The 72,089-nt window shown below is 41.4% G+C and overlaps 2 protein-coding genes across 3 annotated transcripts; one reads left to right on the top strand and one right to left on the bottom strand.

The window, feature by feature from the left end:
* Positions 1-48,756: 48,756 nt before the first annotated feature.
* On the bottom strand, positions 48,757-51,088 carry NPY1R (neuropeptide Y receptor Y1). 2 transcript variants are annotated; one of them, XM_072862069.1, is made up of 3 exons: positions 51,045-51,088; positions 49,620-50,457; positions 48,757-49,501 (listed from the first exon to the last, which is right to left on the bottom strand). In XM_072862069.1, exons 2-3 carry the CDS (start codon positions 50,316-50,318, stop codon positions 49,043-49,045), a joined length of 1,158 nt encoding a protein of 385 aa, XP_072718170.1. In that variant the 5' UTR covers positions 50,319-50,457; positions 51,045-51,088; the 3' UTR covers positions 48,757-49,042. The 2 variants fall into 2 exon arrangements, with proteins under 2 accessions (XP_072718170.1, XP_072718171.1); XM_072862070.1 differs by lacking the exon at positions 51,045-51,088 and having other exon boundaries at positions 49,620-50,565.
* A 16,487-nt stretch (positions 51,089-67,575) lies between these two features.
* Positions 67,576-68,907, top strand: NPY5R (neuropeptide Y receptor Y5). The gene has a single exon (XM_072863353.1). It carries the CDS (start codon positions 67,576-67,578, stop codon positions 68,905-68,907), a length of 1,332 nt encoding a protein of 443 aa, XP_072719454.1.
* The last annotated feature ends 3,182 nt before the right edge of the window (positions 68,908-72,089 follow it).

Below are 72,089 nucleotides of genomic sequence, written 5' to 3'. Positions count from 1 at the left end.
AAATTATGTATAGGTCAAGCAGAATAGGCACATTATGGGCATTTGGTATTTTTTGCACTCTCTTAAGTGAGGAGCCTGTATAGGCTCTATGCATGAACGGCAGAAGTAAACTCTCTCACTGCGCAGTTCCTCGGAACACCTAGGTGAGGAATCATCTTCTCTCCAATGACAGCACTGGGATCCTGAGGTGAGGGTATGTGGGGCACATGGTCCAAATATTACTGCCCTGTACTGCAAGGTCTTTAACAAAAGGGATCTTTAGAAATTAATGCAATTAAATGTCCACAAAAATTAGATGTCAATTGCACGGAGAGTAAATCTTCAACAATCATAAAAATGGTTTATATTGAATCTCACTGGCAAATGTGTTTTCATCCCTAATGACGTGACAGAAATGAGATATATATCCAATTAAAGAGTAAGTAGAGGCAGAATCCTACTAAAACCCAATCCTGCAAAACCAGGTTTCATTTTAAAACTAAGCAAGGAGAGTTTATCATTAATTTGAGGGGGTTTTAATTTATTTGTTTGTTTTTCAGAACTGGGACTTGAGATGTACCTGAAATGGACTATCGTACAAGATCTGTGAGTTTGTGTGAGACAGTTGATCACTGTGACTGAAAGGGAATAATTTCCCCAAAGCAGACAAAGCCCTTATGTCGGCCAAATCCTTCCCGAACCAAAGGTAAAATAATTGATGTCATAATGTAGGACTGAATTAGCTGAATGATAAGGAAATGAAAATTCATTTTATTCGCTAAATATAAACCTCTTATAAATGTGAAAGCATATTGAAGTCTTGCACTTATGTAAGTAAAATTCTTCAACTGTCTCATGAATCATGTCTTTCGAGCTTTTTAAAGGATTTTAGTAAGTGTTTGGTAGCTGTACTCTGGCACCTAGATTGTGTTTTGACAGTTTCCTCTGTGTTTGTGCAGAACTGGCAGCATCTTTCAAACAAGAAGATACTTTATTTCATCTGAACACTGCAGCTTAGCCTTTAACATGTAAGACAGCATTTCTCTTAGAATGAGGCCAGTGAAAGGCATGATGCATAGTCAACATCATCATCCATTCAGCCAGGGCATTTTTAAGTAATCTGCAAAGTAGCAGCACAAGCATGAAGATGTTCTAGGAAAAGAGTCATTTTGTAGCTGAACACTTGAATCACAGTAGTTCTAACGCTTGTTTTCAAGGTCTGAGCAGTTCAGAAATGTCACTGCTGGGACTGGAATCCAACGTCATCCATCAAGGCAGGGCTAAAAGTGATCGTAGGCCTGTTTTCTGCCTGCCATTTCTTTGGTGAAGCTCTCTGGAGGTGTTGTTTTCTACATTTATTTTTTCTATTCCTGCTGCTAAGACAGGTGTGTGTAATTGTTCCCATCATACTTTTAAAGCTAAAATGGCACCATTCATACTATTATTACAAAGTTTTTTGGAATTTCTTTGGATGCAGTAGAGGAATCTGTTGAAAAACATAGTTTCATCCTGATATCTCTCCTGACCTTGAAGGCGGAAAATTGCTTGGAGATTTCCTTATGCTGCTTCTTATGTCTTTAGAGGAAAAGGCATGAAAAGAAAGGAAGTCATGCCTCCTAATCTGTCGGAAATAACAAAAACAAATACTATTGTGGCATTTATCATTTATACATTTTATGCTTTCATATGTGACTATACACAGTGATATCAGAAATTATAGGTAGTATAAGAACACTGCACTTTAATTAATAGAAGGAACACGGTAAATTTGAAAAATACACTTCTGAAAACATTTTTTCTTAAATTTCAGGTTGGTTTATTTAGGTGATTTGACAGTATTTTGTGTGTAACCAATTTCAGTGTTTCATCAGTGTAATCAGCTACTTAGATCTTCCTTGAGATTCTTGTGTCAGTTAAGAATTAGTTTTAATACAAAAAATAAGCAAGAAAAAGAACACCCTGGAAATATTGTTTTAAAGGTGTATAAAAATAGAACCTGAAAGTGAGTTGTTACAGTGTCCTGATGGTTTCAATTGCTGTATCCTCTTCCCTTGCTTATTACCGTGCAATTTAGCTTTCACCCAACTCTAGCATTACTTGCTGAAGCTGCACACAGTTCATAGTGACAAATTGCTCCTCACCGCTCTAAATGTGGTCTCCAGGTACCATGAGGTGATAAAACTTCTGGGAAATCTGTTTACACATTCAGGGGTATAGTATTGAATGGATTAATAAAAATGCTTTTTTTTTCTTCTTATCTTAATATCCTGCGGTTGGGTCAGAGAAAGCCTTCGGAAGATCATTTCTTCTCCTGATGACACTCTTCCCTGTTTGGGCCAAGAGGTGATGGGAGTTCCATTAGTGTTGATTTAGCCTTTTCATTAGCACTGGTTAGAACAGTGTTTACTACCCCTTCATATGATGTGAGTACAGTTACGCAGCTGGTCAACTCTTCAGCTCAGGTCTGCACCAGTCCTTCTGTAAATAGAGAGAGAGAAGAAAGAGAGAGAGAATGTATGGATTTTATGAGTACTGGAATAATGGAACTGGAAAAAGCATTTTAAACACATAAAACTGCAATTACAGTAGGGCTTTTTGCCAGCATAGTGATAGAAAGAAATCACATCCCTACGTGCCTTTGCTGTGCTTCAAGTTTCTGGTGTAGACTTGCTCCAAGTGACCCAGAGCAAAAGGATGGCACTTCACATCACTCTTCACAATACTTCACTTTTTAAATTGATAAAGGAAAGAAAATTTCTGTTATAGTCCCCGAAATTGCTTTCATTTTGACCTACAAAAATAGATAAGTACATGAGCTGAATGTGTCTTCTGAAATGACCAGCAGTGTTAGAATGCTGACATCTGAATTGTCACTCTAACATCTGAGAATAATTACTCCAGGGAATTGAACAAATCACTTTAAAACTTTCTTTGAATGGTTGGTTCCATTTGCAGACTCAAAAAAATCCCTTCAGAAAACCAATTTTTTGCTGTTATGTGAAGTAGCCCTAAGCTGCGTGTCGATGCCACCCATTGAATAGAAATAGAATAGAAAGAGGCTGACTTACTACCTCCTTACTAAACAAGGTCAGGAAAAATGACAGTTATCAGCACTTCTCTTGTATTAGACAATCCTTGTTGAGACATCCATATTAGTATGCCTGTATGCCAATTTGCAGTGAAGTCTTTGTCCAAGGATGCTTGGATGCTCATACGGTAGGTGGGATATTCATTGTGTCTGGCAGTGATGACTGTGGTTCCCCCATACCATTATACATTCATTTTGTTCCTTATATGTAGTCCAGTTTTAAGGGGAAACTATGGGCTTAAATTTGCAACAGTTTTGGAACTACTGCTCCTATCTCAGAGCCTTTTTCTTCTCTCATCAACTGAACTATTGGAGGTTAAGTTATTCATGGTCAGGAGGAGGGGGAGGGAGAGGAAATCAGATCAACAGAATTTTCTGTATCACTATTGCTAGTCATATTTCATTCCACCCAGATGAATCAATATTGTAGCTTGCACAGCTGAGATATCTAGTTCTGAAACAAGATTAAAATAGCTACAGTACAGAATGTTTTACTCATTTCAAAGCTTCAAATTATTGTACAGAGTTAAATTACACTAATTCCTTAGGTCTTTCTTTGTATAAAGGGTTGGGCAGTTTACAAGTAGATGAAAAGAAACAATATGACTTCTAAAGACAAAAGGCTTTTTCCCCAAAATATATTTTTAAATATGGAAAAATACACAACTTTATCTTATAGTCCCATATTCTTCTTTTACTTTATTCTTCCAAACATAGCCAGTAATTTTCTGATGATTGAGCTGCCCACAGCCAATTTCGTCAATAGCAATCCAAATCCCTTTGCTGATGGACAGACTGGTTCACCTCCAGTTATTCTAAGAATTTGTACAATTAATTTATCAACTCTTTTATTAGAGTCTATTACATTCTTTTTCTAGTTATGATTGCAGTCCAGTAGTTGAAATTATACCAATATAAGCATGATCTGGTTAGTTGCCAAACCAACTGCCTCCAAGTTGCATCTATAAATGTGATTTATTCTGGTATGTATAAATAGCTCAGAAATTTCAAATGCCTGCATAGCTGAAATCAGCGTACTGGAGTTTGTAGGGGGTCACATTTGGAGAGAGTAATATGCTCTGTAAAATTGAGTGTGGCTTTCCTATAATGACCTCAATATAAGAAAAAGAACAAGTTTTAGTAAACTGGTTGTTTACCTGATTATCATAAATTCTTGTGGTTCAGGCATGTCTCCCACAACCTTGTGTGAAGTTTTTGTGGCTATCAGAGCACTTTACCGACACTCTGCGGAACCTGGAAGACCTTTCTTTCTGTCCTAACATATGCTCTCAACCAATCCATCTCATTTTGGCTGCACAGCCTAGCATTCTTTCTGTGCTTGCAATAATGTTTTGGGTAGACAGGCACTCATTAAAGTGTCAATATACGACAGGCATTAGGCATGAAATCTGTGAAGACATTGAAGAATGTAATTTTTAATCCACTTATGTAATAATTGAATTGAAAAGTTCTTTCTCCCTGTATTCAGATGTTTTGCTGTAGATTTCTGCACACTTGACATCTCTGGTTGTGTTTCTTACATCATAGTTTCATAACTTCAATGCAGCATAAGCTGGCACTGCCAACAAAATAGTCGTTTTGCCCTTCCCCCGGTTCTCATTTTCTGTCCTGTTCCTTGTGCCAGCACTAGCGTTCAAGCAGACGTGAGTGAGTCAGTGTAGGGAAATCCAGTGAACGTTAAACCACCATCACCCTCCCCCAGGTTAGTGTTTTGGCCAGATCAGTCCCAGATCCCGCATTTCACTGTGTAGCCCTACAAATGCTAGCATCCGCATAGATGGGCTGTAGGATATGAAATGGCAAGACCCAAGAGCTATATTGCTAAGAGTATTTCAGAGTTAAGGGACAATATACAAGCTCCTGGCACTGAAAGTTTTACCTCCTCCCAGTCATGAGGAAGAACTAGTTGGTTTTTTTTTATTTTTTTCCAAAAGACCAATGTTAAGAAACAGAATAACAAAAGGACTATGAAAAATTCTAAAAAGTCCTTTTCAAACAAAAACTGCTTTGTATGGAAAACCATAAAAAGGCACTTCTTTGAAGTATCCGAAGAAAGCAGTGTAACCTAAGATAACAAGAAGGTTCAGGAGACCAGCAGGTGAGAAAGTTGCATATTTAGACTCATTGAATAGCTCTTGGGAAATCATTATGTCCTCAAGAATTTTATGCATACTCATTTGGCCTGGACATTTCTTTTGGTACTCAGGGAGTTCCTTCCACAAAATACACTGATTTTTTTCATCTGTTTGGCTGGAACATGATGATCTTTCCATTGCATTCAGACTTAACCACAGGGAACCAATGTACATTTGACCTTTGTCTCAATTATAATTCTCTGTACTTAAAAAAAACCCAAACAAACAAACAAAAAAACCAACACCAAAACCTTACAAAAAAATAAAATATCTCAGAAAACAGAAGTTTTTCTGCCTAGCAAAAATGGCTACTGAAAGCACATTGCCTTAGTGCTCAAATTTGTTACTGATTCCTCACTAATAGGTAAGATGTGCATCACTCAGTCCCTCATGAGACCTACAAGCGAATTGCAAACCTCGCAAGTAAAACTTATGTCTGTAGAAAGTAGTCTTTTTGGAAACCCACTTGATGAAATATGGGATTCATTCTTGAGAGAAATTATGGTGCCTATGAGCTCAACGTCTTCAAACAAAATTGAAAATCTTGTAGATGGAGTCTTCTTCTTACAACGTCACCAGTAACGTCATACATGGAAACAAACACAGTTGAGAGCACTTACTCAATTATTATTCTGAAATAATAGTAATCAGAAAGACAACAAGCAAGTACATTTCACATTACATGCACAAGTTGTACCAAATAATGATCTAAAGAAAGTGGAAAGATAAACTAGAACAAATATATTACACAGGATGTCCTAAAATTCCTTGCCTCTGCTTTCCCTCCCTTTTCCCATCCAGGGAATTTGTGTTTCACACTGCCCCTCTGTCTGTCCTAGGAGTTGTATATGCCCTCCATTCTCTTATCATGCCATGTTCCTTTCCTTTTCTTTCTTGTTTGTTTGACTTAATACTATCTCTTTTTTTAGTAGTAATTTGTTGTTGTAGATACAAGGCTCCTTGAAAACCAAGGAACAGAGACATGGAAGAGACGTGGCTCATCAAATCCAGCCTCCTGCAATCTCAGACAATCATGTGATTCATGTTTGGTCCAGAAGGACTAGAAAAACATCCACTCTCCGCATCACAAAATGGGAAAGACTTTTTGTTTGGTGAACTGTACAATAAGATGAAAAGAAATGCTACTACAGTGCCTCAGAAAGAAAGTAAAACAGACCTTATGAAATGATCAAAACATTTCTCCCTATAACTAAGTGGCCATTTGTTACATAAATTACCTCCACTAAGTGGCCATTTGTTACATAAATTACCTCAGTTTTGACCAGGCAAAGGGAGAGGTACAGTGCAAATGGGATCAACAGTGCCAATATCCAGTCTCCCCTTATTTAAGCCAGTAAAAAGTAATCCATATTACTCTTATTTTAGTTCTGAACCATCTGTCCTGAAACTCTGTGAGAGCTTCTGAATTCTGATCTCGGGTCTATTTGCTAATTCATTTTTAAAAGTGAATTTTGAATACGTGGAAGAGGTGAACTGCTTAAGCTGCCTGTGACACTTCTCAGCCTGAAGCATTAGATGGACAATATATGAAAACTTTGGGTTACCTATTGTCGCAAGTGATCTGGAAAACAATGAGGTGGCAAAAGTTGCTGGGTGTTACACTAATGAGGGTAGTAAATATATGGGCAACTGTGAAGAATTGCAGAACATTGAGAGACTGAGGGGCTGGGTGATAAAAAGGCAGGAAAATTTCAGAATCAAAATTTGTAAAATCATACATATGAGAAAAACAGCCATAACTTTACAGATACTATAACAGATTCTGGTCTGTTGACTACAAATCTTGAAAGACACCTTAGGATTATAACAAATAAGTCTATAAACACATTAGCTGAGCACTTGGGAAGAATCCAAAAAAGGAAAAAGAAAAGAGAAAGACAAAGACAGAAGGAGAAAGAGGAAAAAATAAACAGAGAACAAAACAGAAAAAATACTATGCTGCAGAATAAATCAACTGTGCTTCTGCATCTTGAATACCGTATGCAATCCCTCATGTCAGAGAGGATTCAATAGAACTGGAACAAGTGTAGGGAAGATTCTGTACTAAATAGACAGCCTTCTTCAGTCTGCAAAAAGACAACCCAGATACTGTCAGAGAGATTTATGAGGGATATGAATAAGAAACAATTGACAATGACAAGAGGCATTAAAACAATGACGTTAAAACATTAAAACCTTCATGAGGCAGGTCAAAATGAAAAAAAGAGCAAGACAGTCCTTCGCACAACACATATAATTGAGCTATGGAACTCCTTTCTACAGAACGTTTTGGATACCAGACGTTTTTATTAATTGTAAAGATAACGTCACTGCCTCAGAAAGTTCCTGAGCCACAGATTGCTGCAGGCTAGGAGCACCTACGCTAGCTTTGTTAATTACGTTTTTTCTTTAGACAAGTACCATAATCTATTGCTGCAGATAGGATATTTAGCTAGATGAGTCTTTGGCCTAAACCAATACAGATGTGTGTGTGTTTTCTCAGAGCAGTAGTTCCCGAGTGCCTGATTCCCCTGAGACATCCTAACATCCAGAACTCCTGAAGCAGTGGCTACTGCAGAGGAACTCTCTGCCTGATCTGCTTATGTACACTGTCACGTACAGAAGGGATGCTCTGAGTTATTGTACACACTCAGAGACTTATCAGTCAACTTATTAATATATACACAATTGGTTTGACATTGCCTAAGAGACAGACATAATACATGTGCTGCATGGTGTATTTACTCTTATTTCTGTGCAGAATTTTCCTGACAGACATAGAGGCATCTTAGCCAACAATAAAAATAAATTAATCTATTTCAGAAATGGTTTACTATTCCTACTCAGAAGGTTAATTTCAGTCACAATATGGCACTCTAAAGCACAAAGCATTTTTACTGAAAAAAGGAATGTAGCGTCTGCATTCCATGTTGTATTTTAATGATGATAATTAGTGGGTGCCTCTCACCAAAAAAAATGAGTGTGCTACGAGACACATCATCCAGTATATTCAGATTGGATTTCAGTTTATTTCAGGAAATGTCGTATATCCCTTAATAATTTTATTTCTCTTATTGCTTACATTAATTAAAATATCTCAAAATCCCATTTGTCAGTCAGTGTCTGAGGTTTGCTCTCTGAATTTTGGAGATACGCAATAGACATTGTTTTTACTGTTCAAGATGGATTCAGAGAAAACTGGAGAAGTATTGGTTGCTTTATTGATTAAGCTAAGAAAAAAGGTCATATGCTAGCTTGAACAGATTTATCCTCATTCACCATCTGTATGCAATAAGTCCAAAGCTGGGAGGTTTCATACTTTTGGGCCATCTCTTTTTTTCTTTAGATTCTGTTTTCTATCAAGCGGTTACTGTGAATGTAGATATTCTAGGACTTTGTTTTCCTTATGCATGCAAGTACTACCTTCTATCATTACCTTATTTTATGGATGAAACCCTCCATATAAGCTAGCATACTTCCATCAGAAACATAATTCTGAGACAGTATGGAAGAGGAAGCAAAACTTCACTAGAAGTTCAGTCCCTTCCACTCAGAAGCAATGTGTTCATCGCAAACCAATGTGTACTGCCCCTATCCAAGATCATACTTTCCTGGATATTAGAAACTAGACCACTTTACTTTGTCCTGTTTTCTTTGGGGACAAGAAGAGAAAGAAGTGAGGAAGAAGGTGCTCCAAAAGCAGATACCAAAAATTTGGAGTAGAGAAACAAAATATTAGCAAAACATTAGAGAGACATGACATCTGATTTCACACCCTGCGATTAACTCCTTGAGAAATAATTAGAGCTTAATTCCACCAGTGAGAAAGGCATCCTTCATCTTGTGGCCAGAAAGTGACACTCTAGAACTTCAAACAATCATGGCCCTCTCTGGTAAAAGCAAGAGAGGGCCTATAATTTCTTTAACTGGATTTGCTTACTCAGGTAACTCAATGTATTCAAAGGAAATACAATCCAGAGATGCTCATTTGTTTTCTATTCATCTGGGAATGCCTGTTTATTGTAAATGATTCAGCTCCTTATTCCCACAAAGCTGAAATCATGTATATGCAAAATGGCTACATGGACACACACAAAGGTAAGGCAGCTGTGTGTCCCTGCTTTTTAGCCTTCTTAGGAAACCATGATGTTTGTTCCGTGTCTGAGTAGAGGAAGGAGTTTCAGTTGCAGATGAAAAAGAAGAGAAACTTCAGATGGCAATTTATAAGTGGAGCCATTTCCTCAGACTCACTTCCTTGTATCTGCAACCTACATCTTATTCATTCAGGCAACTGGTGCTTCTGATTTGATTTCTCATCTTTCCGTTCTCTAGAACTCAAACGAGAGTACCTTAACTTAATAGTAGCACTGATGTTTATATTTTTTCTCTCTGGCAGTGCAGTAGGAATCTCATTGTACTTTGAAGAGCTCGATACAAGAGTGGGAAAGTACAAATGGTAAGTACAAATGATACCTGATCAGAGGTCACACTGTCATCAGGGAATCGGTTACTGTAGTGCCAGACAGAACTAATTAGATTGACTGGGAATTTACTGACAAGGCACAAGTCAGCCTTTGTGACGAGCAGGCTGGTGAAAACACTGATTTAAGAACACTGAGAGAAATGAAGCAGTGAAAGGGCAATTATTTTCATAGAGAAAAACACTGGACTTGTGATGCTAGAATATCAAACACAAGACAATGCCCACAGTAGCAAGGGGAAATCTGGCTACTGGTAAAAATTGAAAGAGCAGCAGTAACTGTGAACGAGAAGGTAATCTAGGAGTGTTAGTTGTTAGACTGTGACGTTCTGATGTATGTGACACTGACATATGAAGCCCTCATTTGTGGACAAACTAACTGTAAGCTACCTAATAAACTATTTGGGAAAAGATAATATACAAGAGCAGAGGCGAGCAATATTAGAGTATTTAGGGGGGTCATGATCAAGCAGTAGAATATTTTTTAGTGGTTCACATAGCCATAGTAATGTCAAATTTAAAAAAATCAAAGCTAGCCAGAAGACTAAGTAAATTTGAAGTACGAAGGTAAAGCAGAAATTTTGCAACTACATTATTTGAGTGCTTATCTCCTATTTTATCTTTTTAAAATCTATTTCTATTGCACTTAGTAACTTGTACACAAAATAAGAACATCAAATACAAAGATGCTTGAAGGACAATTACTAAAACAAATAAAAAGCATGTTCTTTCTTTAATTTATTACTTTATTGCCACATGCATGTAATCTTCACTCAATTCCTTCTTTGTCATCTGTTGTTATGTGATATAATAAAACTACTCTGTGATTTGTATTTAATTTCTATGTTTGTGTTATGTATTTAATAAACAATGTTTTTGGGGCTGGTGTCCTTCATGAAGCTGACCAGGATGAGGAATAATATTAACAAAACACTTACCATGTTGCAAAAGAGTTTGTTTAGGTAATGCAGTGATCACGCAGCTAGATATTCCTAGAGGCTTCTTAATTATAAAATAAGAATACCAAAAATAGAAATAGCTAGGTGGTTTTGTTAGGCAATTTTTTTCTTTTTGTTCTGCAAAAAGTACATTGTGATGTTAGTCATGAATTCAAAATAAAGAATATATCAAATAGATTCCAGTAATATCAGTGAATTCAAAACTGGAAATTTGGCATTTCATCGAATTGCTGATAATTCCAGATGGTACAGTCCTATCTGAAGCATGTTCAGAAGACAATTTCACCAATTACAGTTACTTGTTCTGAATTAAAATGTTTTCACAGATAACATGTTTCATTTTCTGATCTCCATCTACTTAACATATAATCTAGATAAATTTGTACCAGCTTATCTCCTTTTGAAAAAAGGCAGTATTTATATATTGATATATTTTCCAGATTTTTCAAATACTGTGCTTCCTGGACATTTCTGTTTGAGACATACAAAAACTGGCTGAGAAGTCTTTAGAACCATAGTGCTTCTCAGTGTCTGATGAATCAAAATATATACTTCAGTCACATACTCACTGACATTCAGCTGAAAATAAAAGGCCAAGTTACGAGGAAGTTAGGCAAGGAAGCTTGGCAGTGACCAGTTGCAATTCCTAGTCTGCTTGCAGCCCAGGATGGAGTAGTCTTTGGAATCAGTTGTGGACTTGGAGATCCAGTTATCGCCTATCCAGTTACGGGCAGCAGATCCAAACCCTCCTAAGTGTTTTACACTGGAATGGGAAGATTCAGTGGTCCTAATGGCTGATTTATTTTTCAACAGAAAGCTCATACTTAGGCTCAGCATAAGTACTAGAAATTTCCACACAAACAGGTGAGTAAAATGTTAGGCTCACTGATATCTGTAGGAGTTTTTTTATGTGTTACAGTGAGTGAACTCTCCTATTTTGTTTCCATCTGTGTAAGTTCAATATTCCTCTGAAATTTCTAACCCACAGAAAATGAGTTAGACCGAGAACATTAACATCTACTTCTAATCTTTTACGTCCTGAACCCTCAAAGAATGTAATTGGCTTCTTGATCTCTGTAAATAGGCTTCTTGATCTCTTTGCCATCAGAAGGGTTGATATTATGCATCAAAGGCACCTACTCAACCCCACCTATTTTTTTTTATCTTTCAGGAGATTTGCTGTTTCATAATAGAAGGGGTTTTTTTATCTACAAGCTTATTTTCTTGCAGACTAATTTATGGACAAAATTTCTCTGATGGAACATTTTCTTCCAGTGCTTCTCAGAATTTGTGACAATTCTCTGGGTATGATCTAATTCAGATCAGCCATGACTGTTCAGTAGGTGAGCCGGAAATTTGGAACAACAATCCTGATAGGGCTGCTTTTAGAGAGGATCCAGACAAGTTTTAGAGTTAGTTTGTCTTACTGGCCATGATGGGCATCTCGACTGTATTTTATATAGATAATATTCCAACATGCCTCTGACGTACAGCAGGTACCTCAGCAGGTGTACATTTTGCAGTGCCACAGACAGAATTTAATTAATATTCTAGTGATCAAAATTCAGTAAGTCTGCAATACCCCTTTATCTGAGGTTTCTCAGGGGGGATGGATGAGATATTTGGGCAGAAAGTGCTGGGTTGTCAGATAGAAGCACCGAGTTACCTCAGGAGAGGAGAGCGCTCCGCTACCTCAGGAGCGCTGAGGTACTTCGAGGGGGCGGGGCCGGGGCTTTGGCGGGAAGGAGTGGTGTACCTCCGAGCGACCAGCAGGGGGCTTCCTCTGGCTGGGAAAGGCTGAGGTACCTCAGCGGTGGCAGAAGAGCCGACGCCTATCTCTGGGGAGAGCAGAGGTTGTTTTGTGGGAGGCGCTGAGGTACTTCGGAGGGCTTGGGCAAGAAATGCTGAGGCACGCCAGCGGAGGCGATGGAGAATTTGGGTGGGAAGCGCGGCGGTAGCAGCGGGCCCAGAGGGACGGAGAGGTGCCGCAGGAGGCGGTACGGAGCGGTGGGCGGGAAGGGCTGGTTCACCTCAGGGCGGCGGGGGCGCGCTCAGGGCTCTGCGCCAGGCAGAGGAGACCTGTGAGCGGGAAACGCTGAGGTACCTCGGCAGCGACGGTGGAGGTCTCGGGCGAGGTTTGTCACAGGTTTTCTTCAGAGGGGACAGTGGGGGGACGCGGAACACGACCCAAAGCAGTACGTCTGAGCTGGGCAGTAGATATTTTTGGCAGGAAATGCTGAGGTGCATCAGGGTGACAGACCATTTAAGGGGAGAAAAGCTGAGCTATCTCAGAGGGAACACTGGAGGTTCTTGGGGGTGGAGGGAGCTCAGCTATTTTAAGGGGGCATGGCTAGGAAGTGCTGAGGTGCCTCAAGGTGATAGTGAAATTTGGCAGTGGGGGAACCACCCCCAAATCTCTGAAGAGAGCAGTGCACATGTGTGAGTGGGAAACACTGAAGTACCTCTGAGGGAAGAGTGTAGGATTTGGTTAGAAGGGCTAATATGTCTCAGAAAGTAGAGTGAACAGTTTTGGGTAGTAAAACTTGAGTTAATTCAGGGGGGAGGTGGTCAAGTCTCAGATGGCAAGTGCCAAGGTGTGTCTGAGGGGAGAGCAGAAAGTTTTGGTCGGAAATGCTGAGGTATCACAGATGTGGCATTTCAAGTGTTTCAGAAGAGAAAAGAGGTATACCCTCATATGGGCAGTGAAGAGTTTTGGCTAGATGGATAGAAGTACTTTAGAAGCGATAACGGTGGGGTTTAGGTGGAAAAGGACAGGGTTCCTGGAGTGGACAGCAGAGGATTTTGGGAGGGAAATGCTGAGGTAAACCAGCTCAGGGCTTTGTGGAAAAATGTTGAGCTACCTGAGATTACATATATGGTAACAGCAACCAGGAAAGAAGACTGATTTGGGAAGCAGTGAGTTAGCTCTTGAAAAGGACAGAAAGGAAAAAGCTAACATGCAGCAATGAGATGCAGGTGAGGTACCAGAATGGCTACTGTGGCAAGAATAGTGAGAATTTAGTGGGAAAATCTGAAGTGGTCTTACAAAGCCTAAAAGGGCCTTTAGAAAGGCTCATTTCACCCCCAGGGGGTCTACAGGAAAGGCAAACTGACTCACTACAAGTGGACCAGGGAAAGGCACAACTGAGAATGAGTTAGTGATTAGGTGGGAAAAGCTGAGATAAGAAAGGGCTAGAAAGTGGCGAGAGTCCATATCATAGTAAGTAAGCAAATAATCTTGTGCCACAATGTGCCAAAGTAGAAGCAAAGAATAACTATTTTAGCTGAAAATACTAAAAAAAAACCTTTTTGTTTTAGGAATGACTTTGGCTCTACATGAAAAGCTGCCATAGAGGACAACGGAGAGTCATGAATGCAGGTTTGGAATGGGTTATAAAAAGAAAATGCAATGTCAGGCACACAGAATCACTGAGACAGTAATTCACATAAACAAGCCCTTGGGCCATGGATTTTTAAATTTTAAACAATTCTTTAAACAGGAAAGATTATTGGAATAAAACTTATACAATGCATATGGTAACTACATTTTCTATATCTTAATAGAACCACAAGGGAAAAAAACCCCCAACAAAACAACACAGTCCTTAGGGGGAAAAAAATTACATAGTGAAGGAAAATAAAGCCACCCTAGGACCAAAGATCTGCACAGAGATACTTCTTCCTCCTGTCCCTGCTCACAGTGCTGCCACCTGCAAACCCTAGAAAATATGCCTACGGTCCCAGCCAAGCTAGAGCGCTTGTGAAGCAGAGGAGGGTGGTTAATTAGTGTGAAAGAGTGGGTAGAAGGTTTTGCTTGGCTCCTCTGAATCCTAAACCTGTGCTGTATCCCCCAGCAGCAGGAGCAAGTCCCGAGGAAGGGAGCACAGGAGGCAGGAGAGGAAAGGCACTCTGGGCATGGGGACCTGCCCATAAGGAGGGCTCAGGTCATGCATGAACCTCACTGGCACTCTCAAGCGCCTTTTTTGTCGTCTTGAGTGGGGTGCCCTCACTGTAGGCAGGGCTGGGCTGTCTGCTCTTCTGGCCTCTGGCCAGGCTAGCTAGCTGGGGTAGTGGGCTGGCTAGCAAGAGTGATGGGCCTGTCCCCAAAGGCGAGCGTCACACTGGGGTGTCTTCTGCTGAGGCCCCTGGGACTTGGGCCTTGTGCCCTGCCAAGAATCTGGGTCCGGGTCTGTGCCCATGGGGCTTCATGCTCCGTTGGCAGTCTAGGCCAGAAAGTGTGAGAGCCCTGTGAGGAGGGAGCCTCATGCTTTTGGGAGAGTCGGGGAGCACTTTTGTGCTGACAGCCCCTCGACCTGCCTGTAAGGAGGGTTCAGGTCTGTGCGTCAGTGGCACCCCAAAGTCAGCCTGTTTTTTTGTGGGTCAGCCCCGTAGTCGGGGTCAGCGTGGCAAGGCTGGCCTCAGTGGGAGAGGGGGAGCCTTTACTTAGTTGGAGCCCTGCACTGCCCCTGTGTCTGGAGTTTGGGTGTCCGCCTTGGTGGCTTTGTGCCCCCCTGGCAGGCTAGAAGGCCTGGCAGCCCTATCGCCAGGGTGTGCGTGGTGCTGCCCTGCACCTTCCCGGAGAGGGCTGGGGAGCCCTTTGCTGGACAGAGCCATGAGGACAGCCCTTTAGTTCAGGGTGATGTGTCCTCTGCCTTGGTTTTGGCTGGTTTAGGGAGTGGGACAAAGGAAGGCAGCCCTGCATGTGGGGCATCAGCTTCTTCTTCCTCTCCTCGCTGAGGGTGTGGCCAACTCCCACCCCTAGAAAACGTTCCCAGAGTACCAGCACTCCTGCCTCCGCCCCGTCATGCCTGGCTGGAGGATGACCCAGTGGCTGCTGGTAAGCGGAGAGAGAGGGGCTGTTGTTTCTGATGTGGGAGGGAGGTGAGGTGGGCATCTGGGGGTGGCTTTTCTGGAGGGGAAGGCCTGAGAGGGGCAGGGAGCAAAGCCCCACTTTGTGCTGGTAGACAGCTGAAGGCGGGAGAGCACAATCCCTGCCTGATACCGCCTCGCAGACAGCAGCTGCTTCCCAATGGGGTGGTGGGCAAGGGTTTGGGTGTGCTGCCCAGGTGGACCTGTGAAGGGGCAAGAAGCTGCAGAGGAGAGATCTCTGCCTTGTGTGGGCAGCAGGTGGCTGGGCCAGGGCAGAGCAGAGCAAGGCCCAGGGAGGACAGCAAGGCTTGCCTGAGTTGTCCTTGCTCTGGCATGCTGGGAGGCACCCGTGATGTTGCTCCAGGATTCCGTCCGTTAGTCTGTGTGGCAGGAAGGGGCACTGGAAGTCCGTGCTTCTCCACCCCTGACTGGTGCCTTGTATCTTCAAGCAGGCTGTGCGGAAGAAAGAAGGAAGAATGATTGGGAAGGCTGAGGGAAGACAGCGAGGAAGAAGAGTGGCCAATGAAGAGCAGAGAAGGACAGAAGAGGAGAGGCGCTCTGGGCAGAGGGCTCCAGTCCCATATGAGCATCCCCACAGAGGGGGCCTCTTGGTCCCCCTTCTTCCTCGGAGCTGGGCGACCTCCCTGTAAACAGGGCTGAGGTCTGGGGATTGGGGGCCGTTTGCCACATTGCTCCTTCGGCTGCATGGGGAGAGTGATGACCCTGTAAGGAGGGCGAGAGTCCCTCTCCCCTCACTTGTGGGGGAACCTGAGCTCACCCCAAGCCCTTGCTGCCCCTGTAAGCAGGGGAGGGCCCCCTTCCCCTGGTGGCTTTCTGCCAGCTTGTCCCGTGGCCAGCATGACAAGCCTGCAATCAGGACTTGTCCCAGCAGTGGCCTCTTGCAACAACTGATGGCCCTTTGCATGTTGAGAGCTGTGGCCTCCATCAGCCTGTCTGGGAGGCTTGGACCTATGTCACTGGCTGCCTGGGCTGGTGGTCTTCTGGGAATTCCCTTTTTTGTCTGTGTGCTTGTGTGTGGTGTGCCTGTGGTGTCTGTGGGTACGTGTGTTGCTTGGGGGGGGTGGTGTTTATAATAAAATCACTGCAGTATATATTAGTCAGACTTCCCAGGCCTGCAAGATGAACCTTGTGCATGCCTGCAGGTAGATCCTGCCTCCTATCCAGCGCCAGGGAGCGTTCAGACTTGCTCCTTCTCACTTTAGGACAGCACTAGCCCACTCAGTAGAAGGTTGGCAGTGCAGCCGCCCTGTAGGCAGGGCTTGGGCTCCTGCCTGCCTGGCTGGCTGTCCTTGAAGGAGCCCATTCAGTGTGACAAGCCTGTAGTCGGGGTGCATGTCATGAGCTGTGGAGCCCTTTGTCACCTGGAGCAGCTGGACCTCCCTGTAAGCAGGGCTCAGGTGTCTGTGCTCCTGCAGGCTGCTGCTTTAGGCAGCGAACAGGAATGACCTCCCCTTACCCCTTGTCCCCAGGGCAGATTGAGGAACTGCTCTGCTTGAAGGAGCAGTTGAGTGTTTGCTATGGCTTTCTCCTGGCAAGCCCGCGTGACCATTGGGGTTGAGGTCTCTGGGTGGGGTCCTGAAGAGCAGGTGTTCTCCAGGCAGCATGACCAGCCTGTAAGTGGGGTGTTGGTCAGCATCCCCTGCTTTGGGGGTGATGCTCATGCTGAGCAGCAAGGGGGACCGGCCTGTCAGTAGAGCTCCATTTGTCCCCCATGCTTGGAGATGCCCCCTGTAAGCAGGCAGGTACCTCATGCCCCCACCTTTCAGAGGTGTGGGGCCAAGGAGTGTGGAGCAGGCAGCGCCCTCCCTGGGGTGCAGGCTCTAGTGGCCTTCTGCCATTGTGCTCCACTGTCTGGCTGCTGAGAGTCATTCCTGCTGCTGTGGGGGCTGCAGGCTGAGCTCAGGGCCCCCCTGGGTGTCACCCTGCCCAGCATCAGGGCGCACGTCTCGGAGGCGCGAGGCCTGCCTGGCAGCCTGCTTGGACAAGCAGCCCATAGGTGGGGTGTAGCTTAGGGTGAGCGCCCCTGACTGGGAGCGAAGCAGCCTTATTTGCTGCTGGGTGCCAGGGCTGCCCTGTCAGTGGGGACCTGGCTGAGCCCTGGTCCCTGGCATCGTGCTGTGAGGGCGGTGGATTGAGGCCCCTGTAAGCAGAGGAGAAGCCTCTGGTGCTGCTGCTTGCCAAGCCCAGCTCTACTTGCCCAGAGCGTCAGCCTCAGCTCCTGCGGGCCCTGTGCAGCATAAGCTTCAACCAGGATGCCAGGACGCCTCCCGCACCAGGGGCAGGCAACTCAGCAGCAGGGGATTGGTGAGTTTTGCCGGACATGCCTCAGAATTGGGAGGTAGGTGGCATGGGCATCCTTCGGTCACTGCTTCTGTAGTGGAAGGCCTGGGTGTGGGTGGATTTTTGTGTGTGTGTGTGTCTTGAGAGGCATCCCTTTCTTCATGATCTGCAGCAGAGCTCTGCCTGCATTTTTTGTCTGCTAAATTTGGGAATTTCCTATTCCTCTGTGAAATCGTGTGCAAATTCCTGGGTTTCAGCTCTTCAGCATCAAGAACTTTTCTTTATGTTATTTTTTGCACTTGCTTGTGTTTAAGGGCCACATTTCTGAACTCTGCCTCAAGAAGTTTCTCCTGTGCAGTTATGTTGCTGCACTGGCTTTGAGGAGCTGGGCATCTCATTCTAAGGGAGAGTTTGGCAAATTTCTGGATCAGACTTCTAGGCCCTGTGCTGGCTTGAGTTAACCATGTCCTGAAATTCCTGGTTCTTATTTCAGCTTAAATTTCTCTCTTTCAGCATTGGAAGTTAAAAGGGTGCTCATGACCCAATAGATGTTTCCCACCGATACATATACCAGAGATTACCGTTAACATTAAAATACTGGAAAATGGCCTGTGTATCTACCCTTTTTCCAAGGAGAACACTCATTCCTCAGGGAATGGCAAGGCAATTTGTAACTTAGTAACTTTCAAACCTAACTCTCCTTTAACTCATGCCATCAGAACCGAACGTCACATTTGATTTTAACTTTGCCCCAACTATTGGCTTTTTTGACTGCTGTAGGGTTAGGGTGTCTTTGTTTCCAGGTAGTGCTGTTTGTCTTCTCAGGAGTATTTTGGAAGTTGTCAGTTAGGAGTTCATTTCTAGTGAACCATTACTTTGGAATTTTGGGGGCAGGAGTTTGCTGGTGGTGGAGTTTTGCTGTAGGAGTGGTGGTTTTTGTTGGATTTTTTAATAGCTTATCTTTGAGATGCAGTATGGAAAGTAGGATGGTCTTATAGCGCGAATGGATGAAAATCAGACAATTTTGTAGGGACTGTAGGTGCCACATAGGGGGCAAAGTTGAGATTGAATGTATGGTGCAACTGGGCTGATGTGGAAAGTTAACAGGGGTGAGTTTTTGAAAGTTACTGAGACACTTAACACCCTGCTGGCTACGTCAGCCCCTTTTCCTCTGCCTAAGTGGGCTGAGAAGGGCCATGCATAGACAAAGTGTTCCCAGGCACTGCAGTGGACCTCACCAAGCTTGAATTCCCTCAAATTCATAAAGGTGCAACAATTGTAGAAAAATCTAGTTGTGAGCTATAACATCTGTTAAAGACATTGCAAATTCTTTGACCAGGGCTCACTGGGATAAGCATGCTACTTGTTTATTTCACAAACTGTCACAAGGTTTAATTTCAGTAGAAGGTATTGTGAATTACCAAATAAAATTATTTCATTCTTGTTACGTTATTTTAAGTTAATCCAAATTCAGGGAGAAGATGGAGCTTGTCTTAAGTTTTACAGATGTGTTACATTTTTTTCTTGTAAAATTATAGTGAAAGTGGGATAAAAACCTCCTTTTCATGACTTCTGCACCTATCTTATTGTAATCCCTTACCTTCTAACATACTTTATGTAACAGAGGCTTCAAGTTCAGAAAGTTTCTTTCCTGTCTTTGCGTAAGTCATAATAAATCAAATGTGTGGAGTTTTCTTTATTTTGATATTAAACTTTAAGTAGTAGGGAGAGAGGAGGGGGCTTGAAAGTTGGAGAAGGGAAGAGGTGCACAAGGGTGCTGTCCTGCTTGGACTGGGTACAGTGAGCGGCAGAGGGCAGAGTGAGGCAGGGGCTTTCTCTGGGAGCGGGGCCCCAGCTGCCAAGGGCAGTGGTATCCTTGGGGGAGGCTGTCAGAGGGAGGTTGCCTCCCACCCAGAACTGTGGCACCGTGGGTGGCAGGGCAGGTGTTATTCCTTGATTTTTTTGTTGCAACCAGAAATAGACGCATACTTCGTTAACTTGCATGTAATGTCTAATCTGAAACATTTGTAGGTGCTCTTGCCCTAAGATTTCCATTTTGCAGTGGTTTAGCTGTGCGTTTCCAAAGAGAGATCTATACAATGGTCTAAAGCAATATGGAAAGTGGAAGGTTAGAGACGTTTGAGACAGATGCAGCTCTGTTCCTCTTTTGTGAGTATGAAAAGAGGGTAACGTCTCGGTTCCTACAAAGAAACTTAGAATTTTATTTTGTGTATCAGCTGATATTCGGAAGTTAAGCCTCACCGCTTATGTGTTTTCATACCCAAATTTTACATAGTGCAAGAGAAAGTAGGGCCCCACGAGTTCCAAGATAATAATCCACTGCTCTTGGTATAATTTTGACATATCATCTCCTACCCTTCCTCTCATTCCTTGGAACAGCACCACCTGCTAGTTTGTGTGCAGTTGCCACAATATATGACTTTAGGCCTTGCACTTTGCTTCTCATTGTGAAATTTTCAACACTCAAGGCTGTAAACAGGCCTTGCTGATGGAGCTGTGTCCTGGGAGAATCACATTGCTCAAGATGAAAAATCTTCTGTTAACATTTTTACCACTGTACTGTGCACAGACAGTCTTGAGTCATTTACTTGTGGTCAAATCAGAGAAAAGAAGAAATGAGTGATATTTTAGATACCAGAGAAATTATTCATAAGTAGAAGGACTCATGGAAAGCCCTTGAGAAAAGAACTGATCTTTGGCCCCGTGAAAGAGAATATCAGCTTTCAGTAAGCAAACAAAGCCTTGAAAATGTGAATTTATGTAAGTGGAATTCTAAGAATTGATGACACTGGTATTTCATGTCAGCAACAGACACTGGACATAATGGATTGCTAAATTACACATACATAGATATGGAGTCATACTTCACACTCTTAGGTGAAGCCTGACATTTATGGAAAGCATTCTATCCAATAATATGATATGATGCAGTCTGATTGTAATATCAGTTTATAGTATAGTGTATTACAGCCAAATCTGATCCTAATGATAACATAATGGAAAATGCTGGTTCAGAAGCCACTCCCAGAACTCTTCAGTTAGCTTGACTTTTCAGATTTTCAGGTTTCTTTCAAAATGGGGTTGAACAGGTGATAGTGTAGGTAGCCACTGCAGTGGACATGCCTTTCTTTTATGACATGAACATGTGCTGAGTTACCAAAATGTGAAATTCTGCTGGCTGCTCCAGCAGTGTGCTGGAGAAGAGCACAGAGGACTTCTGTCTGCTCTGATACTCTGACTGCCTTGTCTCCATTGCGGAGCTCAAACAATCAGGAGTAAAGAGGGGCTTGATGTTTCCCAGTGCTCCCCTCAAAATCATGGTATAATACTTACTACCTCACCTCACCACCTTATACCAGCAAGAAGAGAAACGTGGTAGTTTAGTGAAAGTACCTGCAAAAAGACCAAGACCCAGTCCTCTCCAACTACATGCTCCTGGAGGGAGGCTGTTGCCTCCGCTGCTGTGACAGGATTCATGCCATTCAGCTGGTCCTATTTCTGGTTTAATAAACAAAAGTCACATAAGGTAGTAGGAGGCTACCTGCAATCTGGGAAAAGGCAAAGAACTGTGGAGTGCCATGGATTTCAGGGTTTGGCATTTTGGGATGAGGCTCTTATTTTACATAAGAAACATTGCATAGACTTCAGCTAAGGTAAAACCCTTTTTAGAGAAATGTTTTGTTATACTTGAGCAACAATTTAGTATATGCAATCATCCCTTGTCCTTTTTCTTTTCTGTAGCCTTGGAAATACTTGAAGGCAGCACATGGTTTTTCCCTTACATAATTTTTAAAAAATACTGGTTTTAATTGCTTGTAATAAATGTAGGTGAGTGCAAGACTTCGAAGCTCCATGAGGTTGTGTCCAATGGTAATAATGGCATGAACTACCACAGAAAGCTATGTTCTGTTATGGCCTAAATTGAGAGAATACTGTTCCAAATTTCTGTTTCTTCTAAGGGGTTATAAAATTAATACCAGATTTGTATTAAGCAAATTGTTTTTACAGATAATTAAATACTGAGCTAAAGCTGCTGCATTTTTTTCATGTTGACAGCTTTGAACTTGTGAAGAAAACATTGTTTCTTGTTATGCAATAATCAGAGAAGCTAACCCTTAAAATATATGTTTCTTACTTTTGAGGTTTCTATAAGAAAATACTTGTATTTTTTCTTATCCCATTTCTCACTGTATCAGTGAACCTTCCTGTTAGTGCTGCAGGAATCTTTATGACAAAAATTCTGCACACAGGGACTGGACAAAAAAAACTCCAAAAAGTTTGTTCCACTTAGTCTTTGAATAGAAGTGATCATCATTGTTACACAAATGCACCTTGTTACACAAATTTAAATGCTCTACACACAATTTAAATGTTCTTTCTCATAAACATCAACTGAAAGTTTGCAGTCTGCTGTAAAAAGTGAACACGAACTGTCTATGTGATTATAACACTCCAGACTGAGGTATGTTTCTATTATGTGATTATAACACTCAAGACTGAGGTGTGTTTCTATTAATTAAAGCATTAAATCCCCATTGTTTGGTTTCCAGATTCAAACCATGGCTTTTGTTCCTGCTAATGTCCTTTTAAGTGAAAGAGATAAGTACAAAACAAGGAAATTCTTTACACATTTCAAATAGGTGCATGCTGAAATATCGGTGTGTTATTTGCCCAGCTACATTTCTCATTCCTTTTTCAGAGAAAGTAATGGTAAGGGAAAAGCTATTCTTCCTCAAAAGTCAGACTTTTAGATTCTTATGTGGATCTATTTTCATCATTTTCTCCCACACTGTCCACATAAGGCTATTGGAAGAGTGAGCACAGGCCAGTCAGCAGTACATTAGAAATAGCAGTGAACTGTGTACCTTGTTATCCGTGGATGATCAGCAGCATCCCATAGAGATCTTTATGCAAGATCATCAAAACTTGGGAAGCATTTTGAAGGATTAATGCAGAGAAATGTTCCCCTTCCCAGACAGACTTAAGCTGTGTAACTTTACAGAATATTTTCTATTATTCAGATGACATATCTCATTTAAAGTGATATCTATTCATCAGGATTTGGAAACTGTTGATTATCTTTGAATAAAAAGTAATAAGGCTTCTTCATTTCTAGGTTTGGGGAACCCAGAAGACAGATGCAAAGGTATTTTTTAATTGTTAAAGATGACTACTGCATTGCAGATGCTGTAAGGCCCAGTGCGACATATTGTCCAGGATTTGAAACATTAGAATTGGCATCCTGTTTGACAGGATGCAATATTGCTCAGACATAAGATCTTAAAACCTGGAAGAGTTTCCCCAGAGAGAGGTTTGGAGAAACTACTCTATATGCAACACTTCTGCTTTGTTTAGAAAAAAAGCATTGCATTGCTTGGCACTTGTGATTTATATGACCACAATCCCATGGATATGCTATCAGTTCTTCTAGAGGCATCATCACTGCAAAATAAGGAGCATAGCAAAAAAAACCCCAAGGTCTATCAATCATTTTAAGCAATACAGGGAGATTAATGCTTCCAAATGTTGCACTGATACCCAACTTGGGAAAAATCCACATCTTAGATAAAGGCAGGAAGGGGAAATAGGAACTTTTCTGAACAGTAAATTATGTTGCTTCGTACAACGAGCTGTGTCTACAGGGTTCTTCGGAGCCCTCAGAAACATTATTTTGGCACATTTTCTATTGATAATGCTATGATTTGTCATTCTGTTGTATGTGCTGTGTTTTTGTTACTGTGCTTTATACCATGAGCATAAGAACCAGAAGAGGGGACTTTCTAGGGAAACATGATGACAGAGATACCAGTTTAAATAGGTGACAATTACTTCCAGTTCTGGAACTCGGGCTTTGGCAGAAATACAGCTGAGGTAACCTTAATCTCTACTCTAGCACTAAGGAACAGCACAAAACCAGCTTTTTTTTTTTTAAGCACAGTTCAGAAAGCTCTTCTCTGTATGGAGGTTACTATTACTATGCCAAAATCTGGTCCTTTGACCATATGCACTTGCCTAGTCTGTTGTGGCATGAAATTAGACAAATTTTCTTAGACCAACTCTAAAAGGTGGATTCCCTTTGAATACGTTACTGCGGGGTAAGGCATAAGGTTCCATGGTCTGAAAAAATTCTTATCTGCTGTAGCCACACATCAGAACACCAACAACATTTAGGGACATCAGATACTTACAAACTCCCAATTAAAATAAAATAATATGAGTCATTAGTACATCAGTCAAATTATTGGTTTTATACAGATGTATATTGCACATAATATTAAAAGCTCTTCTACCTTCTACCCGTTAAAAGTGCAGTGCACGCCACCTTGCATTAAAGGCATTTTGCAAAACTGGCTAACTAGGTACACTGTGCCATGTTAAGCATGAACCCCAGACTTCCAGAAACTCTGTGAGGCTAAACTCCGTGTTAAAACCAACAGCTCGCTCACAGGGGCGAAAAAAGCTGGATGCTTTTATAGTCTTCTGTCTATGTGCTGGTTGCATCAGACAAGCACAGAGTTTAGCAACCATGGAAGAATGAGGAATACTCCCAAATTTATTTCTAATTTATATCAATTTTGCATAATTAAAATAACATACAATAAATTAAATTAATTTTCTGCTTCAATTCCTATCTGGGAGCTCTCTATTGTCAAGCAAGGTACACAGAGACATATTTTTGACATGAAATAAGATTTCTTTGTGCAACCTTGGCCCCTGAAAATCGATTTACTTCACTTTCAGCATTTTTTTTAAATTAAAATAAGCAGTACAATTGAGACGCTATCAAAATCTTGATTATAGACCCTTTTAAGAAACAGAGAGCCCACTTTTAGGAAAGTCTTAGCACAAAATACAGTCTGAAATAAGAGGAGATTTGCAAATGGTATGTATTTAATAAAGAATTACAGTCCCCAAGCTTTCTTTGGAAAAGGAGTGGAGAGTGAAGGAGAAGGCAGAAGTTTGTAGAATAAGAAAATTCAAGTAAAATTTTGGAACAATTAAAAATTATTTTTTAAAATAATTTTTTCAAAGTAAAGCTGCATTATTCTAATCTATTAGAATTATTTAAGAAGGTGAAAGTATATAAAAATAGAGATATGTTCAATGCAGTAAGTACTCAACAAAGTAAGAAACTTTATTAGTGCTAGTTTTACCGATACGTAAGTAATTTCTTCTGGCAAAGAAGGCTCTCCAAAGATATTCCCTGACCTTTCCCAGTCTCAGCGAACAAATTGTGATACTACTTATTTTACATGGAAAAATGTTTTTACAATAGTGAGTTATCATCATTTAGGACTTGAAATATTGCTGCTTCTGTATGTAAATTCCACCAACTACAGCAGTCAAACACAGAGGTTAAAAAATAATAGTAGCTTGGTGGTGGTGAAACCACCTGGATTCAGGGAATTTATTGAAGTTACAGTCAGTAACTTCTCTTAAATGTCACATTAAATAATCACATTAAAAAATAACGTGAATAAATGACAATGAATGATAAATGAAAATATTCTGAATAAAATACTTTTTAATTAAATCTAAAGCTCTAAATAAGTATTATTTAAAACACCATAGCCAGAGTCTCGCATATCCAAAACACAGCACTATATCAGCTATTAGAAAGAAAATTAACTCTATCCCACCTGAAACTAGGACAAAGCATGTCAAGAGGAAGCCTTAAATAGTTAAAGTTCAACAGAGAACTTCAGGTCTGGCAATTTCATTTAATTTTAGCATACTTTTTCCTGAAAACTGCTGAAATCTGTTTGCCCAATGTAACCTACCTCATTTCAGTTAATGGTATTGAAGCATCCTAAAGCTAAATGAATGAGGCACGACTGAGATCTAAAGTAGTTCTTATATAGGAAACTGCTAATTGTTGTATTACAGACTTCTCTCATTTATTTGCATTTATAAAAATTGGGAAGAAATCACTGAAAGTCCCTATTTATTACATGTTGCATAGAATTAGATGTTGTCTAGAATTATGTCAGATAGCATTTTTCTGACTTGTTTTATCACCTGGCATACAGCACAGCTTCTTGAGTCAAAGAGATGCAGGTGATGACGGGGCCTTATCCACGCTGAGCTTCACAACTGCAAGCACAACAGGTAACAGAGCACCACGCGACCTTCCTACCTGAAAAATGGCGTGTCCACTAGCACATGCACCGTGAGTCTTAACCTGGCAGGGATGCCACGGCTCACACGCAGCCTGAGCGGCCCACGCACAAGAGGTACAGGCTTGAGCAACATGGCCAGTTATCCCAGACTGCGAAGTTTTCAGCAACCTAGTCTGAACTATGGGTGTAGGTCAAATTTGCTTGAACCAAGTTGCTGAAGATCTGGACATCCCCCAAAAACAAGTGCCCTAAGTGGGACCAATGTAGGTTTGTCCTTGCTAGTGTGTTTGCAGTTGGTTAAAACCTCATTAAAGATAGACTGGGGGCAGGGGGAATTAAATCAAGGAAAGTTTATAACAGTACGTACAACTGCTCCCCTTTATATCCATTGTGTGTTAAGCCATTCTGATGCCAAAACTAGTTATTTTGAGAAAAAAAAATATTGAATGGGGAAACTAGTGTAGCTTTTATTCACAAAATCATCAGAATTGTGCAGTTTTTCATTTTACCAAAAGCCTGCAAAACCAGACATGTGGGCAATGTTACACTGTAATCTGTGAAAATACCGTAACCTTGAGAATTTATTAGAACTGGCATGTCTTGGTGCTGGGTATTGTATAGGTATCTGGAAGGGCTTATTTCAACACACTAACTGTGCTAGCTCTTGGATATATCTAATTATACACCTATAAGTAAAATGAGGATCATTGTTAATGCATAGTTACCAACACAATCACTGATGAAATGGAGGCAAACTCATGCTGTGGATGGTTTGGCTTGAAGCCCTGGATATCTTGGGAAGATTTAGATGTCATTAAGAAAAATCCATTGTTTTCAGAATTATTATTTCCCTGCTGAGAAAACATCCTCCAGTCTGCAAAACCAGCATATTAACTTAGCATGAAAAAACAATCTTATGACATTTATTTCCACTAGGATGCTAGAAACTCTAATGAGAAATCGAATGTGCAAAGATGTGTATTGATGGGAAGGGACCAGGCTTAGAGAACAAAAATTTTTTTTTTTTTTTAAAGCAAGTTATCAGGAGTTTCATATAATTCCACAAACCCATACTTTTTAATGAGATATTTAGGTCACACTGGAGTAAAAGATAACCTGGGGTGTTCCTGGTAATTATCACTGAGAATTATTTTTCTTGGTATGACACAAGATTGAGGTGTGAACTACAGACTCTGCAAGAGAATACAAGAACCTTATGCATCTGTGTCAAGGCTGCCTACTCTTTTCCAGAGATACACTGGCTTACCCAGGCTAATGCATATTGCTCTGGACCCATTCTCCTTTGGGCCCTTTTGACCCCTCTGTATGTGGAAACAAGAAAACAAATTGCCTCAGAGGCGTAAATATCCTCTGCTTAACTCCACTTTGGGGCTGAGGTATGTCGCACCTCAGCCCTCTCTGATGTTAGCCTACAGACATGACAGAAAAGGCTGCATGCGCTGCACCTTTTAGTTTTGCTGTATACTGCTATAACCAATTATTCCAGACAGCAAAGGAAGCGGGCAGTACCGAGATTTATTGTAGCATTTACTTTGGATGGAAAGTGGTTGGTTTTCAATAATAGGAGGAATAGTGAAAGTAGTTAAATGAACTAAATGCTTGAAAAATATTTTAGTCCTGGACCTGAACTCTTCTTTTCTTTCATAGGACAGGAATACGCAAAGGGTAATACTTCCCACGTAGTCTCTATTCAAACTGCCTTGGGTTGTTGTCTGCTGGGCTCTTCAGCTGCGTTGGTTACAGTCCCAGCTGGGGTGATCAGGCAAAACACAGTCTCTGAGCACATAAAATCCTTACCCTTTTTTCTGATACATCTAGTATTTAGTCTCAAACCTAATATAGAAGGCTTTTTCCTACAGGATTAACACGAGATTTTTAGGTGCTCAGGGATTTCATTTCTATAGTCTTTGGATCTCGTACCATTTACATACCTTGTAAATGGTATGTAAATGGTAAATGGTATGTACATGTTGCATGCTGAAAAATAATCTTGCCAAGATGTTTCCTTATGTATGAATCAGCCTGGGTTTAGAAATCACATGTTTTTCAAGCAATATCTTCCAGTATAAAAGGCAATTAGGCACCTCAGTGAGATGCATGGCTGTCAGACTGACTTGAAAAATCTATACTTCAAACAGGAAATAATTTAGGATAATAATCATTTCAAATATGAAATGTAATCAAGGAGAGGGCAGCTAAGATGAATGCAATCTATTTATGATGGAGGCAGGTGAGACAGTTATATTATCTCCATAAATTCAGATTTGCTCTTTTCTATGAGTTATAGAAGCTTTCAGAAAAGTCGTAACTTGAAGTAGGAAGGAATCCCTGTGAAAGTGCTAGGGTTTGGGGTTTTTTTTTTATATTAAATTATTGGGAGCATGCTTTCCTACCCTTTCCCACCTGAACGTTAATACATTCATGAAATTAAAAATTTAAGATTTTGAATTTACAATTTGAGTAGTCTAACCAATTGGAATTTATGTTAAATTTAAATTAATTAGGGAAAACAGAAAGAGTATGTATTGTTCGATCAAAATCGTAACTTCTCTTTAAACCCTGATCAACTATCAATTTGCTATTTCCCATGTATTATTCATGAGCTATTGCCCCAAAAACAGCATCACGAAAGGATTCCATGTTACTCAGTCTGCAATGAACCTCTTGTTGCTTTCAATTCAAAGGGTTTTGTGGAGATGTGTGTATGTTTAAGTAGTAAAAGATTTGTGAGGAAATTATCTAGATGATTATGGTACACTGTAATAAACGAGAATTGCAACCTTGAAAGAAAAGTGATGGCTATTTTATTTAGACTCTACAGTGTGTCATTCTGTCAAAACCAATGCAAAATATTGATTTTGGGCGGTTAACTTCAGGAAAGTTCCTGGTGTTCATAATCAGATCAATCATTTATTTTAAGTTAAAAAAATTGAGAGTGTCTCAATATTGGCCATCTGAATTCTACACTGATAAACAGAGAAAACATAATTATTCCCCTAAATGGGCCTGATGGACTCATAAGCAACTATTTTCACCACACTCAGCAATCAGTTCCCTTGTTGCCTAATGGCATCTGTCAGTATAATGAAAACTGTAGTTTGATGGAAAAAAGGAAAAGATCACCTGTGGGTCCACAAATAAGGGAGATAAGAGGAAGAAAAACAGTAGGTTGGACATACAGATGTTAACTGTCCTTACTGACGCACTGCACACACAGTAGCCAGGGAAACAAAGGAGGCAAAGGACCAGTTAAATTTATTTATTTTAGTAACTGACAGTTCTGATTATATAAATAATAATTTAAGTCTAAGCAGAAAGTAATACTATAAATATATGTACTTTCCTGAATTAAATTAGGTTACGCCTTTATAACTGTTGTTCTCGAGTGCCGATTATAGCATTATTATGGCATCTGAATGTCTTCCAGCAGCTCACCAGCAACGTGGTTAGTACTTGTTATGTTATATTTTATTAAAGAGCTTGATCTTACAAAATGTTGTACAAGCTGCATTTGGAACAAAGATAACTGACCATTTACCAGCATCAAAATTTCAGGAATGGACTGAAAATTTCATATTTTGTCCAATCTGTTACATTTCATTCCCTTACACATCCAGCATAGCCTGGGTCTCTCTCTCTTCCTTTAAAAAACTGAGGGACAACTTCCAGTATGGTAAAACTGAGGACTTGTGTCGGTTGTTGGCATGAACTATAATGCTTATAGTGCTTAATCTAATTGTTCTTTTCAGCTAACAGACAGAAATTAAATTATTGGTAATACAAAATCAATTTGGTCTCTTCTAGCTCCTTTTGATTACTTCTAGCACTTTTGGCTAAACTGTTCAATTTATAGCAGCCGCAGAAATTTGTTCCTACATCAACAGGAAAGGCTCACATGTAGACCAAAGAACAACTCTGGTATGGCAGAGGACTTGAATCAATATCCCAGGTGATCTCTTCTAGTATTGTATCCCCCCAAAAGAGCCCAGAGGAAAGCACCACAGCTTGGGAAGCTGCATTTTTAGGAACCTTGTACTGCAATTTTTTCACTGTTATTAAACAAACCTAAACAATAGCAACAGGTATGGTCAAAATTAAATGAGATGCAGTAAACTGGCCCTGGGTCTGCAGTACGTTCAGTTTCCAAAAAGAGTAATGATACTAATAAAATAATCATTACAGTTCAAAAATTGTTCTTCAGAAGTTTTTATGATGGCAATGTAATCAATCAGTGGGTATTTAAAAGTATTATCTCTGTACACAGCATTGCGTTACAGGGTTATGCAGCCATGCTTATTAGACTAAAAAAAACAATAAAAACTCTTCTATAACATTGTGCGTGTATATATATATACACACACTTGTACATATGTATGTATGAGGATGTATAAAATCATATAGTCACCTTTATTTTACTGACTAATGATTGAAATAGTTGTTCCACTAACAATTCATTATTAGTATGGCTCAGCTTTAAAGACAGAACATGCATTTTTTTCTACATCCTGTCAGTTGCTTGCATACAACAAAATACTTTATTAAATAGTTGAAAGTTTACCAATAGTCCCGTGATGAGTCCCCGTGGGAATGGTAGCTTTCAGTGAATGAATTATAACATTCAATCGCATGCGTGAAACTAAGCAATGAGTAGAAAACTGCATTTCATTTCTGCACACCAAACTTCAAAGTAAAATTAGCTGTTAAGTATCTGCTGAACAGAATTAACTTAAAGCTTATACAGCTGAAGCTAACAAAACTATTGTCAAGAAAGACTGATAAAGTATTATGCAGGTATTCTCTCATTTCTTCCTCTCTTCTTTTTTTGCTTTTGCCCCTTCTGTCTCATTTTTTCTTCATTTTCCAGCACCATGGGATCTGTGCATTAACCTTGATGTGGGTTGCAGAATTGGGCTGTAAATCAACCTCACTTGTTCCTTCATTGTTTGTATGTTACTTTAAAAAAAAAGGAAGGAAAAAAAATTGAATTTTTAAAACCTTACAATGGCACATGGCAAGTTTAAGTTCATTGCCATAGTGACTAGAAGTTATTTCTCAAGCTTAGTCTTTCTACAATAACAAAGCTATCGCCCCCACATCTCTCAGCTTATTCTTCCTCATATAAACATTCTAATACATAGTACCACAGAATAAGTACAGTAGATACTGTACTTTGTTTTTTTGTGAAAAATCACAGAAAAGAGTGTGAATTGCATGTGTGGTGAGAATTACTGTGGAAAAATGTACCAAGATAGGAGTTAGCTTACTGAAAAGAGAACTCTCAGTTGCAGGGGATTCATGACTTGCGCTAGTTTTCATCTTATTTTTTAAAAAAGATTTCTAGAAACATTTGGAAAATGAAGATATATCACAATTTTTTTCTGATTTTCTGAAGTCATATTGATCTTAGGCAGTTTGCAAACTTATTTTTTAAAGCAACAAACATTATTACAGATTCTAAGATGAACATGGTCTAAAAGTCATGCTCCCAAGCTTCTCTACTATTTCTCCTTCGCGGTGCCTCTGGTTATACTGTTTTTTTTCTTGAGTTGCCACGTCCTTTAGGAAGAGGAGGTGAAAAGTTACAGTAGAGACATTCTGTATCCTTTTCAAATTCTCCTGGCCCATTCTGCACAGAATTGTCATAAGGGGACTTTGTAGTCCCATGCCATTATTCAGGTGATATTGGATGCTAATAGGATACCCAGCTTTTTAAAATTTTATATTTCACAAACAATTTGTATAATAATACAATAATATTTTAGCACCCACAAACATGCATTGCAGGATAATTCATGAAGAAAAATTATGAAAGAATACAAATGGTTTTCATTTACACTAAAAGGGTTGTAATTTATTGTGAAGTCACATGTAACATCTAGGATGTTATGAGAGTGGGTAAGAATTGGATTAGTGCTATCAGTGTATCTTTATAAAGTAACAAAACTACCAAAAATGTCATTTATTTGGAACAATGTTATTCACAAAATTTGACTTCATTCAACCAATATGTTTTTTCTGGGGGGAGGAGAGGATTTTAAATGCCTCTTAGCGCTTGATTTCATGGTCTTATAAAAATATAATGTTTTGTTTGAAAACAACCTGAAACAACTCATTTTGAACATTTAAAAACAGAATGTAATTTTCTTGTTTCACAACAGCATTTTTCATTAAAATTTTATCACGATTAAGAGAAAAACAAGTTTTAAGAGGTTAAATAACCCCGAACAGTATAAAAATATTTTAATTTTGTTTTTTTGTTGAATAAAATCCCAAACTGGAATTCTCACCCAGTCCAAACCATGTATTTCCCTGATTTTTTTTGGTTTGATCCTGAAAAAAAGATCTGTTATTATTTCAACCCCGGTTTCAATGTCCAAGGCAGCTATTACACATTTTCCTCATCCGTTCACCACACTGGATCTTTACCAAAGGATTTGCAAGCTCTGTTGCCTCTATTAGCAATCTGGTGCCTGCAGGGAGATAGCTGCAAATGTTGTTTCTCTCTCTAACTCATAGTCAAAAAGGACATTGGCACTAAATCAGAAAGTTTTCTTTTTCTTCTTATCCTCATTGTTCTATCAGTTTCTTATTGATAGCCACCTGCGTTGACTTTTGATTTTTTTGCCTTATTTTGCATAGAATTGTCATAATGGGACGTTATGGGTTCAGTGCTTACCCTGGCAGATTGACCTTACTCATCTTATTTGGATATAAGAGTATTTCTTACAGCTCACCTCATCAGCTCCAGGTTCATGAAGAAAGCTTTCCTAAAAAAGCTATTACTTCAAAGGCAGGCTGTCTGTATGGATACCCTGTCCCTTGGAGAACTATTCTGTCCATCAGATCAAGATAGCATAAATCACCTGTGTATGGAGAGAGCTCCCATCTTGACACTTCCAGTTGTCGTCTGTTACCTCCACCATATTTTGAAGGCTCGTTTCTCAAATTGTACCACCTGTACCACTTCAAGAACTAGCAGACAGGCTGGCAAGATTTCAGAGCTGTAATTACATTTACTTACTAGGCTGTAAGAAAACCACTTGTATTACCCAGTACTCACTACAATGAGTCTTTGGTCTTCACAATATTAAGAATATTAGCTTATGCCTTATGTTACAGGTTGCTTGGAATTATTCATGCTAACTTTAAGATACCTAATGTGGGTGGTGTTAGTGCTGCAACATAGAAATATATGTATAAATATCACAGTGCCTTATCTCAGGCAAATTTGAACTGTTTCTAACCAAGCTGAGATTATTAATTCAAGAACAGCACCCTGCCAACATGCCTACTAGCAGTGCTACAGGAATACATACACTTACATGATGACCAGGGCCAGCACAAAAAAACCAAACCAAACCAAACCAAAAAAACAAAAATCCCCCCCCCCCCCCCCGCAAGATAGTAATGAGAAACAATGAGAAACTATGAGAAACAATAAAAAGCTAGTCTCTTAAGCAGTTTTTACAGCAGAAGGAACTATCTCCTATCTTTCCCAGAGGATTCATCCTTTCCAGTTTTGTCTAGAGGAGGACAGCCCAAGATTTCTTCCAAAACCCTGAATCCAGGAATCTGCAGGGCCATGCCCTAATTGGCATTGAAAGGGAGTCGAAAAATTCTGAGCAGGTTTCCTGAAATGATCAGGACACAAAGAAATGTGGGATGCGTCATGGAGCACAGCTCATAGGCAGCAACAACAGTAATGCTCAACAAGGTAAAGAATGCACGTCTCATATTGCAGTGAAGTCTGTTTTCCTATTGGATTTTTATCGGCTCCACAGCAGGGCCTTGATATTTAATACTGAGTCAATCAAATGTAACCTAGTATTACATTTTAAACTCCCAGTATCACAAATTATAAATTCAAAGCAATTCTAAAAAGTTGCCAGAGGGGATCAGCAGGGAAAAACCTAAGACGTTGATATGAATGGCTAGTGATGACAATTGTGTTGATCCTACATCAAGTTAGCATATCTGAAATGTAAAGGAGGTTTTATTTCTATTTGAAGAGTTCGGGGGGAGAGGATGTGGGGAACAGACAGCATGGGTAGAGAAATGGGTCAGCTGTTTTGTGTATTGACAGTTTGTAGGCTGGTTATCTTAATCCCCCAGGTTACAAAAGACAAATGTAGCAGCTGTTAACCTAAATTATCTGAAACATATTTGCAGCACAAATGGGACTGTCCCAAAGACAGGCAAGGTACAGAGCTGGAGGTAAACACTGCCACACCTCTTACTAGACAAGCTATACCATTTTGAGTTGTCAAAACGTTTTATGCTTCTACAGACATACATGGCACCTAAACAAGGGTTTTAGTGATTAACATCTGCTCAAGAAATTGAAGGTGTGATTGCAGTTCATGCTGGCTTATTTAATGATAGTTCTCCATGCTCATGGCAGTGTGGGTTATGCCACATGTTAATACTAATGCGACAAACACAGGGAAGATCTTGGGGAAAGGCAGCTGGATAATTCTCCCATGTATGGCATTTTGGTCATTGGCCTCTGTTAAGCTGTCATGAGTACAGTAGTCAGAACAGTTCAAGGCTAGAGACCAGCAGGGATAAGCATGGATTCCAAGATCTTTTCTAATCACATTGGACAGGTTACTTTCTGCTTCTTTATCTTCATCACTATTATGTTTATGTTGCAAAAAGAATTTCAAATGCATGAGATACTGCCTTTTAATGAGAGTTAGGTGTCTAAGTCTTTGTTGTGTCTCTGAAAATTAAGCCTTTAGTGTTTCTGGGTTAGCTTTCCCAGTATACATGCTGACCACAGTATAAAACTTAAATGGACCCTGTAGATACTGTAAGTACTGTTAAATAAAGAAAGAACAAAATAAGAACGAAGAACCCCGAAGTCCTGATACTGCAAAAAGCTAAATTCCTTCTGGAAAATACTGATCAATTTCTTATCTTAAAAAGTTACTGTAATACTGTGCTGGGTTTATTTCATACATTGTTACCTTCCATGACCATCATTAAATCTATCTTAAATTTTAAAAAACTGGCCATCAAGTTTTTTGTATGTTGTGAGAGAGCTAGTACGATCATTTGAAGGGCTGGGCAGAAAAAGGAAATTATTTTTAAAAGAGGAACAGAACAGAAGGAAAACGATGGAACAAACTCCATGGAAGAAAAGAACACCTGGGAGTACGCCAGTGTCAGCACAATACCAATAGGCAAGGGACATAAAGCAAAATCAGCAACTCCTACTACTCTTTCCTCTGGTAAAACCTGTACTGAACCCAGAGAGGAACTCCATTTTGATCTCTTAGATTTTATCAATCTTATGAACAAGAACGAGTTGACACTGCTCAAAATACCAGGCTATCGTGGGTTCTTCTTAGAAATGGGTTTTCAAGTATGTGACAGAATACTCTGCGTCAAAGTCAAGTTCTATTTTACTGTGAAACTTCAAACAGTCAAGAAGTAACAGTATTCTAAAAACCTCTAGATTTTTACTCAGTCACTCTCCTTCTATTCAAAGCAATCTTTCCAATCCATCTAACGACGGATTTCTATGCATTTATTACACATTTACATGCAAAAGTTGTAATGTCTAATCCAGATATATGCCCCTGCAATTATTTGGTAATGCAGTCAGTTAAAAGATCTCAGCACTGGGTATTAATATAATGTGCACATCTATATCTTAAGAACCAGACTGAAACTCAGTTAAAATAATTTCACATTTCAGATTTTAGATACTATTTCTCACTTTCAAGAAAATGCTGCTGTTCAAACTTAAATATGTGATACAAACCAGCCTCAGTGAGCACAGTAAATAAATTCACACTTAGAAATAGGCTCTCTGTTTATTAGTATCACATATCATAGTCTCTGAGCACTTTACAAGGGAGACAGGCTGAGTCATATATGATTTCATAGGTCAAGCTTAGCTAAATCAAGGCAATTCCCTCTAAGTTAGAACTTTGAAAGCGAGCTGAAAATTGGAGTTCACAGTGGTTCAACACAGTAATTGCTGGTAAAAGTATCCCACACTGATTTAAGCAAGACCGTTTGAACCTACTTGAATATCAGAATATATCTGGAGAAAGCTCAAATATCAGGGCTAGTCACATTGCTTAGTCTATTCCTCAGATAGAATCTTGACCACTGCATTTTCCTGAATGCAGTTCTGCAGACTCAAGGGCATAACTCTTTCTTTACTCGTTGGATGTAGCCCTGCAGCAATCTGTTTCTTCCACATAGTTTCCAGGTGAAGAAAAAACAAATCACAGAAATACCAGCATTTGCAATCCAGAGACCCACACCATGGATCGCTGCACATGGCTGTAGTAGAGTTTACTAGAAAATGTGTAGTTCCCTGACTATTATGTTTTTTGGAACAGAGCTAACAGCTTCTACAGCATAGTGTGCATGAGAGGTAGTTCTATATGGAAAGGCAATAATGGTTGTCAGCACGCAAGGCTTAAATCAAAAGACAGGTGCAGGCTCATTTAAAGCAGTAAGCACTGCTCTAAGGCTCTAGACAAGGTCCAAGCAAGTCTTTTTGCTTGGCAAAAACAGCTATTCACATGATGGTGGCCACCCAAAATAATCGACCTCACAGCAGGTCAGAGCTAACATTGACGGATTAACAGGTATTTTCCTTATTACAACTTTAGGGCACACTTTGACTGGCATCTTTATGTGGCCATGCCAGCCTAAGCACTGTGCATTCCCATCCTTAGTCGTTCACTCATTTCCCCCATTAACCTCTGCCCTTCACACCAGAACAAGTGTTTGTGTCACCAGGTGATAAACTGGACTGATTCACTCATTCAAATATCTTCTTTATTGTTAGGTTTATTGTTATTAAGCTGGATCTATGTCGCAGCTTAGTTTACCCTTCAGTGTGACAAGCGATTGTGATGCGTAGGTGTGGGAAGAGAGGAAGGTGGAGAGAGGGATTGCTTAATCCTGAACCATACCTACAAGAGGTCTGCATGATCATCATTTCTGTGATTGCCATATTGGCTGCTTGCAAAGGGAATAGAGAGGGTCAGTGTAAAGAGTTGCAAAAACAACACTGGAAGGAAACAGAGACAGAGCTTCTTAAGCCCAGGCTCACTTGGAACTTGTCTTACAATAAGTTTCCTGTTGTTCTGGAAACAGTAGCGTGTATAAGATGTTTCTAAATAACCATTGCACAAAGAATATGTTTATCTCAGTTTCTGTCTAATTGAAGCAGTCCTATCTGCTCTTGAATTCTGGCTCACTGCTAGAGCACAGTAGCAGAGTAGTTTGAGGTCTAATTAAATACTCTGGCTAGCAGGTATCTGCATTCAGAGCGCACTGAAAAAGCAGCCTAGTTTTCAGATTGGGTCAGTGTGGATAAAAGCCTTCAGTGAGGTTTTTAAAGTCATCAGAATTCTCTCTCTGCTACCCTGAACAGAAACCACAAGTTGGAGAGGTGTTTGATGGAGACAGGGGAGGGTTTAAGAAATCATGTAAAAATATACCTTCTGAGAAAAGAGGTTTTGTTTGGCTTTTTTTTTTTTTTTGCCTAGCTGCAATCATAGTCATTGTACAAACAGTGCTGCATTTCTAAGAAAACCATGCGAGAAATCAAATGGCAATATCCAGTGTGACAGGGCTAGCACCAATTTTTAGTAAAAATGTATGAATAACACTTGTGTCTTTATGATGCAGCTAGTAGTATTGCATATATATATTCATCAGAAACACTGCTTCATCTGTAGCTTTTTTAAAAAAAATATAATATACCAAGTAAGCAAAGTATATTAGAGCAATCAGAACTCTTTCAAATTCAGCTGGCTTTAAGAGTTGCAAAAGAATAATTTGTACTGTCAGCGCCTTCACTGACAAGTTTTGTCTCTAACATAGGAACTTTGCTAAACTAGATTTTACTATTTAAATAATTGTGAGCTTTATTTAAAAAAAAAATGCCCAAACCAAAAACTGTGACAAACACATGTACTATAGCTTGGCCTAGAAACTGATAGTTATCACAGATTTCCTACCACAGGTTATTCTAAATATCAAAATTAGTAAGATTTGGATTTCATGTCTCTATGCCCCATATCTGCTCTTTGGCCCACCAAATTTGCCGCAGATCTCCCCTCATATTCCCATGCAGACTAACACTGCAATACCACAACTCTTGCTGTGGTCCATAACTCTGGGACGCCATGGTCCCTCTTCCCATGTTGCCCTGCCTGGCTCAGACATAGGAGCATACTCATTGCCTGGATAACGCTGGCCAGCTGGCTGCTGCCAAACACAGCAGGCAAAAGAGAGTTTTCTATTCTTTTCTTACACAGGCACTGATAAAAATGCTTTTACCCGCATAGCTCCCAATCTTCCCCAAACCCACGTTACTCTTACATTCAGTGCTTTTGTAACAGTGAGCATATAAGTCAAATATAGCTTAACAGGTCTATCTAAGAGTTTATTATACCAAATTTGGACATCAGAGCGAAGTAAGTGGCAATACTTCTGTATGAAAGGTTACTTGGATCTTGCTTAATGGATTAGTAAAAGCAATACATCACTTAATGTGTTAGCATTGAAATGTTTACTAAGTAAGTAAAAAAGCTTTTTCAGAGTCCAGTGTCTTTTAAGAGATCAGTGAAATCAGATTGTGTTTTTCAAGATGCCTGAAGAATGGACATTTGAGAACATTTTCCCTGGTGGTGCTGTAACACTGGAGTAAAATAAACGGAAAGCTAACAGTAACTACAGAGTAGTAAATATGATTGCCAATAGATATGTTTTAGAAACACACAATAATTCATAGCTTGGAGATAAAAACAGCTTCTCTGAGAGCTTTACTTGAAGAGAGAAGAAGCTCTGTTCTGTGGATAAATTTCTGATGCTGTAGTTCACAGAATCACAGAATGGTTGAGGTTAGAAGGGACTGCTGGAGGTCATCTAGTCCAAGCCCCCCTGCTGAAACAGGGCCAGCTAGAGTCGGTTGCCCAGGACCACATCCAGATGGGTTTTGAATATCTCCAAGGAGAGAGACTCCATAACCTCTCTGGGCAACCTGTGCCAATGGTCAGTCACCCTCCCAGTAAAAAAGTGTTTCCTGATGTTCAGAGGAAACCTCCTGTGTTTCAGGCCCATTGCCTCTGGTCCTGTCACTGGCACCACTGAAAAGAGCCACCGATTACCACCCTCTGGGCCTGACTGTTCAGCCAGTTTTCAGTCCACCTTACTGCCTGCTTATCCAGCCCATACTTCATCAGCTTCTCTATAAGCATGTTATGGGAGACAGTGTCAACAGCCTTCCTGAAGCCCAGGTAGACAATATCCACTGCTCCTCCTTCATCTACCAAGCCAGTAGATGGCTTGGTAAGATAACAATTGTAGAAGGTTATCAGGTTGGTTAAGCATGACTTCCCTTTTGAAAATCCATGCTGACTACTCTTGATCACCCTCCTGTCCTTCATGAGCCTGGAAATGGTTTCCAGGATTAGTTGTTCAATCACCTTCTCAGGGAATGAGGTAAGGCTGCATCCTATCAGGGCAAATGGACTTAGGTATGTCCAGTTTGCTTGAGTATTCCCTAATATGATCCTCTTCTACCAAGGGTATGCCTTCCTTGCTCCAGCCTTTCCTCCTGGTCTCCAGGGCCTGGGATTTCTGAAGGCTGGTCATACTAGTAAAGACCGAGGGAAGAAAGCATTCAGTACCTCAGACTTTTCAAAGTCCTGTGTCACTGGGCTCCTGCCCCATTTAGCAGCGGACCCACATATTCCCTAGTCTTCCTTTTGCTGCTTATGTACTTACAGAAGCTCTTCCTGTTGCTTTTCTTGTTGCCTTTCTTGTTGCCTTGTTCCCTCACCAGATTCAGCTCCAGTTAGGCTTTGGCTTTCCTAAACTTGTCTTTGCATGCTCAAGCAGTGTCTCTATATTCCTCCCATGTTACCTGTCACTGCTTCCCCCTTCTGTATACTTACTTTTTATGTTTGAGTTTTGCCAGGAGCTCCGTGTTCATCCATGCAGGCATGCAGGCATCTTTGCTTGACTTCCTGCTCATTGGGATGGACTGTTCTCAAGCTTGGAAGAGATGATCCTTGAATATCAACAAGCTTGCCTGGCCCCTGCTTCCCTCCAGAGCCTTATCCTACAGGACTCTTTCAGGCAGATCCCTGAAGAGGCCAAAGTCTGCTCTCCTGAAGTCCAGGCTTGTGATCTTGCTTTTTGCCCTGCTTTCCCCTTTTAGGATCCTGAACTCCACCATCACTGCAGCCGAGGCTGCCTTTGATCTTCACACCTCTAACAAGCTCTTCCTTGTTTGCAAGTATGAGGTCCAGCAGAGCTTGTCTTTTCACTGGCTCCTCTATCACTTGTGTTAGGAAGTTGTCATCAATGATCTCCAGGAACCTCCTGGATTGCTTATAGCCTGCAGGTATCGGGTTGGTTAAAGTCCACCATGAGGATCAGGGCCTGTGAACGTGAGGCTACTTCTAGCTGTCTGTAGGAGGCCTCATCTTCTGTTTTCCTGATCAGGCAGCCTGTAGCAGAGACGCACTACAGTGTCATCCGTACTGGTTTGTTCTTTCATCCTCATCCATAAGCTCTCAGTTGGCTCCTCATCCATCTTCAGAAGAACTCCATGCACTCCAACTGCTCTCTCACATTAAAGGGCAACTCCACCTCCTTGTCTTCCTGTCCTGTCCTTCCTAAAGAGCCCGTATCTCTCCATTGCAACACTCCAGTCATGGGAGCCATCCCACCACATCTCCATGATCCCAACAAGATCATAGCCCTGCAACCGCACACAGATCTCTACTTACTCACGTTTATTCCCCGTGCTGCACACGTTAGTGTACAGGCTCTTCAGAGAGGCACTCTGGCATGCTGATTTCCCAGAAAGGGTCTGAGGATTTTTCCCAAATTGGTGCCTTGTAGGCACTTCCTTGCTTACCTGCAAGTGCTTGAGGTAACCCTGTTTAAACTCTGTTTTGTTGGTTTTGTCTTTGCCTTCATTCACACCACCCCAGGCTCTTTGCTTGTCAGCCCTGCCCATCACTCCCTCATGCTGCTGGTAACACTCTCCATCCCACATCACTCCCAGTTTAAAACCCTTCTTACCAGGTCAGCCATCCTGCTGGCAAAGATACCTTTGCCTCAATTAGTGAGGTGTTTCCCATCACTCCCAAGCAGACGTTGATCCTCAGACAGGGTCCCATGGTCACAGAAACCAAAACCCTGTTGCCAACACCAGCTGCACAGCCAGCACAGCTGCACAACTGGTGCAGCTTGGTTTGTTCCTTCCAGAAACATGCTCTGAACATAAGAACTGCTAAAGGTTTAGAGCTTTTTTATAAATATATAAAATTCACTTAAAGTCAGCATTTTAGAATGCTACTTTAAGTGATATTAAACATATATATCTATATTTTACTGTGTAGCATATAATACTTCAGATGATAACACCTGTAACATGTATGTCCTGCTTAAAAGAACAACCTTGTTTAAAGAACAGGTACTCAGCTTATGCAATAACATTTCAGCCTCAAAAAGCTTTGGCAAACCTGTCAGGTCTGAATGAAAATTATTGAGGAATTCAAAAGCCAAGGAAAGGAAGGGAGAACAGGCAGCCAAGGTACATCATTTCCTTAAGGAACAACAGGGTTAAATATCCAGTATGCTACCCTGATCCTAGGTAATATAAAATCTATGGACCCAAAAAAACAGCCTGACAGCCTTCACAGACTGATCTCATTTACCTGCCTGTCAGAGATGTTACTGCAGCATTGGACTAATATGAGTGAGACCAGGCTCAGGCTTTATAATTTCATGAAGTCACTAGGTTATCTGAATGCATAATTTCCACCACAAAAACATTAGTATTTGAATTCAAGTTTCTATATGTTGACTTAAAGGTGCCCTTACCTAATTCTGAAGATAGCCTTTTGTAAGCAACTATTTGCAGTGGGTTTATTCATGATTGCTGATGTTCCTGCTGTAGGAGCACCAATACCAGGTAAATCCACAGCCCCTGCTGAAGGCTGAGATTCCTTACTGCCTGGAGTGAATTTTAATTGTAAACTATGCTGTCTGGGTGTTAGTGATTTTTTTTTTTTTTGACAAACTGGAAAAAGCAGCAGTAATAATAATAATAAACAAAGCACACACTTTTAGTAGTAGAAATCTATAAATATGTATACCTGTCAAGAGCCAAAACTACATGCAGAATTGCTAGTGCCCTCTTCAATTTTCTGTGAAGCAAATTGGTTTAAATCAGTAAGCCAAACAACTTGGCAGACACATTTAACTTGTAACTATGTCAAGAAAATACATCAGAGTAAAACTCACAGAAGAACCTAAGAGGATAACCTTACTGTAAGTACCAGCTGAAGATGATGTTTGGTATGTCCCTCGGACTGACATGGATGTGGAGTTGTGTCTCTGCTGAGTCCACACAGATAGAAAAATGTCACTTTTTATGGCCTGCTGCCCTCTCTAGGAAGCAGATATTCAGACATGTATCGCTCCTTAGTGTCACTTGAAACAAGGACCTTACCCAAAGCTCACTGAAGTCAGTGCGAGGCTTTCCATTAACCTTGCAGCATTTTAGGTCAGGCTTTAAGGCTCTTACTTTAGCACCTAATTATAAGCACATGAACATGGTGACTGATATCCAGGGAACTACCCCTGTACCCAAAATGAGAATAAATCAAGGCTTAATTGAAAAGCCTCAAACGTTACACTCATAATAATAATAATGGAAAAAATCTGAAAAGATAATCCAGTTCTATCTATTAGGACTATAAATGTACAACATTTACTAGTCTTGAAGAGAAAGAAGTGAACACTTTTGCGTATATATCTTCAAGTATATTACAAACAATGAGAAACCTATAGGCAACCATGAGAGCTGCAGGTAAGGAAACAAGTTGTGTTACCCAGTGTCTCCTACTACCTAGATGTCTCCGGAGGCTCATTACCAAGAGGAAATGCTAGATACGTAGACTTAGCTGACATTTAGATTACATTAATTAAAATTATAACAAAAGTTTTAAATGAAAAGGGCTGAATAACAGCATGCAACATATATTTTCTGCTTCTCTACCCCCTCAAACATCATCACATTGCCAGTCACATTTCTACAAACCCTGTATGGCCTTTCACCCATATGTTCAAGCACACATTGAATAGAATCTTTCAAGAACATCTTTTCACAGAGAGCTTTTATTAAGAAATAATATAAATAGCATAATAAAAATGTCATAGCTTGTGGTGGAAAAAAAAAAAAAGATTGCAAAGTGAAAAACAGCAGCACAGTATCAATGTGAACACAAACCAAGAAAGACAAGAAGAGTTTTGTTGATCAGGTTACTCCTCCTGCCATAAGGAAACGTTCTCCATGTTGTGCAGAAGTGAAAGCAAATGGACTCATGTGCAGTGGGTGGGTGCGATGAAAAGCTGTTATTTTTCGATTGTGCCAAAAACATTTTGTTTCCTTCATCTCAGAAAGAGATCTAGATTAATCTAAGGTGAAGAATCTTAAAATACATTTTCAGAGTAATTTATAAAGATCCATATCTCTTTTCTGAAAACAGGAGCAGAGAACCTATTTATCACACATCCTTTTCTGACCACCATTTTCCCCAAAAAAACATTTATGTGTCCGTCTGTTGGCCCCAAAAATAAATAAATGTCCGAGTCTCCTTTTGAGTCTTTTTGTGTATATCTGACAGAATGCATCAAGGTTTCATCTAGATCTTCTGCTTTTTTTCTGTTTGCCAAACTCTGTCTATCTATTTCTCTGTATATCTGAAATTTTGCATAATTTGTGGCAAGTTAGTTAACCATGCAGAGCCTCATCTCAAACACATTTGCATCTGGTGCAAATTTCTTGCAACTAAGCCTGATCTATGTCAGATAACCAGATCATCAACCCAGTTCTTTGGAAAACACAAGACTGTGTGTGCTGACAGTTTTGCTGCAATGAGCTGGATGTTCTGTATGGACGTAATTCCTACATAGGCTTTGTAAATGATGTACTCCTATGGAGTGCAAATTTTGAGAAATTTGCCTACCAGAAACTTGCCGGAAGATAATTTTCATGGTAGAAACTATTTAAAGCATTGTCCTGAATAGAGTTGAATTTTACTATGTACTTGGTCACTTTACAAAATCAGAGTACAAGTTCCTATGACTTCCTCAGAAACCAGCTGCCAAGGGTATGAAGTATGAAGTGACAGCAGAAGCACCATGGAAGATGGAGGAAAGCTGCAGTAGTCACTAGGCCTAGTGCTGGCCATGGAAGCTGGACATCCCTTAGCAGCCTGTATAGATAATGGAGAGAAAGACATTTTGGTAGATGCATAGCACCTAGAGTAGGTGTGAGTGCCCTCAGGTTGCCACTGCAGGAGGCTAGGAAAACTGCCATCCTCCAGCTGAAGTTAGTCTTTGTGAATGCTCTCCCTAGTATTTGAAATATCAACTTCAATTAGACCATTACACTATTTTGCATGGGCAGAAATATTGAATAGAAGTTATTTCTGACCACAGGTTAATTAAAGTGTAAGAGACTAAAGCTGGTCATATTTTTTCCTCTTACATGTAATCCTCAAACATTTGAAATTCTGCAAAACACAGATAGAAGAAAAGAATTTTCTTTCACATCACCTTTAGTAATGACTTGGGTATTTAGTAATGACTCAGGGAAGCAGATACCACAGATTAAAGAACACAGGAATGAAGAGGATATGGTAGAGCTTGGAGTTGTATATATCCTTCAGTTGAGAAATGGCTGGCAACAAAACTTATCATTTGGTTATAATTATTATTTCTCCACCCTTTCTACTTAGCTGAATGAATTTAATCTGTTGCAGACAGAGGTGTTATTTAAGCTCATGTTTCCTACTGTTATGTATGCTTTAAAAATAGAACAGAAAAAAATGTTTCTGCCTTCATTCTCTATGCACTGGTTTGGTAAATTCTTTGATACAAGGAATTAGGAAGCAAAGCCTTAAACTGAAGCATTGTCAGGCACTGGACTCCAGAGAAAATCCAGAGAAAAATCCAGAGAAAAACTATATGCCTTTAATTTATTTCTATAATAAGCTGAAATCCAAAATCTGATTTTTACAAAAGAGCGTGAGCTGCCAGCCAGCAGTGCACTTTTATTCCATAGAGTGCCTAGGTAAACGATTAACTTTAGGCAAAGTCTCCAGTTTCATTGATCTCAGAACATTTTCCTGAGATCAGAATCAGAATTTGATGAACAGGCCTGGATTTAAACATATGCTGATTTACAGTCTGAATATGAATCAGTATCAAATTTTGCTTGTAGGATCCACTAACAATAGCTGGTACTGTACTGCAAGACAGCAGAGTCAGAATATATGAACCCTTCGCCCCTCACACCTTCATCAGTGATGAGATGCAGTCAGCATCAGCTCAAGTGACCTGGCAGGTCCCGTCATGTTAATTCCTTTTCCTGGTTTAAATCTGATTTCTTTATGAGGTGGAAAAAACAGGGTTGATTTTGGTTTTTTTTAATAGCCAGCTTTCTTCTAGCCTACCAAAAGCAGGTATTATTGTCAATTAATTGCTTCCTTTATTATTATCCTTTTTTTAAATGAAGATGTGAAAGTTGTGGATTACCGCATGTAGTGACAATGACACAACCAAGAGATATGTTGAAAAAAAGCAATATGAGAATACAGAAGAATTTATTAAGATGACATACAAATATGCTGGTGTATTCAGATTATGCAGAAGCTTTAAATGTCTGTGGTGGATAAAAGTGAAGTTTAAGATGATGAAATAGCTGACAAATGAAGTAGACATTAATGTTTATTAAATAGTTACATTTGTCATTTAAGGCTGTAGATTTGACATGAAATGTATTGCACATAAATAGTAAGACACATTATAGATCCCTCACAGTTCTGTTTTTCTGTCAGTAAAACTTTTCTACCAGTCTGAAAGAATAAGAGGGATCTTCAGGCTTTTGAGACAGGAATCAGCATGTGCTGAAGTGTGGGGAGTCTGACAAAACAGCACAGAGAAGGAACAAATATCAAACCAGGATGACTGAGAAATGATAGAGAAACATGAAACCCGACAGCTTACCCTGTAAAGAAATTTAGCATATAGAGGATGAGAAGGCATGCTGGAGCTCTGAAAGTGAAAAAGAGGATTAGTGTTGTAGCCAGGTGTCAGGAGGGGAAAGTCTCCAGTGGCTTTTGAGGACTCCAGTGTCAAGCCATGAAACCAAAGACAAAACTACTGCTCTCAGTAGATGTCATCTACACCCTGCAGATGTCAGGTCAGCACTACCTTTATCTTTGTCCTCGTAACAAATTCTTCAGAAGAGCAATGATTTGGCTTCTGAAATTCTCCAAATGCATTTTCCTCCTGAACACCTTTACACTGTGTTCATTTCCACTGTCGTTTCACGCAGCATCCCCTGTGCTATTCGTATGACTATGAGCTCGCCTGCATCCTTAGCAGAGGCTCAGAAAGGCTTCTTGCAGGCAAGTGAGGAAACATATACGAGAAGCCTGGTCCCAGGACAGCAGTGCAGCAGAAAAATGGCTCCTGAGCTTAACATGGACAAGCTGAAGGAATGCTCCTACTTGCACTTCACCTTGTTTATCAGGCGTTGGTAGGCAAAAAACACCCGACGCATTCTCAGGACGCAGCATGAGACAGTATCAGATGGGCTGTATGATTTGAGACCGTACCTCAAGCAGGAGAAAGGCTGACATAGGAGGAATTATGTTGCTATCCTACTGGAGACCTCCGAATCTTAGGACACACCAGTTTTAGGTCTCTGTGCACCAGGAGGTTCCTCTAAATTTGCTTCAACACCTACTCTGTATAAACACCTAATTCAGCCTGATCAAAAATTTCCAGCAAACTAACTGCAAACTTTCGCAAATAATTCTGTTTTCTTCTTCCACTGGATTGGAAGAAAGTGCTTTTTTCAAAAATGGGAAAAAAACATAAAATTCACTGTGATTTTTTTTCTAATGGGAAAAACCCACTGTGACATTCTTAACAGAAAAACATGGCTGGGTTTCTACATTGTATCTCTTTGTGAAAATACACATCCCTTAGCATATGAAAGTTATCATAAAGTGACAGGGGAATAATTTCAGGAGACTCTTGTCAAATTATTAGCAACACACTCCATAGAGGACCACAAAGAAAAGGGAAATCTCATAAAATACAAAATGGCAAAGCTCTGAAAGGAAGTTCTGTCTTATAATTCATTTTCTACATTCCCTCTCTGTTCTCAACCACAGAAACCTCCTTTTTAATTAAATTATCTGCCAGTAGAGAAATAAATGGATTTATAATGCACAAGAACACATTGCTACTTTAATATTCTAAACTATTTGTAAGACAGCACAAGGCACAGTTTTTGACTTTTAAATACTGGCAAACCAAATAGTTTTCATTTCTTAGGCATTTATCCATGTCAAATTTAGAACATATTAAATTCACCATCACATCCTGAGATCTTTTTGCTCAGAAAGATATCAGGTCAGATTTCCATTTATGCTACATTTACATTTATATCCATTTTAAACACCCTCTTCTCTTCCAGAATAAAGTGACCTTGCTAAAAGAAAGTAGGGTCTATATTGTATTTTAAAAAGCTGATTATTCAAAAAGGCATTGATTATACAGCAAAGTACACTGTATGACACAGAACCTCAGTTGGCTGATATTTTTGTAGTTTCATTTACAGCAGTCAAGTTATGCGGGTTTCCCTCAGCTGGGGATCTAGTCATGTATATTTTGCGTAATTAGAGGATATATATTTTAAGCAATAACACATAGAGCTCTATTGTGTATATTTGGCAAATATTTCTGCACTTCAACCAACTGTGGAAACTGTGAGTTTGGACGCTAAACATACTAATTACACCCAAACTATATCCATATCTTCCTCTTAAATTTTGTAGATCTTGATTAAACCATCCATTGTCTTGGAGATAATCCAGGTTTATACCATTGCATCTGAACACAGAATATTTGAGGCTCTACATAATTTATACAGATCAGCAGTAATTATTATTAAAAGACTCAGGTAGCTAAAGCTTATTTTTTTATACCAGACCTGATTTTCACTGTCACCTGCAAGGATGGAATTGCACCTTGTACAGACAAGGAACAGTCCCATCTCCCTTTAGATTCTGGACATAGGTCTCAAGGAGAATTTACATGGTTCATAGGCTTGGGAAGGACAGCACATTTCATCCCAGCAACACTAACTCCTGTCCGTGATGGCAAATGAAACTGGGGTTTGGGTTTTTTTAAATTAAAAAGCCTGTATTACTAAAATCAGCTATAATCAGTTGGTTCGAAAGGCCCATTTGTGCTTTCATTTGCTGTGGTGAAACATCAGAGTTATCCCATTGTGCTCTGTGGAATTACTGTAGGGTTTTATTCTCGTAAATGAGAACAGAATTTCTCTCTTAATCCTGCCTTTGAACCTAAGTGATTACAGCCTGAATTGCCTCTATGAACAAGACAAATGTATTTAACATATTCTAAAGGTTTCACAGAATCATCTTCTGCATGCCTACACTGATTTTACAGGATTTTAACATCGATCAAAAGCCAGATTAAAAAAAGAAGAAGAAGAAGAAGAAGAAGAAGAACTCTTTGATGTCCTAATTTTGTGCTGGGATGGGTGTCCTCTGTAGTGACAGCCTCCCTGTGGTTCATATTGTTTCTAACGGTCTTAGATGGACACTCCTGAAAACTACTTTGAAAAAAATCAATAAATATATCTTTGTGCTAAAGCACATAGCTGTACAAAGAAAACAGAACAAAAGACAGCTGATGAAAACCATAGGTAGTAGCAGGTCCGACTACACCTTATAAGGTTCAGATATAACTGCTGCAAACATTAAAGCAGTAAAAGGGGCAAAAATGCACAGCGTAGAATTTCAAAGTGACAACAACCAGAGTTCCTTGGAAAAAGAAGAAAAACATTACCCATTTTGTACTCGTTATGTAATTGTGCTTGTCCTGGGACACATTTCACCCGCGATCACACTTCCAGCAGTTTGTGTAGAATTTTTATTACGTCTTTATATTTTGTCATCATCATCGCTATTTATTTTTTTAAATGCGACTGGACTTGCCTGCTTTAAAGAGGTTTTTGAAACATCTGTGTGCATGGTGGACATAGCTATAGTCTCATAATCCTCCTCACGGGAGCGGAAATGACAAAAATGAAATAAAAACTGCAAGTCCCTTTGGAAGTTCTTATTGAGAAACCCGTAGAAGATGGGGTTGACGCAGGTAGAGATCATGGCGGTGAGGTGGCAAATCAGGAACAACAGGTTGTGGCTGCAGGTAGCGACAGGCAGAATTTCGTGATTCCAATCAAACACGATATTGAAGATGGTGAGAGGCAGCCAGCAAACTGCAAATGCGACCACTATTGAGATCAGCATGACGTTGATCCTTTTGGTTTCAGAGGATCTATACTTATTGTCTCTCATCTTGTCCATCATGTTGTTCCTTTTTTTCAGTCGTATGTATATCTGCAGGAAATTCAACAAAGAAACATGTGGGATAATTTAACCTACAACCATCATCTCTGCAAGGATAAACAAACTTCAGACAGAAAGAAGTACATATCGCAAGGGGATTCTCTCTTACCTTTAAGTAGCAAATAAATATAAAACAAAGCGGTCCAAAGTACTGAATCACCAAAAGCGTCGTGGTATAAGAAAGCCTGGCAGTGTCCCAGGGGAACAGGTCCAAACACACGTACTTGTCCTTATATTCATCAAATGTTATGTTTCTGAAGGGTTCATCCGTTAACACGTGGTAGATCAGGAAAGGCAAAGAGGAAGCTGTGGCTAAAATCCATATGGCAGCAATCCCCAGGTAGGCATGTCTGTTGTTTGGTCTCCAGCCACGGGGATTGATGATCAGCTGGTGGCGTTCGACAGCAATGAGGACTAAAGAAAAGACCGAGACAGTGATTGAGGCACATTGCACGAAAGGATTCAATTTGCACATGGCCTCCCCAAAAATCCAGTGGTCCATTAAGGTATACACAAAGGTAAAGGGAAGACACATGATGGTCACTAGGAGATCAGAAAAGGACAGGTTGACAATGAGGATGTTGGTAACGTTGCGCATCTCCTTTTGCTTTAAAATAATGACAATCAAGGCCAGGTTCCCGGAGACTCCCAGAATTATCACAGTCCCGTAAGCCAAGGCCAAAGTGAAGACCATGGCCAAAGGCACGTGGCAATCCTCATCCTCAAACTGCAAGACCTGCGAGTTCCCCTCCGAAGAATTCAGGTGACCGGAACCATTTCCCAGGGGGGCGAGAGCCGAAGTATTCATGTCGCTTCCACCTCACGGGGCGACGTGCACAGCCGCCGCTCTCACCCACGCCGCTCCCGCAGCTCCAAGCGCGCCCGTCAGCCTGCCAGCAGACCCTGCGCCGAGCCCGCTCCTCGCCGCCGCATCTCCCGCGCACCACCTGGGGAGAAGGGAAGGAGCAGGGCCGGTCACCCCGGCCACGCCGCCCGCCCCCCCGGCGCGGAGCCGCGGCGCGGCCGGGTCCCGCGGCGGAGTGGGGCCGCCCCGGCCTCGCCTGCCCGCGGCGGGCGGGCTCCGCCGCTCTCCCCGCGGGGGCATTGCCGGCCCGGCGGCCGCGGAAACCCCCGCGGGAGGAGGGCGGTGGCGGCGGCTGGGCCGGGGCGGGAGCGGGGGCTGCGGCCCGGGGGCCGAGCGGCAGCAGGCAGGGCCCGACTGCAGCCCTGCAAGCGAGGGACGCGGCCCCTTCCCGCCCTTCCTTTCCCGCGGCCGCTTCCCGCCCTTTCCCGCCGGCACAAGTTGCGCGAAATAACGGGCTGAGAAGCAGTTTCCGTCTCCCACCAGCGAGGCTTTTACTTGGCCTTTTGCGTCTCCTTTTTACAAGTTTAATCTGCAAAGGTCTGCTTTCTCAAGCTGCTCTAAGTGGAATTGTATCCAGCCATCGCATAAGCGGGGGACCCCATCTGACTGATGCCAGGGACGGAAAAATTACGCCAAAAATTGCTGCACTCTTTTTTATCTAATACATACGCTTGATGTCGAGCGGCCGAGTGCCCACAGCAGCACTGGCACTGAGTCAAAGGCAAAGCAGGAGCTCTGACCACCTTAATCCCAGCTAGCAGGGCTGTGCAGCAAAGAAAGAACAAAACGAGACAAAAGACAAAAAATAGCAAAAATTAAATGCCGCAGAAAATTTCTTTACCCATGCAACACGAATAGGCATGCCTAAATAACCACCCCTTTGCAAGGCCTTGGATTTTAAAATCAGAGAAACTCAGGCGTATGTGTTCAGGAGGAAAAAAAAAAGAAGAAAGAAAGAAAGAAATCAAATAACCTGACACACCTTTACTCCAACTCACCATTAGTGGCAGCCGCACTGAATCTGGAACTTTCCCTCTGCCCACTCTCCCATGAGCTAAATTTATTGCTCACTTAACCTTAGATTATGGTAATGAAAGTAATGCCACTTAAAATTCACACAAGTGGGTTTCAAACCCGGCTCCATATGGCACTGATCACAAAAGCTGTAAAAACATTGCCCACTAACATGTACTTCATTAAAAGTTACCCTTAACGGGTGAGCTTTTGGTCTTAAATGATATTTGGAATAAAGCTCAGTGCCACCTAAGTCTCCAGAGCAGAATCGTCTTTGTCTCTCACTGGTGGCAGACACCCTTTTAACCAGCCGCATGCTGGGGACCAGAGCTGGGGCTGCCTCCTCGCTGGGGCAGAGCCAGCCTGTGAGGGCTGGGACTGCAGCCCCAGCTCCTCCTGAGGGTCAGCAAAAGGAGGACCATGCCAACACCGTGTCTTGTCACCCGCATCACGAGCTCACCTCAGCTGGCTCTGCTGGCTCTTTATGTAGCCACATGGCTACAAGAAACCACGACAGGTGATACAGCTTGCCTCTGAGTGACATTTTACTGTCAAAGTTAACATCAGTGGCTTCAGACAAAAGGCATCTCTGCCTGAGGTTTGGCTATTCTGATTTTCAAGCTAGCTAGGCACGCACCTGAGCATTATCTCTCGGACCTGCTGCCTCTGCTAACTAAATTTGTCAGGTCTCCCAAGTCCACAAAGTCTGTTTTAGAGTCCAAGAAAGAACCTCCCACCCCCAGGGCCTCTTAAAGCATCGCTTCAGCCAGAGCCAGAATTGGGTGCTTTACCCTAAGGGCAAGCGTGCGGGTGATGCGGAGAGTCAGGACTCCTCAATTTCCAACAGTATGGCTTTAGCCCAGCCCGAAAATCCACTTCTGGATTTAATCACGATCTCCACTGCCACTCATACAGCACAAGGTGGGCAGTCCAGCCCTGGGACTTGATGGGACGATGGCAGGAGCAGAGTGGGTGAGGAGCCATATCCTGCAAGGAGAGAACTGGGCAGGTTTTCTCACCAGCTGGGACCTCACTGCACCCAGCAATGAGGTGGCCTAGCTTTCAGGCTCTTGGTTTTTCTTTTCCCTTAGTCAAGCTCTGCTCTTGCTTATTTGTTAAATATCAAACTCAAAACCAGAAAATGCCACTGCTCCTTCTTCCCTCGCCTCTCCCTTAGCAGAGATGCAACCTAAGAGTACGACTGGGAACCAGCTCAGAAACACAGCACTGCTGGCAAGTGACAAGGAGTCCTTCCTCCCTGCCCACCTCTCCAAAATGGACCAGACATCGGGAGGGGATGAAGTTGCATCTCCTGGACAGCCGCACGGTTCCCTGTCCCCTACACCACCAGCTGCCAAGCCAGGAGGGAGATCCGTCCCCATCCTGGGTGCTGGCATGGGGTGGGGCGAGCCCACAGCTCTGCAGACCCCTCCGGGTGATTGCACAGTCTCCCCCGCCGCACGTACCCTTCCAACGCTCCAGGAGGATTTTGGTCAAAAGTTTAGCACCAACAGAAAGGGTGAAATAAACGTGCTGTGAGGTGAGTGGAAATACACTGTAAAAACTATTGCAGCTCTTTGAAAGGAAGCACAAAACGCTGTCAGCCCAAGCTGATGGTTCACCCGGCCACTTGCAAGTCCAAGCTGGAGCCTACCCCTCCCTGGGATTTTGTCATCTGCACCTAAGAGAGCAAGCAAACACCAGCCGAACCAGCACACAACCACCCACAGTCACGGGAAAGCGACCGCAGGGGAAACTCACCTTGCAACTGCTCTGCCCGTCTGTGATCTGCTCAGGGGCTGGCTCAGGAGGCTGGATGGAGAAGAAGGAGTGGGGAAAGGGGAAGGCTCCTCTGGTATTCCTCCAGCTGAGATCCTAAAGATTGCTGAGGAAGGCTTGGAGACACCCCCTTAAAGCCGAACTCCACCTTATCCCAGTATCACATGATGGTGCTGTGCTGAGCAGATCCTGAAAATCTCACTGCAAGCACATCACCTTTAAATTACACATCTGGGGGTGGGTTGCCTAGTAATTCCGAAATAAATGCAATTAAATATTGAAACAAAAGAGGAGCGGGGAGAGCGCAGGGAGAAGCTCAGAAAGGCAGAACGTTTCAAGTCGCTGTCTGGCCGTTTCAGCATTTTGTCTGCAAGTTATTGCCATCTTGTGGCCAAACTTAAGATAGAAGTAGAAGCTCTGTTGGAAAGTGGACGAGGAGGCAATTTTAAGTGTGAGGAGCAAGTTACAAAGTTCGCGGTTGGCTTTTTAAACCAGTACAGCTAGCTTCTGGTCTGTATTTATCATGGAGAGCGATGACTGGATTAATAATTGTCAAACTGCTGTTCTTGCTATTTTTTTTACAGCTAGAAGCAATAAGAAACTATTTTAAAAGTAAATTAAGTCAATAAAGTATCAAACCTCAAGAAAATACAGCTGTCACTGTGGCCCTCGTGGGTATTTTTCTGATTCATCCCAGCCAGGTGGTTGATCATCCTGTATGACCCGTGGAAAAAGAACAGCATTTCTGCAGGTTCATACAGAGCAGTGGGATAGTCCAGGGAGCTGGAAAGAAAATGGACCCCTGAAAATAAAGAACAAATCTCCATAGTGAGATGCAGAGCCGGAAAGGTGGTGGCTGTTGCCTTACCAGCTCTTCTGCTTCTTTTGAAAACTCTAGTTTCCAGCAACCAGACTTTTTTTTTCATGCAGCTGGCATGAGTAGCTCTGCAAACTGCTACCAGGTATAGGAGGATAGTTTACTGTTTATTAAACAAATTCATAAAAAGCAAAATGGAAAATTTTATTTTCCATTCGCTCTTTTCATGATCCTGAAATACCTTGCTCTCTCCCTCACAAAAAGCACTGCTGCAGAAGATCGACTTCAATAGGCATAAAACCCAGTGAGTTTGGAATCCAGTACAGAAATCCGAGAGACGTTACCCACACAAACTTAAGCAGCACTTTAAAAATGCCCCGACAAACCCTGCAGGCTGTATTAAGAGTTTGGATTTCTTGGAAAACAGAAGTGCCCTAACTCTTCCAAGGCTCCAAATTAGTTTTTCAAGTGTAAGGAGTTACAGTCTCTTACATTCTTACCTTTAGGCATACCCCTCTTATAGGTGACACTGTTATGTTGTGGATAACTCTCAAGTGAGGAACCATGTTAATTATAGCTAAAAAATTTTTTAGTTGCTCATAATAAAGATTGTAACATTTTTTGCAGCATGAGCCTGATGGGAAGGTTTCAGAATCCAGCACTGAGGTTGATGTTTACACTGTATTTCCAGGATCTCGGCTCAACTGCATTGTAACTGCAGTCCTCGATATGAGAAAGGAAATTGCAGGCATACCTCAAGGTTGCTATAAACCAGTAGCTGGGACACTGCTGACATTTTAACAGCAGCAGCCAGAAGGTAAGTGCAGGCTGTATATAATGTCTCTCAAGAACTTCAGTCATATGTGGGTCATTAACATGCACCAGTCTCCATCTGGGCAGAGCAAAGGTGGATACGCTCAGGCAGACATCTAAGCTGAAGATCCCATACAGCGCATATTTCTGCCAGAAGCAGTGACACTCTAGGACATGTAGAACTGAGGACTCTCATTGCTACGGATGTGGAATGATCCATTCACATTACAGAAAAAAAGAATTATTGGACAGTAATTTTTAAGGGCAATAGATGTATTGCTAGGCAGGGAAATGTCTTTTTCTATGCCAGGATGATCCCACTACTTCCCTGTAATGCTCTTACCCATATGGGCAAGATGGCTATTTTAAAAATTAAAATAAGCATTCTGCGATACAGAATTGTAGTACTCTGCCAACAGGTATCCAGAGCAGAGATGCATTTTTAGAACCAGTTCAGAATAAGAGGCTTGGGTTTACATGACAAGGTTTTGGTAGCAGGGGGGCTGCAGGGGTGGCTTCTGTGAGAAGACATCAGGAGCTGCCCGCATATCAGACAGAGCCATTTTCAGCTGACTCCAAAATGGACGCACTGCTGCCCAAAGCCGAGCCCATCAGTGCTGCTGGTGGTGCCCTGTGATAACATATTTATAAAAGGGTAAAAAATGCTGTGTACCAGTTGTGAGAGAGGGGAGTGAGAAAAATGTGAGAGAACCAGCCCTGCAGACACCAAGGTCTGTGAAGGAGGGGGAGGAGATGCTCCAGGTGCCGGAGCAGAGATTCCCCTGCAGCCCATGGTGAGGACCATGGTGACACAAGGTGTCCCTCTGCATCCCATGGAGGACCATAGTGGAGCAGATATCCACTAGTGGAGCCCGTGGAGCATAGTGGAGCCCGTGGAGAAGAGCCCTCGCAGGAGCAGGTTTTCTGGCAGGACTTGTGACCCCGTGGGGGACCCACGCTGGAGCAGTCTGTTCCTGAAGGACTGCACCCCCTGGAAGGGACCCACGCTGGAGCAGTTCATGAAGAACTGCAGCCCATGGGAAGGACCCATTTTGGAACAGTTCGTGAAGGGCCGTATCCCATGGGAGGGACCCCACGCTGGAGCAGGGGAACAGCATGAGGAGGAAGGAGCGGCAGAGACAACGTGTGATGAACCGACTGCAACCCCCATTCCCCATCTCCCTGTGCTGCCCAGGGGGTGGGAGTGTAGAAGAGTCGGGAGGAAGGAGCGAGGTTGAGCCTGGGAAGAGGGGGATGTGTGTGTTAGTTTTGTCTTTGTTTCTCACCATCCTACTCTATTTTTAATAGATTAATCTGCCACAGAGGCATTCATTTGCTGTCCTAGCAAAAACCAAATAGAGAAAGGCCATTGTTTCTGCCACAGAAATTTCCGAAGTTTCAGATAGGTATGATCTTCTTTCTCCTCCATTTTGTCATTAGTCATGAAGATCTCCATTTCAGCAGTAAATTAAGTGATTCATAATACTTCACATTTTAATGGTTAGTATATACAAGAATTTCAAACATCGTATACACACAGGCGAAGCAAGCCTCACAATGCTTCTTTTATACTATGGAAATATAACAATTACCTACAAGAGATTGAAGATAGATCCTACGTGTCACTCAGTGACCTGAACTCACAGTGATGGCAACAAATATTCATAGAGTTATTCACACTGCAGATGGATGCAGGGTCAGGCTTTAAAGAGTGCAGTGGAGCAATGGAAAGGGCTGCCTCAGTCACTGAGTCTTTCAAACATACATGCTATACCTATGTGTGGGTATATATATGTGTGTGTGTATACATATATACACACACACACATGCTATAACCTGAGTCTTACTACAAGCTTCTTGCTCTGCCATACTCAGATGACTGAATCTGTTGGAGCTATATCAATCTTCTCTGAAGCACTTCACATACGTGTGAGCACTAACACGCACTAATAAATAATCACTCTAATAAACAGAGACAGGCTCTTTTCAAACTCTTTCCATTATAGCTATATAAAATGCATGTTCCACAGGAAATGCCGCATAGCATCAGATATGTTCTGTAGGGAACGCAGGTTGGGCAGTTCCTAGCTATTCTGTGCATCTCCAGTCTCAACACCAAGCTGAGTGTCTCCAGCTGGAGCACCAAGCTCACAAAGATGTCAAATGCTTCCTCAGTAACTCTTATTCTGTTGATGACCACTGTCAGGACACAAGAACACTGGAGTAGCAAGATAGCCATAGTGTTAAAGATTATCCTCTTCCAGGGAGTAAATTATTTCAGTGCATCAAAGGCACCCTGGGCTGGAAGACTCTGTTTGTTTGTGTGCGTATGTTTATTTTTGTGAAGGCATGACATTGCAAAAAGAGAATAAGTACAATAAACAGAACACAAGTATCTCAGCTAAGGAAACAGAACAGCTTGAGTAAAAGAATACAGAATTTCTTTGAAGCAAAAGCATTGAGAAGGGAACAAGATGTTTTTAAGAAACACATGGAAAAAATATGCCAAGAGATCAACCCATTAAAATTCTCTCTCACTGTAACTCTCAAAAATGGAAAAGAGAAGATGTCATAAAATGAGGCTGACACTTTCATTACAATGTATTGTCATGTGTTCAGGCAATGCAATCCCTCTGTAAAACTTAAAATCCACCAAGTGAAAGAACACCACGAGAGTTGTTTGTGGTTTCTACTGTATATAAAACAAACTGAAGTCACCACTATGGAAATGAATGGAAACACTCTATGAAGGTTTTTTTAACTTTATTTTTATTGTTTTCATTTTCTAGTAATGATCTTCAGTACCATTGAAATACTTGCATTTCAGAGATACGCTATTCACAGATAAGGGAACTCGTGGTCCTTGGGGCAAAAGTCTGTCACCAGTAGACTAAATAGGCATTTTGCTGTTGAGTACAATGAGAATAGCAGCAAATTCTCTGTTTGGCTAAGAGCATGTTTATTCTGCAATGACTGCAACTGACACCAAACATAACAACACTTCATTTGACTGCTAATGTCACCAACCCAAAGAAGCTGTGTGAATAATTACGTGGTTAATCGCTGCTGAGAGTCTTGCTGCTGCAGCTCCATTTTCAACAACGCAGCCAAGCTAACTAGTGTAAAGCTATCCTGACCGTATGCAATGTTACTTAATGACTGCTTGAGATATAACCTAAATTATGTCCACTCAGCTAAAATACTAAGTCATGTTTTCTGCTACAGCTACCCCACTCTGTCCATTCAGGGTTCAAACTCACGTACATTCATAACACAAACCCTCATCTGGCTTCAGATGAAGCAGAAATAGGCCCTGTGCTTCAGCATGATCATCCAGAAGGGGCATTAATAGCCAATGTGTGTAACACCAGCCAACAAATGTGATGGTACCTGTTAGGCAGCAAAAATGATCAATTACATGCTCACCCTTGGAAGTATTTTGTTAGCTAACCATCAGATGTCCTGCCTTTCATCACAAAGACATCTCAACCATTGCAACGTTTTCAGTAGTCCAAGGCTCGCTGCCTTCATGCTCAGCTGCTTTATGTGAGGTAAGAATCTGTGGAAGGGAGGGGCCAAATATACATCTACAGAAGCCAGACATAAGAGGTATTTTTAATAGCATTTTGTAATAGTAATTTAGTATTGGGGGGGGTGAACAGTTGGATTGATGCGTGGGAAAAATTTTGACTGACAGAAATGCTTTATATGTATCTCACAAAATGCTTCAAACACTGTAGTAGCTATGTCCTACCACTTTAGACTGTCTTGCCCATGGAGAGGTGCTCCGTAGGCAGCAGACTTTACAGTAACATTAGACTTTGCCTCATGGCAAACTTTGACTCAGGGTGACCAACTGCATGCTGTGGAATTTGGACACTAGGTGACTCAGACCTTGATTTTTCCTGGCATTCATCAGTTCTCACCAACTTCAGTTTGAGCCTTCATTTCTTTCACAGTTAGCCTTTAGAAGCTAAATTTTCAAAGATATTGGGATGATACTCCTGAAAGAAAGATACATTCAGGAATGTGTTAAGAAACATGACAAAATTAATTTGTATTCTTATAACCACAGAGTTGTCTCCTGGATTTTCTGTTGTGCCCTTCTGACTCGGGAATCCCAGCCTTCTCTCTCCGATGCACCAGTTTTCTTCCCCAGCTCCTCCAGAATAGGTATCTTTCATCATCACCATCTCTTACTTCCTCGAGGACTCCTCCGTGGTTTCAACAACCCTATGGAGGCTGGTTTCCAGCAAACTTGTACTATTATCTATTGTCAGTCCTGACATTAGATACCTTTAATGTCAGTACCTTTCCTATCTCTAGATCACCTATTTTATTATTCAGTAGTATTACTGGCAAGACAGAGGTAGACAAACAGTGAAAAGGAAAAAATGATAATGGTCTGAATAGTAATGGCCTCTGATGTACGCAAGTATCAGGGATGAATTGTCCAAATACAGCTGAGAGAAATCTGGTGTTATTTACAGGTCCAGGGGTAAAAAAAACCAAACCAACCCACACCTGCCAGTACATTAGTGGTTGATGAACGCTCCTGAAATAAGACAACTAACAAAACAAGTATGATATTTTGTTCTTAGAGAAAATTGCTTTGAGGAAGAAACACTTCTCTTACTGACTGCTCTTGCTAAGAAGCATGTAATTTCTCGAGGCTGTTTGGGAAACTGTAGGAGTTGACTGGCTGCCTTAGAAACTGTCAACTTGGAGGTAGGCTATTTGTACCTTTACAAAGGTACAATGGCATCCCACATAATGCAAGAAACCATAATTTCCCATTTGTGGACTTTGCCAGCCAATTTAGCTTTTTTTTTAAAGACAATGTCAGTCTGCTGTAGCCAGAATTTTTCATAGAAAGACACAGTGTCTCTAAAACTTCCCTCTTTCCAGGGAACCTCCACTTCAAGCAGTGGGGCAGCAACGTGCAGAGCTTCCCTGGAACAAGGGACACGCAGGTAAATTGGTGCCCTGGGAAATGGTCTTAATCCCCCCCCCATTGCAGATTAGAACTAGGGTGGGTTTCTATCTTCAGGTCAAATATTTGCGTGAAAAGCTTCAAAGCCATCAGTGTTAGGTGGGAAGATGGTCGAAGATGCTAAGAACAGCTGCTCAGCCCTAAAAAGGATTAATTTTGTTCTCCTTTGTGACTAATAGGAGAGCTGTCTTAAAAGGATGAGATGGATTGGCAAGTCACTTCCACCTGGCAGCTCCCTGTGCTCCACTTGCACATGCAGTGATTCACCAGCAGTGGGTGGTGAATAATGCAGAAGCGGGCGAAGGAAGATGGGACACAGTCTTCCTCACCATCCTGAGCTCATCCGCCGAAGATTAAGGTTAATTGTTGCTTGATCACTTACCCCAAAATGAGTATTTTTTGACGTAAGGTAAATAAGGAACCCAACTGGACTTGCAGTGATCAAAAGTTATTTTACAGTATGGTTGATCCGGCTGTTTCGTCTTTGTGTGGTACAGACTCTCACAGGCTAATTATACTGACAGCTTTTCTGCAGTGTTGTGTTAGTATCAACTGTCGAAGGAGTGCCTTGGCAAATGGAAAAGTCATTACATTTTCGTGTCAGATTCTGCCACTTGTGCTCCCAGAGACCTGCATGTCACTCAGTTCTCCAGTAGCTCTGTAATTGGACTATGATCAATGACTCTTCTTGTGCTAGAAGACAGCAGCTGGTGAGAACAGCAGAATTTGACTTTTCACGCTTTGTGCTATGACATACCCAACAATTTTTACGCTTTAAAATATTGCTCACTTAAAAAAATGCCCTGCCTTCCCACTGATGGCCCAGATAAAATTAAAACCACCCTTCAGATACTTGCCTCTGTAAGAACCGAGTTACTCAACTCAGAAAGGAAAAGTGGTTGGGGGAAATCCATCACCTCCCACCCGTTCCCAAAGAACGGTAAAAATTAAAGGGTGTTTGAACAGTGCGGATAAATACAGCCAAAGCTCCGCTCCAGCCGAAGTGAAGGGAACTAGGGAGGGCTCAGGTCAGTGCCCGGCGATCGCCTGGCCGCGCTCACGCTCCGCGATGCCCCGCGACACGTGGAGCAGGTGACCCGCGCGAAATGCCGCGTCCTGCGTTCCGGGTGAGAAACCGAGGGCCCTTCGACACTGCCAAGCGCGGGGCTTGTTTACAGTCTCCCCGGATTTCCATGGAAACTCTAACTGGCTTACCCTGCGAGGCTGACACAGCCGCCTCCCCGCACCGCACGGAACAGCCGCCCAACATGCGGCCGCGCGGCGGCTCCCGCCCTGACCCCGCCGGCGCCCGGGCGAGCAGCGAGCGCGGCGGCCGGCCCCGGCAGGGGCAGCGGCGGCGGCGTCCCGCCCCGGGGCCCGCCGCTCCGCCGCAGCCCAGCCCCGGCGCCGCCGCCGCCGCAGCACCCGCGTAAGATGCGAGGCCAGGCAGCGCGGGGGATGCGCGCTTCCCCGCGATCCGCGGGAGCCGCGCTCTCCCCTCCGCGGCCCGGGCCGGAGCTATGAGTGCCGCCGGGGGCCGCCCGCCTCGCCCCGCGCTACGCACCCGCGCTACGCACCGCGGCTCTTTCCGCCTGCCACCGCCGCGAAACGCCAGGCGCCCGCGGGAGGCGCGCGCAGGTAAGGCTCCGCGGGGCGCGGAGCCGGCGCGCAGGGAGCCCCGCGGCCGCGGCGGGGCTCAGCTCCCCGGCGGGGCGGCTGCGCAGGTTTGCGCGGGGCAGCGCCCTCCCTGCCAGCAAACGCGCGGAAATCGTGGGGTTTCGCTTCAGCCGCGGCGCGTTTTGCCCGGCCCGGCCCGGCCCGGCCCGTCCCGTCCCCTCCCCGCCGCCCTCGGCTGGAGCCGCGGCGGCTGCGGGGCGCCCGGGGCTGCTGGCGAAGGACGGGTGCGTGGTTTCGGGTGCGTGGTTTCGGTGCGGGGCGCAGAATGCAAAGCGATTCCCTCGCCAGGTGGAGAAGGGCAAAAGTAGCAGCCGTTGCCGTTTGGGGTCTTTTTGGGGGGTTGCGTTTGGGGGTTTCTTCCGTTGCAAGCCGGGGGCTGCTGGGCTCCCTGGCGTATAATGTAGTAGTGCATTTCAGGTTGTCTGTTCTGACCGACAAGTACCCCATTACATTGCATAACATTTCCTTGGAGCTGGAGAAATAATCTCATTAGTTGGCTTTTGCTTATTTTGGGAAGCCGTCTTTTTGTTTTCCAGGATAATGTTGCAGTTCGTCTTTTAGTTAGGCACATAAAGAGGCATACCATTAACATGCACAAACCCCCATTTTTCTGGACTTCTGAAGGAATCTCAGTCTTTTGAATTCTCCCAGGTGCTCAGGCTAGTTTTTGCTGTTGCATGTAATGAACAAGAACACTTGAAGCAGCAGCTTTTCATCTTTAGTTTGCGTTGTGAATGCAGCTCTTCAGTGGTTTCAGGTTTTGTCTCGGATGTTATTATCTCAGTCTTTAGTGATGTGAGGGCATCATTTCTCGAGCAGTAACAACATAGCTCAGTGCTTTCCTTAAGCTTAGGTGGTCAGGCAGTTACAGCCTGGCACATTAACTCTTTACAACTGTGTAGAAGTTTAAAGACTTTCTCTGACTTCATTTTCTACACAGTCCTGACACCACCCCAGTACTATGCAGGCAGAAAGGCTGTATTTCTTAGGGAGTTTTCACATTTTGCTTCCTCCCTGTATGTCGTTGTCTTTACTTGTTTTTAAGGTAGAAGAGGGTCTCCTAAGATTGTAAATTGTTCACAGCTGTCAAGATTAATTGTCCTGTATAGACACTGTTATACAGACTGAACTGACTAGACTATACAGGCACCAGCCAGTCAGAGTCAACTTAACAGATATTAATAGTGTAGGACATAAGCTCTTATCCATGACTAAACCTTAATATAAGTATGTGATCTAATAGAAGGAAGATTTTCGGAAAGAACAATTGCCTTCAGAGGAGGATGGTTGCCTGCCTAACTTTTGTGTTCTTGAAAATTTCCCTTTAAATATGTAGAGAAAGAGAAATATCTAGCCTATTCACTCTCCTAAATTATGATTTACAGATTTTGTATTTTAAATGATAGCTTTAAGTGGAATAACGAGATGAATTATAAGATTTTAAACATATTAAACTAGCATATTTTAGGTTATGTGGTACCTCTAACTCAGCTAAACCTGAATAATGGTTTAAGTTCTTGTCACTCTCAGGCCTTAAATCAACTGCAGCTGAAAACTCGTCTGAAGCATGATTTTGGTGAAAATAAGTCACAGTATTCAGAGAATCACGCTGAGGTATATCACAGATTAATGTGATTTAAGGAGGTGTTACTTGAAATCTTTCAAGATCGTGGTACATCAACTATCATACAATACATTTTACTGTAAAAGGTAACAACAAATACTCCTTGTACTTAATGTTAACTGCATTCATTTGATTCTCACCGTAAATATTCATATTCACCCTGGATCCTGCCACAAAGCTGCAGTCCCTCCTGCCTTATGCCTCCTGTCTAGCCTCCTGTCTCAAGCATCCCACTGAAGCTACAGGGGACCTAAGCAAACCCGCTTAAAGCTCACAGGGTGTGAGCTCGTATGGGTGTAGCTGAGCACAGTCTCAGGGAGTGTATGCAGGCCAGGAATACAGAAAGGGGACCTCATTTGCTTGACTGATTGATGTAGGAGATGAAAGTAATCCAACTTTTGGAGCTGACAGCTGGAAAATCTCCATTAGGTACCTTCAGATTGATGAAATTTGATCTTGAAAACAGGCAGAAGAGCACCCTGGCACTGTGGTGCATTCAGTTTAGAAATACACTTCAGATATGAGGAGAACATTTTCCAAAGAGGCTATATTATTTACTTCTATTTCCCACAGTGGGATTTTCAGGAATCTTCATTTCCCTGAAAGCTACGGCCACGTGCCACACTGGGATTGACCAACCAACAGAGAGAGAGTGATCGAATCCCCAAAAATAGAAGCAGCTGTTAAAACAAAGCAGGACGATAAATGCCAATAAGTGCACACAGTCCCATGAAATCAGTGGTATGCTAATATGAGTTTGGGGACTGAAGATCAATGATATGGGAGGAACACTTGCTTGCATGTTTACTGCCAGCGGCACTCAAGCTGAGAGAGCAACTGGTTCCTTTTGAGCAGGAGAGGAAGCTCAGAGAGCAAGAGATCCACTTGGCGATTTTTGAAATTTTGGGGGAAAAGTCTTCTTTCATTTCACACATCCAAAATGAAAATAAAATCTCTTTGGGCATGTTGCAAAGGGAACTTCTGTCAGTACAGCAGTTCTCCGTTGAAACCAGCAGACTGTAGTTTTATTCCCTCTCTCTCTGTCTTCCTGTCACGCTGAAACTGTGACTATAGGGAGATGGTGCAGAAGTGGCTGCAGTGCACTGCGGACTTCTGTTGTGCCCCGAGTGTCCAGCCAGGGCCTGACCAGAGCATGTTGTGGTGTCTTCCTGTGCTCCTGCCTCATGGAAATCAGGACCTGTGGTAGGGGAGACGGCGCCTGCTCAGCTCTCACCCAAGGCAGGAGGCAGCCACAGCACAGGGGATGGAGCTGGAGAGCCCACGCTGGACTTCAGAGGCACTCCTGCTAAGCTTCTTCAATATTGATGTGTCTCAACAAAATAAGTCTACTTCATCAAAACCAGCATATTCACTTTTTGTTTTTAAAGAATTGTATTAAAAACACAGTGAACAACTCTGCTAAAGCCGTACTGCAAGAGCTTTACGTGAAGGTGTAGAAATCCACATAACCTGTCCACAATCTTTCAATTACATTTTTAAGAACTCAGTAAACATTCATTTAATAAACATGTTCCTATATAACAAAACATACAATTTTGTTCTTTGGCCCTAGTCTTAGCATTACCTGTACTGAATATAAATTTCTAGAAGAGAAAATAATTATAGTGCATCTGACTTGGGAGTCTCTTCACTTTTAGTCACCCCCAGCTGAAAGTGGCAGTAGGAAATAACAGTGACACCACCAGATTTTTTTTCAATTCTCTTCATAGAATCCATTGATTAAAACTAAGCAAAACTGAGTGAAAATATACAGATTTCTCTTCAGACCATAGCACATAACTGAAATGGAATGGACTAACTAGATAGAGAGCCTTTTCTACCAGTAGAGATGCATCTCTACCAGTAGAGATGCCTGCTTCACATGGTAAAGGAAAAGCTCATTCCTTCAGAGTCATCATCGCTTTGAGAGCATTGTAAGCGTTTCTGAGGTTTGTTGCATCTCAAGAAGTTACTGGATTTCCTTCCCTCTTTCTTGTTAGTCTTCCTGTTCTCAGCCAGTGACTGGTTGGTTAGTAACCAAGATTTGGACAGACCTAGCTCTTGAGTAAAGTTTCATTTCCCTTTCTCAGATAACTCCTGATTGGTTTCAAACCTGCTATCAGGCAATGGGATGCTCAACTCATGATGCTCTCTTAATCTGTGCAAGATATAAACTGGAAAAGGAAGGTGCCCAAGCAAAAAGAAAATTGTCCAGAATTACGCTGATGGCTTTTTCATTATTAACTCCTCAGTTACATGCAAGGGCTTTTCCTACACACTTGTCAGCTAAGATGAACGTGGTAGTGCAAAGATAATGGAATGTTCACTCTAAAAATATTAGGCAGATAATATTTCATATTGAAACGCAATGTACAGTTGAAATGAGTCTGCAGATGACAGATGCATGCACACGCTGAAATCTGCGAAAGCATCAGTCATAGCAAAACCCATCGTTCCTCCATGCTGAGCAAAGGTAAAAAAATGATACAGGTATGACATAACAGGGACATAATACCATAAGCCTGAGGTAGGGGAATGTATTTTATCCAGGGCAGAGCCCTGCTGTGGTTTTCTCAGACAAGAATTATGCTGAGTCACATTTAGAGAATAGAAAGAAATTTCAGCTGATTTTGGAAGTCACTGTGGTCTGCAGATCATACTGTTTTCAGATGATGGCTAGCAATTCAGAGAAATTAACTCAGGCAAATTAAGTAAAAAACTTTACTTCTTTAGCTAATAGTTGTATAAAGAGAAGCCCACCAAAATGAAAACTTCTGATAATATCAATATAAAAATAGAGAGATTGGATCACTTACAGAACCTCTACTCTGCTCCTTCAATGTTGGTCTAGAGGCAAGGGTAGTCTCAGATAGTGGTGTTTGTCTATTATATGTTTTTTCACCATTTCACTAGAGACTGGGAAAAATTAAACAAATAATTTGCATTAATGCTGCCCTGCTTGTATGCACGCAATTATAGTATTTAGGTTATCTAAATTCATGCATCCAATTCTTACTTCTATTTTAGCTATTCTTAAAAAGCACTTAACCCAACATCGTGAGAAGTTGGCAAGGCTTAGTTCTTTTCACCTCTCCCCAACACATTAGTGAAGAAACAGAAACTTGCAGTATCTTTGCTAATTTTTTTAAAAATAAGTATTTCTAATCTTACATGAGGGACCTTCACATCACAGCACACTGGCAGTGAATATTCTGAGGGTGTTTTATGGTCTAATTTTCCCTATGGCACTCGACAGTAGCAATGCACATGTTGTGATGTGAAGGAGGGAGCACATCTACACATGTAGAGGAAACCAGTAATAACACTGTTGCACTTTGAAGAAGTCAGCACGATACAGCCCACTGAGAATAGCCACATTCTTGAAGCCCTGCTTTTTTTAGTTGAGAGGTTTAGCCATCTGCTCAATTTATGTACGTTTTGGGTTTGTTTAGTCGTGCCTAAGATTTCTAAACATTAAGGAATTTTGTACAGGACACTGGTGCTTTGGGGAATTTTTACTTTGCAACTTTAGTACATGCAGGTGTTTAAGGTAAACTGGAGTTTAAACTGAATTCTCTTGTCTTTCTGTTTCTTCTAAAATGAAGAGTAATACGTGAAGATTCTGTAGGCAGAATAACTTTGTGCTGAGCTAGGTTTTAATGTTAGATGTTTCTGTGCCGAATAATTAGCAGTTCCCTGAATTTTCAAACAGCTGTGTGGGGTTTGCTTCCAGTTAACACTGTCCTCTCTGTATTACATCCAGTTACCTTGGATGTTGCGTAGGCAGTTTTCCCTTCTGCTTGAGCAACAGTTAAAATACGTTCAACACTTAATGGAAGATGGTTTGTATACACAGCACATTAGGAATTCCATCTTGGATCACTGACAGTGGATCTTCTTATAAACTGATCCTTTTTGAAAGCTTTCACCTATTTTGTGTCAGTTTTCTACTAGCAAGGTAAGAAATACGACTGCAGTTGTTAGCATATGTCAAAACATCATATATTTTCAGGTGCTCTCATTATAATTTGCTGTCATGTAATGATTAGGCACATGCCCAGATGGTGATTGTAATTTCCTTACTCATATCAATGAGCTGTTATTCACATGAGTAATCTCACTGACTCTAAATGGATTGCTTGTGTAGCTAACTGCTCCCTCATGGAAAGGCTGACAATATGGTCTATAGCAAAGCATAGTTAAAAGCCAGCTTCATAATGCAGAACCTTAAATTGTCTTCATTGCATGTGGGCAGCCAGGTAGGAGGCCTAGGTGTCCCGAATTCCACATGATAAAACCTATGAAACTAATTTGTGTTGACCTGAAGTTATGCAGGATCTGCCTTACAGTAGAATAACATCACTATTAATTTATTAAGGTGATACAGGGTAAATTTATGTTCCTTTACATTCTGATTAGCAGCAGTATCATCCTTCCTTCAGATGCTAATTAATGCCTTTCTTGTTCTAAGCAGGACTGTAAAATGGATTTAGGATTCAAAGACCGTAACAACAGGACACCTACCAAGAACACCTCTGCTACTACAAAGAATTTCTCTGCCTGGGAAGACTATAAGAGTAGTGTTGACGACATACAGTACTTTCTTATTGGGCTGTACACACTTATAAGTCTGGCCGGCTTTATGGGAAATCTGCTTATACTAGCGGCTCTACTAAAGCGCAAGCAGAAGACGATAATAAACATTCTTATCGGTAACTTGGCCTTTTCTGACATCTTAGTTGTGCTGTTTTGCTCACCTTTCACACTGACATCCGTCCTGCTTGACCGATGGATGTTTGGCACTATCATGTGCCATGTAATGCCCTTCCTCCAGTGCGCATCAGTTCTAGTTTCAACTTTGATGTTAATATCTATTGCTGCAGTCAGGTACCGTATGATAAAATATCCCCTTTCTAGCAATTTAACAGCAAAACAAGGCTATTTCTTAATAGCGACCATTTGGGCCCTTGGCTTTGCCATTTGCTCCCCTCTGCCAGTTTTCCACAAAATTGTGGACCTCAGCAAAACTCTGAATTTAGAGGCACTGGAGAACAGGCTCTTGTGTATTGAGTCATGGCCTTCTGATTCCTACAGAATCGCCTTTACAATAACCTTATTGTTCATGCAGTATATATTGCCGCTGGTGTGTTTAACCGCTAGTCACACCAGCGTCTGCAGGAGCATAGCTTCCAGACTGTCAAAAAAGGAAAACAAGTTTGAAGAAAAGGAGATGATAAACCTAACTCTTCATCCCTGTAAGAGTACCGGCATGCAGGTGCAGCCCTCCAGCCATTCCAGATGGAGCCGTGCCTTTGGCAGAAAGCACCACAGAAGATACAGTAAAAAGACTTCAAGTGTGATGCCAGCTATTTCAAGGCATCATCAGGATACTCATTCCAGAGACCTCCCGGAAACCTCTGGCACAGAAAAAAGCCAGCTCTCTTCCTCCAGTAAATTAATCCCTGGGATACCTATCTGTTTTGAGATGAAACCAGAAGAAAATACAGAGATCCAGGACGTGATTACAGTATCCCGATCAATCATCAGAATTAAGACAAGATCTAGGATAGTTTTTTGCAGACTGACAGTGCTAATCCTAGTTTTTGGTTTCAGTTGGATGCCTCTTCACCTCTTCCACATTGTGACGGATTTTAATGCCACTCTCATTTCTAACAGACATTTTAAATTAGTATATTGCATATGCCATTTACTGGGTATGATGTCCTGCTGCTTGAATCCCATCCTCTACGGGTTCCTTAATAACAGCATAAAAGCTGATTTAATGTCCCTTATTCCATGCTGCCAAATACCATGATTTTATGTGCCCCAAGATAAAATAAAACAAACAAGTTTGGCTTTCAGGTCTACTGACGTGTATAGCTGTAAAAACTAAATTAGTTTAGTTTAGTTAGTCTGACTTGGTTGTGATTAGTAGCATTTCGTGTGAATGGATAGTTCTACTGCTGCATGTATTTCTTGCATTGAGCAGAAATATATACATATACTATAATATTCTTCTATCTGTTACACATAGGAAATCATGCCCAGTGTACAAAACCAGAATACCATTTTCATTACCTGAAATATTGGCAATCTGTACTTTGGAATTAAACAGAATACATAATGAGTAATAAATGTAAGACTACTTAGACATATCAGTATTAGCTGTCATAAAACTATAATAAAATACATACCGTTTACTAAATAACTATTGTTGAGACTATTTCAGTGCCAACTTTGACTGTTTTCTGAGATAATTAAACATCTGTTTCTGGATGTGATTAGAAAAATATTTTTCCTTAGCTCTTTGACTCATACTTTGCCGTATCTTTGCAAGATGCTTTGCTGCTGCTTCCCAGATCGCCTTATTCCCTGGAACGGGTTTAGGGGTAGTTGTTCTTGTCTAGATTGTTTCCATCTCACTGTGTTTACCCAGTACAACCTATCTCTGATTTCCTTAGCCAGTTTTTAGTCTGGCTTGTCATTTTATGTAATTTTTCAGCCAGGCCTGAACTTATCTATAGTTATGCCTTTGTTCTTGCAGTGATGACTCCCCTGAACGTACAACATGCTCCTGATCAGAGTAAGCCTTCATTACCTAAGTAAGCGTGAGTGGAAAGAAAAGGAAAATGGAAAGACAGCAGGATTTTTTCCTTTCCTTCACCAAAAAGCAAAAGCTTACTGCACTTCATTATAGGTGACCCACTTGCTTGGAGAGCTGCAACAGCTTTCAAATAAACATGTGCATGTGTGCGTGCACACACACGTACGCGCATCTCCCTCCCCTCTCTCCTTTTCTCCTTTTTAACCAGACCAGTACTTTTTCTTCCAAATTTAAATCACATGTATCTTCCCTAAGGAAGTCATATTACATTTCATAGCACAAATGCAAAGACTATATATATATATCTGTATATATTCTCCCCCCCCCGGATTACTCTAACTTAATAACCTGCCTCCACCTTCAAGATTCAGTAAATGCACAAAGCCTCTGCCCTGAGTTTTAAGCTGTAAACCCTCTTCCCAGGTCTAGCTGGTGATTATTTCCTTTTCTCCACTAAGATTTCTAATCCAATAGGCTTTTTACATAGCCTTTCCAGGCTGAGAAATAAAGTTGTTATTTTTATAAATGGATGGATGGGAAGGGTCATTGTGCATTTTTTGCCTTGAGGTACTTCCCTTCCAGTTAGTCTTTAAAAGTGAAAGCAGTTCTTTTATTTTGAGGAATTGTCAAATTATTTTTATCACAATGTTACAGTTCCGAGACCTTTTCTCCCCAAGCCATCATCGGCTAAGGAGTTTATTACATACCAGCTGGTAATATCTTTGCTTCTATCATTAAGGTATTTCCCTGAAGTCTAGTTCCCAGTAACCCATTGTTCTTTGTTTTTGCTGCTGATATACTTTAATCGTTTCTTCCTGGACACTGACTACTGCATTTTGCAGATTAGTATCTCCTAAAAACCTACAGTATGCCATTTTATAGAGTACAAATGGTAGAGAAAACAGAATATTGGAACAATAGATTTTAAAATAGCTTTTAAAAAAGTTTTAAATAGTTTAATATAAAAATATTTATGGCTGATCTTGGTAGATAAACTTAGGAAAAAAATAACTAAATCCACAGCCAGAAGACAATGATATAGGTCTACAGAAGTTACCGCAGTTTATGCCCTATTTATGTCTACACATTTTCATTGTAATATATCATTTAACCTTATTTATACCATGTGATGTAAACAAATAGTGTAAGAGGATAAGAAACCAGTCACATTGTTTAGCTAGAAACACTCCTTCCAGCTTTTTTTTTTTCAGTTTACTGTTCTCGTCCTTCCTACTTGCTGTTTATTTTCTATTCCTTCCTTTCTTTTTATACTTTCAGAATTTCAACCATTTTTAACTCCTACACTTAGGATCGTTATTTAAATATAAAAACTGTTTATTCACTTATTACTCTTTTCAGATCAAATTGTACTCACTGTATATGACACACAGAATCATGCTAGGACTTGAATAAGGCCTTCCTCTAGTTTCTGAGGTGCACAAAGATTAGTCTGTACACTAGTGATTTTATGTGAGCCCTATCTGTTATCCTGGATGGAGTCACTGGCCGTGCTCCCTACTCTTGACACTGATCAAAGCACAACAAATTGCAATGTGGCAATAGAGAATTAAATCAAGACAGCTACTGAACTTTTTAGTCCCATGCCATCTAAATCTGTCTTCTTCTCTTTTTTAAGATGATCAATGGTGGGAGAATGTGCATTTTCTTTTTATTTATAGACCAATCATCATCATTATAATTTGACATCTCCAAAATGTCACTGTCTTTCCTCCGAAACGTTAACTAAAATTAAAATAACTTTTCCACGTTCCACCTTCCTTCAACAGCCAGTATAACTTGGTCCCAGTATCAGCAAGGAATACATAAGAAGCAGACAGGAGCAGTAACAAGTGAAATCAGACAGGAGCCAATTCCTGAAAGAGTAACTTCTATGAGGAAACAACCAAACCATGAATTTAATGTTTTCCCAGTCTGGAACATGGGAAAAAAAAAAAATTCAAAACACAAGGATCCCCCCGCCCCATGCTCGTTGAGTAGGCCTCAGCTACTTTGAGCTGACGTAGATGCTCCTATGGGCTTTATGTACAACAGTGACTAGCAGTGTGATTTTGTCTCCATTATGTATGTCAATATGTAATGGGAAGATGTATCTCACCACAATATCCAATGACATTATATCATTCTCATATGTATACAGGTATATGTACAGGTACAGATATAGATATGTACACTTCCTAGAAAATAAAGCACATTAAAATGGATTTTCAAATAGCACATTTAATCAAGTCCTTAGGTCAGCTAAACTACTATGGGTCAATTCCTTCTGTAACTAAAAATCTAAATAATGAGGAAGGTAGAAGTTTTGTTTTGGTAGCACCTGCTCAATGCAATCAGAAAATGCCAGTTGCAGAGCCATCTATTCATTGGAGTTA

This window comes from Ciconia boyciana, chromosome 5 (genome assembly GCF_034638445.1).
Source record: "Ciconia boyciana chromosome 5, ASM3463844v1, whole genome shotgun sequence".
In the NCBI taxonomy this organism is placed as follows: domain Eukaryota; kingdom Metazoa; phylum Chordata; class Aves; order Ciconiiformes; family Ciconiidae; genus Ciconia; species Ciconia boyciana.
Note: the sequence above shows the minus strand (reverse complement) of the source record. Positions and strands in the feature narration are given on the sequence as shown.

Bases quoted from the DNA above. Each gene is read 5' to 3' on its own strand.
- NPY1R (XM_072862069.1), bottom strand. From the start codon at position 50,318: ATGAATACTTCGGCTCTCGCCCCCCTGGGAAATGGTTCCGGTCACCTG. The intron at 49,502-49,619 runs GTAAGAGAGAAT...AATTTCCTGCAG, and splicing joins TATTTATTTGCTACTTAAAG to ATATACATACGACTGAAAAA.
- NPY5R (XM_072863353.1), top strand. From the start codon at position 67,576: ATGGATTTAGGATTCAAAGACCGTAACAACAGGACACCTACCAAGAAC.